The sequence below is a fragment of the Phyllostomus hastatus genome, unplaced genomic scaffold (genome assembly GCF_019186645.2).
Source record: "Phyllostomus hastatus isolate PE091 unplaced genomic scaffold, TTU_PhHast_1.1 phas_contig_86, whole genome shotgun sequence".
Taxonomy (NCBI): Eukaryota; Metazoa; Chordata; class Mammalia; order Chiroptera; family Phyllostomidae; genus Phyllostomus; species Phyllostomus hastatus.
Genome location: NW_025333977.1, coordinates 90016221 through 90088309, shown reverse-complemented (window position 1 = coordinate 90088309; position 72089 = coordinate 90016221). Strand labels below are relative to the sequence as shown.

At 38.7% G+C, this 72089-nt stretch overlaps 1 protein-coding gene across 3 annotated transcripts; it reads left to right on the top strand.

Moving 5' to 3' along the window:
* Positions 1-19667: 19667 nt before the first annotated feature.
* HSPBAP1 (HSPB1 associated protein 1) lies at positions 19668-71822 on the top strand. Of its 3 annotated transcripts, none has more exons than XM_045851247.1 (8): positions 19668-20158; positions 34580-34765; positions 42740-42921; positions 53479-53615; positions 55744-55915; positions 58791-58874; positions 70974-71084; positions 71203-71822. In XM_045851247.1, the coding sequence occupies exons 1-8, from the start codon at positions 19783-19785 to the stop codon at positions 71734-71736; spliced, it is 1782 nt and encodes a 593-aa protein (XP_045707203.1). In that variant the 5' UTR covers positions 19668-19782; the 3' UTR covers positions 71737-71822. The 3 variants fall into 3 exon arrangements, with proteins under 3 accessions (XP_045707203.1, XP_045707205.1, XP_045707204.1); XM_045851249.1 differs by lacking the exon at positions 19668-20158 and adding an exon at positions 20167-20587; XM_045851248.1 differs by lacking the exon at positions 19668-20158 and adding an exon at positions 21399-21574.
* The last annotated feature ends 267 nt before the right edge of the window (positions 71823-72089 follow it).

The following is a 72089-nucleotide window of genomic DNA, read 5'->3' as shown; positions in this document are numbered from 1 at the left end:
ATGAGCCTTTTAAACACTGTTATAATAGCCTCAGTTTTCTTTCATAAAAATCTATTTCATTTTTATATCCTTAATAATTTTGGCCAATTTTATTTCAATTAAAGTATTTACTGAATATCTATTATTATCAAGGTGCCTGCAACTAAACACTAAAGGGAATAGAAAGATGACTGTAACAGTCTTGGCCCTAAAGAAGCTTATAATAATAACTAGCTAAGAAACAGTTATAGAAAGTACATAAAAAACACTGAAAGAATATTGGATTAGGTATCAGAAGACTCAGCTTCTAGTCTTAACTAAACTTATGAACCATGTAATCCCTTTCTTCAAAAGTACTTTATCTACCTCACAAGGTTTTTATTAAGGCCAAACGCAATAACTGCTTGGCAAGGTACAGAGGAAAAATGAACTGATCTAAGGTGTCTACCTCCTCCAGTTTTGTCTCATAACATTTTCTTGTGTCCTAACTTTTATTTTGAACTCTTAGCTTAAAAGTACATATACTTAAAAAAAAACTCAGAAAGAAAAAAAAAGCATATACCGTGTTTTTTTTTACTGTAAGACGCATTTTCCCCCTAAATTTGAGAGGAAAAGGGGGGTGCATCTCATAGTCCGAATGCAGCTTACCTGGCTCGCTGTGGGTGGGGGGCGGTGGAGCAGGGTCACAGGTTATTAAATATTTTACCACATTTTTTGCTTCAAATTTTTTTTCCTATTTTCCTCCTCTAAAACCTAGGTGTGTTTTATAGCCCTAAAAAATACAATATTCTCATAGTAGAGAAGTACAAAGAGAAGAAAAATTGAATACATTCAATAATTCAATTAAATAACTAAATGAATTACTTAGTTATAAATATTTCAATTTATATTTCAATTTATATTTAGTTATAAATATTTCAGTTCACTACTAATATTTTGGTTGTTTTAGTCATTTTTCCTTCAGCTTTTTTTCCAATGAATCTCTCAATCAATACTTAAGCATAGGTCACCAGATATGATACACAATATATGTTTTATGCACTAAATCTTTTAACTTTACAGTCTGTCATAAGGATTTTATCATTTCACTAAAGATTTTTTATAATTTATAATCACAATTGTTAATGGCTCCATGATAGTCTATTATGTATATGTATAAAAACCCATTAACCATTTTCTTTTTTTTTTACAGAAAAAAAGTTCTTTTTCTTTTTATTTATTTATTTATTTTTAGAGAGGGGAAGTGAGGGAGAAAGAGAGGGAGAGAAACATCAATGTGTGGTTGCTTCTCATGCCCGCCCCCCCCACCACTGGGGACCTGGCCCACAACCCAGGCACGTGCCCTAACTGGGAATCGAACTGGCAACATTTTGGTTCGTAGGCCAGAGCTCAATCCATTGAGCCACACCAGCCAGGGCTAAGCATTTTTCTAATGTTTGCTACTTACTTGCTAATATTAATAATGCTATTGTGGCCATCTTTATATGTAGTAAATATTTGCCACTTTCCAAACTATTTCTTTAAGGTCAATGAAACGAAGGCATGAATATTTAGGCCTCATAAAACCTACTCCCACATTGTTTTTCAAAAGGGTTTGTAGCAATTTTCATTTCCATCAGTAGTGGTTAACAGGACCTGCCGCATCAGCACTATCACTGAAATATATACACACACATATAACTTGGTGTACTAATTTTCCATTGCTCTTATAACGAAGTACCACAACTCAGCAGATTTAAAACAATACAAATTTATTATATTACAGTTCTATATATAAATAGTGTAACATGGGTCTCACTGGCCTAAAATCAAGGTGTCGGCATGGTTGGGTTCCCTTCTAGAGGGAACACATTATAAAACAGTTCTAGAAAAGTTTAAGACGGCTGTTCCCTAAAGTAATCCTAGGTCCCCAAATCAGCACCAGGCAGAAAGTGAAATGCAAAAGCTGTGCAGCCCTCACAAAGAGCATTTCCCCCAACATTCACTCACAGGCGTGGCCACTGGACTAAATACTGGAGAATACTGGACTAAAAAAGAGCCTTCCAGAGGACAAAGCCAATACTGCAAAGAATAATCAAAGCAACAGTCCCAGAGAGCCACAAAGATGGAATAGAACCCAGGAATTCTAGATTTTGAGTCAGATGCAATAATTGGATAAGACTGTGAGTTTTCTCCTTTGAGGAACTTGAACAATTCTCCTTTGAGAATTGTTCATTCTGGGATTCAATCCAGAGACTGAGCACACAAGTAGGACTGTAGTGAGTCCCAAGGATCTATATTTCTAATAAGCAGGTAGTTTATGGACCATACTTCCAAAACATATTGATCTAGGTGAATATGAATCTTACATATTTTACAGGGAAGAATCTTAGTTCTGAAATCTACCAATTGTTCATTTTTGCATCAAAAGGTTTGTATTTCTGTACTAGGGAAATTTACATATATAAAATTACATATCGTGTATCTCTTGCTTTTCCTCCTGTTATTATTGAATCTCTAATTATTTTACTTAACTGGTGTTCTCTGTCAAAAGGTAATATATTCACAGTTAAAAATATTCCCAAAAGTAGGAAAGAGTTTAACATAAAAAGTAAATTTCCTTTCCATCTAGACTTCTAGTTCCCCAGAAACAAGCCATGGTAATGGTTTCCTTCAGAAACAGTCCTTGCCACACAATGGCACATATATCCTTCCCATTTTTTTTAATGTAGGAAGATATTAAACATAATGTTACATAATAAGTAAACTCTGCCTTTTTATAAAGCTCTAAAGTATGTATTTTGGAGATTATCCCATATCAGCACTTACAAAACTTTATTTCCTTTTCACAGCTGCATACCATTCCACTATAGACATCACCATAACCAGTCCTCTGTTGAAGACAGTGAGTTGTATCCAACCTCATACCATTATAAGCAAAGCTGCACAAACAAAGTTGATCTTGAAAACTGGCAGAGCTTTATATGGGAGCTAATTTTCTAGAAGTACAAATACTGGGTTACAGGGTATGTGCATTTTTGAATCTGATAAATACTGCCAAAAGGCCCTCCAAATAGGGTGCCCCAAACTACTCACCCTGATATCAGAGAGGCCTGTTTTTCCTATACTTCAGCAACACAGCACAGTATACTTTTTCATCTTTGCTAATAAACAAATTGCTGTTTATTATTGCTATCTAATTGTTGTTTTACTTTTCATTACTTAATTATGCTGGAAAGTTGACCATCTTCTTAAATTTATATCATTTGTATTTCAATATCTATAATTACTTGCTCATTTCATCATCCATTTTCCTACTGAGTTGCTGTGTTTCTTATTGTTGAAAACATTTCCAGTTTTTAATTTATCTTTTTATTTTGTTTTATAGTATATTTAATCATGCAGAGATCCTATTTTTATGTAGTCAAATGTATTAAACCTCAAATGTATTAAACCATAAAGCTTTTGGGATTTGTGCTGTAATTGGAAGGCCTTCTCCATTCTAAGGTTATTAAAAAAGTCTTATTTTCTAATACATTTATGGTTCCTTTTTACATTTAAATCTTCATTCCAACCGAAATTTACTCAAGTGATAAGGCAAAGATTTAGGGTTCTTCATTATTTTCTAGATAGGTAAGCAGTTGTCACAAACCATATATTAAACAAATCATTTTTTCTGGTATGATCATTTTAAAGGTAATTGTGCCAGTTGTAAAACATTTCACAATGGAGTATACTTCTAGAAAGTCTATGTTTACTAGATCCATACTACTTAACTATCTAACATGTGTTAGTAAATGTTATCTATTGTTAATATTAATGAAAGTTACACTGAATTGAAAGATAATATGACATGTGTTATAGGAATCACTGGATGCATTTATGATTAAAAAGCAATATAACTTACTATTTAAGTTCACCTTTTAGGAGTCTTTAAATTGTTTACTGGGTAAGCAGTATCACATTTCACTCTACAGAGCAATGCTATCTATAATTTCTTTTGGTATGATGTGCTTCCTGATCATAAAAGAAGAAATGTTTTATGTTGGGAAGAGCCCTGCTTGGTTTCAGAAGCTGTAACCTCCCGTGGCTAAGGCTGAGTAAAACCACTTTGGGACCATAAGCTGCTAAGAAGACAAAAACTTATTCCCTCTCTCATATCCCCCTGCTTGGCCAAGGCAGATGACTGGTTAGCCAATGATGGGTAAGATTCCTCAAGGGAGGAACAACCTAAGACAGGCACAATCATGAAGGGACCATCAGGGAAAGACTTAGGCGACTACAGAAAAGGGGTGATAGACTCTCACCCCTTGGCTTTGTCATAGCCTGAGTTCTCATTCTATCTGTAAGAAGTCCTAATCTCTTGGCTGTCTTACTTCCCCTAGCCTGATTTAAGCCTAAAACAATGCCAGAGGCAGGTGTAGCCCTCTGCTGGAACGGGCGGTTCCAGGGGGTGATCAGGCCTAAGAAAGAATGCATAAAATCCTGTGAAACCTGCTCTGCTAAGAATGTCCTCAATTTAAATGTTAAGGGTCCAAGAATAAAATGAGTTTGTTTCCCAAAGTTTTATGGCCCTTTGATGTCATTCTATGTGACCTCTTTGAATATTATCTATTCCTCGATCAACACTGCCTAACAATGACTGATGAGCTTTACATATATGCCCTGTATTCCTATACGAACTAAACCCAATAAAAGCCCATTGAGAAAGGGGCTTGAGGCCTTTCTCCTCTGAGAGACTGGTCAGCCTTTCCTCCCCAAGCAGATCATGTCTTGGTAGACCTGAATTCTCATTGGTGGTGGCCAGGAAAGCTCTGCTGGACAGAGCTCCCCCACAGTTTTATAGTTCATTATTCTAAGTTCCTTATTGATTATTATGTTAAGTGGCAAAATAATTTTTCCTGGATTTTCATTGCTACAATGTACATAAAATAAATAGCAGATATGCAGAGATAGAACACCATTTGGAAGGTGGTTAAGACTAGTTATGATTGAGGAAAGAGCTTGTTCGAAAGCCACTATTCTTAAGACTTACAGGAGCTATGAAACAGTAAGCTGAGGGTGCAGGGATACTATTCCAGAAGGCTTGGTCAAAAGTTCAAAAAGCTCAAAGAGAAACAGGGCCACAAACACAGACTGCTAAATGCCATTTCAGTGCTGGACAAATGCACATTAATGGTATTTATCCCTTTGCGCTGAGTGTCAGATGGAGGCTGAAGCTTAAAAGTGATGATCTATTGAACCTACCAGTCAAAGATACACATTCCAATTGTAGCTGTTTCATTTTAATGGCTGTTATGCACTATAAATAATACTGCTTAAAAGACATACTGCAGAGACACAAAATGCAGTCTCATTTCAAGGGGATAATATTCCTACATTTTTTATAGGTGAACACACAAGGACTGAAAATTCAATTTATATCTTTTTTTCATAAACAATTCAATCTCTCTGAACTCTTTATTTTACTTCTTCTATTCCCTCTTTGTTTACATTTCTTTATGAGCTCTATTTCTTTTTCATACCACCTCTTCCACCAACACAGAGTGAACTCTTTATTATTCCTTGGATTTTATATCTGGAAAGGATATGAGACTAGGCAGAAATAATAGTATGGATGGCCCAAAACAAAAGAAAAGCTAACAAAAATATTAATAGGCATTTTAAACAATTCACTGTTGAATTTAAGTTTATACTGAAGTTTAAAAGCTGTGGAAGTTTACCAAAAGACTGAATGCTTGAAAAATTTAAGAACATCTCTTACACAATAATGAAACTGATCTGTTAGATCCTCACACAGAAGGACAGGAAATAACATTAGCTTTCCATAGGAACCCAAATGATTTTGCTGTCTTCCCTTTAAAGTATGAAACACTTGGCCCCATTCAGGAATCAGCACCAGAAGGGCTGAATTTGCTTGTGGGTAGGCAGGGAAGTGACTGAAAGCTGGCCAAGAGCCGACCAAGTGGCATTGTTCCCTCTCTGACCACTCCCCCATATTCAGTGCCATAGCACAGTGATGTGGGCTGCCCTGCCCTGGCGAATACCTAAGGCTCCACTCCTTACAACTAAACAGGTGCACTGAGACAACAAGGAAATATGGCCCAAATGAAAGAACAGATCAAAGCTCCAAAAATAAAATTAAGCGGTGAAGAGATAGCTAACCTATCAGATACAGAGTTCAAAACACTGGTAATCATGATGCTCACAGAAATAGGCGAGTATTGTCATAAAATAAAGGAAAAAGTGAAGGCTTTGAAAAGTGAAATAAAGGAAAATACACAGGTAACCAACAGTAAAAGGAAGGAAACCGGGACTTAAATCAACAATTTGGAGCAGAAAAAAAAAAAAAAGAAACATTCAACCAGAACAGAATGAAGAAAAATGAATTCAAAAAAATGAAGAGAGGCTTAGGAACCTCCAGGACATCTTTAAACATTCCAACATCTGAATCATAGGGGTGCCAGAGGAGAAGAGGAAGAGCAACAAACTGAAAACTTATTTGAACAAATAATAAAGGAGAACTTCCCCAATCTGGCAAAGGAAATAGACTTCCAGGAAATCTAGGAAGCTCAGAAAGTCCCAAAGAAGTTGGACCCAAGGAAACACACACCAAGGAATATCATCATCACATTAGCCAAGTTTAAAGATAAGGAGAGAATTTTAAAAGCAGCAAGAGAAAAGGAGACAGTCACCAACAAAGGAGTGCCCATAAAACTATCAGCTGATTTCTCAAAACAAGCCTTGCAGGCAAGAAGGGGCTGGAAAGAAGTATTCAAAAGTCACGAAAGGCAAGGACCTACATCCAAGATTGCTCTATCCAGCAAAGCTATCATTTAGAATGGAAGGACAGATTAAATGTTTCCCAGAAAAGGAAAAATTAAAGTGAGTTCATCATCACTAAGCCCTTATTATATGACATGTTAAAGGAACTTATCTAAGAAAAAGAAGATGATCAAAAATATGAACAGTAAAATGACAACAAACTTACAACTATCAACAACTGAACCTAAAAAAACAAAAACAAAAACAAAAACCAACTACACAAACAACTAAAACAGGAAAAAAAATCACAGAAATAGAGATCACATTGAGAGTTATCAGTGGGAAGGGAGGGGGGGAAAATGGAGGAAAAGGTACAGGGAATAAGAAGCATAAATGGTAGGTACAAAATAGACAGGGAGGTTAAGAATAGTATGGGAAATGGAGAAGCCAAAGAACTTGTGTGTACTACCCATGGACATGAACTAAGGGTCAGGGGTGCAGGGTAGAGAATAAAGGGGAGAAAAAAATGGAACAACTACAACAGCATAATCAATAAAACATGCTTTAAAAACAAAAGAATGAAAAATTCTGTTCCAAATGAAAGTCAACATCTTGTCCTTAAAATTCCTTCCTTCCTCCTCCTGAGTCCCTCTAGTGAAACCTCAATCACCTTGCCTTCAATTTCTTCCTCTCATGTTCTCTCTCACATCTGTGCTATCCCTTCCATTCCCACAACTTCCCAGGGCAAGGGGTCATTTCGGACTCTACTCTTTCTCTTATTCCCCTTATCCAATCCATCAGCAAATACTTGAAAACAGAATCAGAAAATTTGACCACTTCTCACCACCAACAGTGCCTCCACTGTGGCCCAAGCTACCATATGTCTCACCTAGTGTATTGCACTGCTTCCTAATAGGTCTCCTTACTCCCACCCTTGACCTCTGGTCTCATTCTATAAAGCACACTATGCCTATGGTTCTCCTCTGCTCAAAACTTCCAGTGTCTTCCTGGCTCATACTCCCACCACCATGCATAACTGCTCTGCTCACATTTTCTATCACTCTTCGCCCGAAGTCTCTCACTGGGCTCCGACCACACCTCCCTGCCAAGCCGTGTTCTTCCCTTCCCACCCTTCACCCTTGCTCTCTGTCTGCTTGGAATTCTTGTCCCCTAGATAATGCATCATTCTTTCAGGTTTTTATCCAAAAAAACTTCCCAATGAGGTTTTATCAACCATTCTTTCTGAAATTTTACCATCCTCCCCCTGACATATCAAATCTTTCTTTCCTATTTGATTTGTTTTCTCCATAGCACATACTATATATTTTACTTGTTTAACTAGTTTACTGCTAGCCTCCCCAACTGGAATGCATACTCCATGAGGCAGGGATTTATCTCTTGTGTTCTCTGCTGTATTCCCCATGCCCAGAACATGTAGTAGAATCTCAGTTAACTGTGTTGAATAAATAATCTAATAAACAAACAAGCAGACAGACAAATACAAGAATGACTCCAGCTTGGGCTCTTGCTGCATCTTCCCTAGTCTCCCACCAGCAGTCTCTGTAATTAATCCTACATAACTCTAATCAGTAGTTTGCCTAACACAGGTCTGATTCTATTGCTGCTCTGATGAAGAACCTAAGTAGCTCACAACTGTCTGATGAGGAAAATACAATTCTACAGAATGGCATCAAGACCCTTCATAATCTGGATAATCTTTTCTCAACTCATCTCTTTATATCCCATTCTTATAGCTTATGCTAGAGACCAGTGTCTCCCAAACTTGAGTGCTTTATGAGTCCTTTTTAAAAGGAAAAACTTTTTCAATGGCTTTCAAGGTCACAGGTAAGGACCTCCATTTGAAAACACTATTTTAAGAAATTGATGTCCTGAAAAATAAAAATCTTTTAGTTACAGATTATAACTGGTAAGATAATTCTTATTATAACCAAAAGGAAAACAAAATTTTAAAATCTTCTTATACCTGGCACCCCAGACAGTAAAGCCATGGACTCCAGTTGCAGAAATGAAACTACCTACTCTTCTCGGAAGAGACCTGTGCCTACCTGCCTCCATGTCTTTGTTCCTGCTATTCCTCTGTCCCCTAACTATAGTTATTGAAATTCTACTCATTCTTCGATGCCTAGTTTAATTACCATCTCCTTCATGAACTTATCTGAAACTTCTCTCAGTCTCTCAGGGCAATTTAAACCTCTTCTGTGGCATTAACTACATTATGTTTCCTTATGTTACACTATTGTTTTCCTGTGGTTATTATAGTACCTGGATAGCATGAAAATGAGGTTGTTCTTTTTTTATTTACATACTAGTATATAGTATCTTCCATATGACAACTAATAAATGTCCACTGAGTTAATCATTATAGAGAAGAAAAAGTAAATGCTACTATAAATATGACCCTCTACTGATTGTTTTAAAAATATAACTCTTCACTAAATATTTATAAGCAAGCATATATAACATACTCATGACAATAGAAAAAATGTGGGGAAGAAACTCTAAGTTATCTATAGGAGTTACCTTCTTTTAAGTGCTAAGTCTGATATAGGTATACATCTTAGCCCAGTTCCCAAAACCATAAGGAAGGATGTCAGAAGCACAGTTATCCGAAGACCTAAAAGGAAACAGATACATCTGGATTATTTTCTATTTTTCTCTTCAAGTTAGTCCAATGTGAATGCAAAGAACAAAGATATTTTTACTCAATCACACTGATATTATATCCTAGTATTATAGCTTTCTCTATAACTCCCAACATGGAAAAAAGACCTCTACATGCTGAAAATGAAATTACTGTAACTTTAATAGAAAACCTGAATTATCATACCAAGGATAGAGGAAGAAGTTCCATTAGGTCTCATTTAAAAAAAAAATGGCTAGAATGTTGTTCATATGGTTACACTAAAAATATAGAAAATAATTTTAAAGGACCAGGTATTTTAATTTATACCTCTAATATAAAACTTTTCTTTCAAGTACAAGCTGAAAAAACTCTAAGCTTTCTCTAAAGTGTTTTTTAATTACTTTATTGTTATTCAATTACAGTTGTCTGCATTCCCCACCCCCCCCCCACACCCCAGCCAAACCCACCTCCCTCCCTTGCTTCTACCCTCCCCCTTGGTTTTGTCCCTGTGTCCTTTATAGTAGTGTCTGAAAACCCTTCTCCCCACTGTCCCCTCTCCTCTCCCCTCTGGCTATTATTAGATTGTTCCTAATTTCAATGTCTCTGGTTATATTTTGTTTGCTTTTTTCTTTTGTTGACCTAAAATGTTTTTTATATGATACATTACTGCTTTAAATTTTCTCCAAAAATAACTGACCAATTATGTATTTTATATTATAATCAGGATAAACTAATGCTTGTTATAGGGTTATAAGAGGTGATTTTTAGAATCCTTTGATTATCAACACAATAATGGTCTTTCTCTTTATTTTTCTTGACTTATCAGATGGTTTTCAACTTATAGAAAGATTTTGCTTTTAAAAAAAGTAGAAGACAACATGGATTAGATAGTTTATCCCTTTGTATTCCAATACAATCAATTATTTTGAAAATGCGTGCCACTGGTTGGTCACATGGATATTAGGATAAAAGAGAATATGAAAATAAGGTAACCAAACATTGACACAATAATCTAGCTATGGCAAAATAATACAATGGAACTATATCTTCCTGCTATTGGAAAGCTGTATTTGTTACTATTCATTGGCTAAAAAGTTCATTTAATTTTTTCTGTACAATGGCTCTAGTAGTGCTTAATTGTCCTTAACTTCAGTTGAAACAATTTTGTTAGATTGTATCGTGACAGCCATCATATCAATGTACATTCAAAAAAACTTACCTAAATTGGTAAATTTTTGTGCAGCCATTTTGACATTGAAGATGGAAGAAAATACACATTTTCAGTGTATTATGCTTTATTATTTCAAAAAAGGTAAAAACAACTGAAATGCAAAAGATGATTCGTGTGGTGTATGCAGAAGGTGCTGTGACTGATTGAATGTGTCGTAAGAGGTTTGTGAAATTTCTTGGTACTATTGTCACTTTGGCCAAATAATCCTTTGCTGTGGGGCTGTCTTATGCATTGGAAGATATTTAGCAGAACCCCTGACCTCTATCCACTAGAGATAGCTTACATACTCAAAATATCCAAATCAATAACATTATTGGTGAAAATGAAAAATGAGTCCTTTATTTTATGGAAAAAACTAAACACACTTTTCTGGCCAACCCAATGCTAAACTAATACGGCCTTCCAGTTTGCAAGCAGCCACATCACACAAGCAACTCATACTTGAGGATGTGGCAGAGGTGGCAACACTTCTTCCAATTTCTCCCAAACTCAACACCTCTTTGATACCATTTCACAGTGAGTAGACAAACTGTTTAACGCAAACTGTTTTCAGACCTGTCTCTTGTTTTTACAAAGGGAAGATAGTTAAATGGTTGGTTTTTAAAGGGCTTCTCTGGTTAAAGAAAACTGAAAGTCAACAAAACACTAATTATTCAAGTGAGGAACATAAACCTGAGGTCTGGATTAGGCACAAGCACACTACATTGAGGATAACTGGTGATATGAACTGGGTTAACTTTGTAATATTCTTACATGAGCTGAACATGATTAATGCAAGTTGGCAGAAGGAATAGCACATAAAATTGTGCTTCTGGGTAACAAGTAATACATACATACTGCTCGTTTATTGCTTCTAGTAACAGAACGCAGATTTTAAAATCATATTATCGCCACAGCAAATAGAGTGTAATTAATAAAAGCACATTTATAATCATCAGCATTCTAAACTTTCAAAATGTTGCTTGAATAAGTTATATTTGGTGCCCTATAAGATACTGAATAAAATTTTACAGATTTGGGACTATAAGGCTTATATTTTATATAATATCTGTTTTTCTCTAAATATTTGGATTGTAATTAAGGTAGACAGCCACCAAGTGAGCAGCAGGCCATTGCTTATGGCAATATGATCAAAATAACCAGGTTCTCTATTACAATAGTTCAAGGTCAGCACACTTTTCTACTCAATTATGCTTTTTATCAAACAAATGACAATATAACAGCTAATATAAATATTTAAGAATAAAGCTGTGAAAAGCTGATTATTAAAGCAACCTCATGGGTACAACTTGTGGGTTTCTTGCTTCTCTTAAATTGTTGCTAAGTATCACTGAATTCACCCTCACTGATGCTCCACTGTGAATAGAATGCTTTATTTCATTCAAATCTTGACAAGGCAAGACTCTATAATTGCATGCAGTAAAAAAGATATCAACTGACTTTGGGAAGACTCTAAGAATACAGGCTTAAGAGACATCTAAGACATTTATATGAATAGATCCCAAGTGATTCCAATACCAGAGTGTGAGTGCAAAAACCATTTGACAAAACGTATTAGAACAATTTTGGAAAACCAAGCATGACTGAAAATAAAAATAAATTCTATTCAAATATGGAATCCAGACACTGTAGGGAATTTCCTTCCAATAGATGAGATAACTCCTTTTTTGCTGGGAACCTATTTGTTACAGAAACAGAGTCTCTACAATAGGTGCCTAAAAAACCAGGATGCACACTGACTGAAACACACACACACACACACACACACACACACACACACACACACCCCCATAGCTGATGCAAGGGAAATCAATTATGGCTCCAAAGTTTATCCAGTAAGACTGCCCTTTTCAGGCTCCACACTTTTATCAGCTGGACTGAAGATAAGCTCTGCTTGCCCCTGGCAAGACCTCTAGTCTCGCTATCCCCAGAAGTCACAGCCTTGCCATCATAATCTGCCTTGGAGACCATCAGGACTAATAGCATTGTGTTTTTCCTGTTTACATCAGTCAAAAGATCCCATGTTGAGATCCAAGTTATATCCCAAAATATGACTTCACATATCCCCTAATCTAACCTCACCTCTGCCACCTCCCCAACCCCTGCCGATGTTCCACTGTGCCTGCCTTCTGAGGTACTCAGAATCAGAGGAATCCCTGTATTTTCAAGCTCTTCTCTAAATACTCTTGTCACCTTATTCCCACTGAAACCTCTCCAGTCACTTGCACGGCTCATTGTTACGCTCTTCTCCCTAAAGCTTGCCAGTCTCTTTTCTCCCAACGCTTTTAAGATTTTTCTCTGGTTTTAAGGAATATGACTAAGATGTGTGTTGTTACAGCTTTCTTCATATTTCTTCTTCTGGGATTCTTGAATTTCTTAGATTTGTGAATAACAATTTGGTAATTTTAAAAAAGATGTTATTTTAGGGACAGGGGAAGGTAGAGTGAGAGGACAGAAACATCAATCGGTTGCCTCTCACATGCACCTCAACCAGGTAACAGGCCCACAACCCAGGCATGAGCCCTGACGGGGAACCGAAATGGCAACTTTTGGCTGTGTGGACCAATGCCCAACCAATTGAGCTGCACCAGCCAGGGCAAATTTGGTAATTTTTCTGCCATTATTTCTTCATCTTCCCCTCTTCCCCACTTCATGTCACACCATACCCTCTGCCATTACCTCTGTCTTCTTCTTCTGGGACTCTAACTACATGTATATTATTAGGCCACTTAAAACTGTCCTGCAGCTCACTGATGCTTGCGGGGTTTTTGTTTGTTTGAGCCTTTATTCTCTGTGTTCCATTTTGGACAGTATTTACTGCTATGTCTTCAATTTCACTTACTTTTCTTCTGAAACATCTAATCTGCTGTTAAATCCTGTCATATATATATATATATATATATATATATATTTTTAACCTCAGACACAGATTACATTTCCATCTTTAGAAATTTAATGTTGGGTTTTTTTTCTGTGCTTCTTCTTGCTTTCTTCTACCATCTTGAACACACCTAGTATATTTAGATTAGTTGTTCTGATATCCCTGTCTACTAATTCTATCATCTATGACATTTATGGGTCTGTTTCTATTGATGGCTTTTTTTCCTTTTTATGTACTGAACTTTCCTGCTTCCTTGCATGCTTGGTAATTTCTGATTTGGATGTCAGATGTTCTGAATTTTACCTTGTTTGGTGATGGGGTTTTTTTTTTACTCCTTTAAATATATTTAAACAATGGTCTGGGATACCGCTAAGTTACCTTGGATCTTTACAAGGAGTACTTTTAAGCTTTACTAGGTGGAATGTGAGCAGCCTTTAGTCTAGGGGTCATCTACCTTTACTACTGAGGCAACCCCCTTCTGAATATTCAATCCAACCTCCTATGTATGTGTTATAAGGTTTCTCTGTCATGGCTGTTAGGAAAGTGAACTATTCTCAGCCTCGTATAAACTTTGGGAATCGTTCTGCCTTCTCCTTTTGGGTGGTCTTTTCTCCAGACTTGGGTAGTTTCCTTACATGTGTCCACTGATGTGCTGAACTGAAGGCTAAAGAGAAACTCCCCGTAGATCTAGACCTTTCTCTCTGTGAAGCTTTTCCCCTCTCTGGTAGTCTACCCTAAGAATTCTCACTTGTTGGCCTCTTTCAATTCTCAACTGTCTCCTCAACTTAAGAAAACTGCAGGGCTTTATTTGGGTTCACCATCTCTTCAGGGATGCTCGGAAATTCTCTCTAGGTAGTAAGCTGAAGCTATCATACACATCACTGTCCTGCTCTGCCTGTTGTCCTATGTCTGAAAACTGTTTCATACACTTTGATTTTAGTTTTTGCTTTTAGTTATTTAAGATGGAAGAATAAATTCAGTTCCTATTTCTCCACCATGGCCTAAATCACCGTTGATTTAACTTTATCAGACTGTAATGCTCAACACTCCCGGCTGCAACTATCTACAGACCACCACATACCTGCCTCCAGATCATTCAGTCTCGCTACTGAAAATGAATTAGCTCATTATTACTTATCAGGACACTACTTCTTTCATAAATCTGGCAATTCCAATATCCACTAGATGATCCTTTCAATATCCTGGCCTCTAAGTCTCCTGACACCTTATTCCACAATCAAGTCCTATACCCCACCTCAGTCGTACACTCTCTTAGCTACATTCTGACCTTAAGTTTACCATAATTGCATCCATGACAATTTTAAGCATTCTGTTTTTCAACCATAAGCTTGTTTCTTTCCCTCTAGTATGTTAAATCTTCATCTAATTGGAAACTCTCAAGCACCTCATGTGTTTTCTTTTATCCTTTACCCAGTGTAGATTCCACAGTCCATTGTTATCACTGCCTATACAACTCTCTACTCTTGGCCTGCATTTTCTTAGTCCTACTCACCTGGTAAACTGCAACTGTGGTTAAATCTCTCTGCCACCTCTGCCCATGCCTGTGCTTGCCTGACAAAACAGGCTAGAGGAAAATACACAAACATGCTAACTGGTCTCTTTTGATATCAATGCCCTATAACAAAGCAGACCCTTGGTGTCCAACGATCCCACTACACATGATGCACCTCATTATGATGTTTCAGACAATCATAAACATATACAATGAACGGTAGTCCCATAAGATTATAATGGAGCTGAAAAATTTCTATGTCCTAGTTAAGTCACAGCTGTTGTAACATCATAGCACAAAGCATTACTCATGTGTTTGTGGTGATGCTAATGAAACAAACCTACTGCGCTGCTGACTGTATAAATGTATAGCACATAGAATTATGTAGATATAATACTTGATAATGATAAACAACCATTTTATTGGCTTATGTATTCACTATACTATACTTTTTATCATCATTTAAGAGTAGTCTTTCTTGCCCTGGCTGGCGTAGCTCAGTGGATTGAGCGCAGGCTGCGAACCAAAGTGTCACAGGTTCGATTCCCAGTCAGGGTACATGCCTGGGTTGCAGGCCATGACCCCCAGCAACTGCACATTGATGTTTCTCTCTCTATCTCCCTCCCTTCCCTCTCTAAAAATAAATAAATAAAATTAAAAAAAAGAGAGTAGTCTTTCTCATTATAAAAAAATGTTTGCTGTAAAACACTATGTTATGCAGACAGTAGCCTCATACATCTTGCCTTTACCACATACCTTGATTGCATCATTTTCTTGTACGTTTGATTTAATCTCATGTTACTTTGTACAGTAATAAGCTGTGCAGGCTTGCAGTCTAGGAAAATAGGCTGTAACATATAGCCTGGGTGTGTAGTGGGCTATACCATCTAGTTTAGTATAAGTGTACTCTGTGATGTCTACACGATGATCAAATCACCTAACAATGAATTTCTCAGAAGGTATCTCCATGGTTAAGCAGCTCATAATTATAATTTCTAGTCCATTTTTCTCCACTTTCCTAGGAAACAGTTTCATAACTTATCCTTTCTCTTCAATCCTCCAATAACTGTTCCCCATTTTCACTTGTGAGATGATAATTTTGCTTCCTATTTTCTGAGAAGTATAAGCAAAGATAACTTCCACAAGCTCCTACCACTCACCATATGCATCTATATCTATACACTCTATCTTCTCTTCTGCTACTACTGGAGAATTAGCTGTCAATGATTCTACCAAAGGCCAACCTGTCTACTTGTGCTCTGGAGGACTGCATCTCTAACTTACTCAAGGATATGGTAGAGCAGGCCTTACCTCTACCTCTAGCATTGTCAATTTCTATTGGATCCACTAGGATAATGTGTTACAGAAATATACGTCAATACCTCTTATCTTTAAAAATACCTTCTTAGTAGCCACATTCCCTGTGGCTATTGCCCCATTTCTCTGCTACTTTTTACAGCATAACTGCTTGAAAGAAATAGCAACACTCATTGTCTCCAACTTTCTCCTTGCAATTTATTTTGAATTCATCCCACCACTCCAGTGAGACTATTTTTCTTAGAGGACACCAAAGAGCTCCATGTTGCTAAATCCAAGGCTCTATTGTCAGTCAACACTGGCTGGTTCCACCTCATTGTTGCAACTGCTAAATGGTAGAATGGCCACAGGCTCAGTCCTCTTCTGAAGCAACACCCATCTCCACAGGTGATCTCTTTCAGTTCCAAGACTGAATACACTACAGGTTGACAAATCCCAAATTTAGTGCTCAGGCCTCTTCCCTGCACTCCAAATTTGTAAGTCCAACAGACAGTTTAACCTGTCTACTTGTATATCTAATAGGCATTTCAAACCCCTGATCTTCATTACATCTGCCCCCAAATTGCTCCTTCCACAATCTTTTACATGTCAGTAAATTGCAGCCTGATTCTCTCATTACTAATGGTAAAAAGTTGAGAAACATCTTAGCCTCCTTTCCTTTCTTTACACACCACCACCAATCCATCAACAAACACTGGTGAGTCTACTTTCAATGTATAGCCGGAACCTAATCACTTCCCAAATCCTCCACTGCTATCACCCAGGTTGGAAATCACCATCAGTCCCATCTGTGTTATTCCACTACCCTAATAAGTCTCTCTGGCTCTTGTTCTCAACATAATAGCAGAGCCATCACTTTACTCTTCTGTTCAAAGTCTTCCAATGGAGAGAGCCACCCTTATGCCTCAATGACCAACATCTTTACAGTGGCCTATGAAGCCCTGCGTGATTCAGCCTCCCACTATCTCTGACCGCATCTCCTACTGCTGTTTTCCTCAGGGCTCACCTCAGCCACACTGCTCTTGGATATGCCAAACAAGTTTAGGACATTTGTCTTTTCCCAAAACAGTCTTGTCCAGAACTGGCAAATCAGGCTTCCTATTAATCTCAGGTCTCTGCTCAAACACACCTTAAGAGTAAGACTTTCCCTGAACTTCTACACAGACTATCACCCAATCACATCCCCTTTCTCCCTTGTCTCGCTTTATTTTTCTCCAAAGCACTGTTCACTATTATACACAGTAAATATGTAATTTTGTTTGATCCTGGGTCTTTTTACTAGAATGTAGAGTCCGTGAAGGCTATCTCCCCAGAGCTTAGCATACATTTAGGTGCTTTCTTCTTCTTGAACCTGCCTTCATCTGGCTTCTAGGGCATACTAGCTTTTTGTTCTCCTGTTATCTCACTAGCTAGTCCTTTTTTATCTCCTTGCTGGAAATGAAAAGTGGTGAGAGCACAAAACAGATCTCAGGAAGATAAGAGTCTTCTAAGCTAAGCTGGACGGGGCCCCTGGCAGCAGGAAGGCCAGGGAGAACGATACTTTAGAACTCAAGGATAGCAGGAACTCGCTTCCATTGCACGCAGATGGAACATCTGCAGCAGGACAGCCAACATATACAAGTGTATTAGCCTTCTCCTACTGAAAAGGAAAATCACTTCCTAAAAGAGAGAAATTTTACATTTATTTTTTATTGCTTCAACCAATGGAAAATATAAAATTGAATTCACCATACAGTCACGGGAACTCTGAAACAACTCTTATAGTAATTTGTTTTCTGAAGAGAATAGGTAGTCCTCAATTTTTCTGGCCAGGGTAGTAGATAGAATTATAATAATAAGGGTAAAAATGAGCATTTCTCTACCATAAAAACAAGGTTGGCTAAATTTAGTGAATAATACTAAAAAATGCTCCTGAATAAAAAAATAAATAGAAACAACAAAATAGCATTTCCCTCTAAATTTAGCCAACCTTGTAAGAAGTGTCTGAGGCATTGTCAGACTGTATGAGGTTAAAGACACAATTTGGAACCCTCCACTGTTCCCAGGGTGTGGTGGGGGGAGACCCTAGTGAAAAAACTGGTAGAATTTAAATAAAGACTATAATTTAGTTTAAAAGCAAACAAACAAACAAAGAAAACTTCCATTCAGTACAAGACCTGAAACCCAACCTCAGCACCCAGTGCACATCCACTGCACAAGAACCTGCCCTACCTGGAAGTTCCCCACCAATCAAGACATACCTTCCAGGGCTGGGCGCCTTTCATTGTTAGAAGGTTCTTCCTGGTGTGGCTTCACCCTCCATAACTCCACCCAGTTTAGTTCTTCCTTCCAGAACCACACACACATTAAATCTAATTCCTCTTTCACTTGATCTCCACGTATTTTATATTCTGACTCAAGTTTCTTTTTGAAGCCTGACACACCCAGTTCTCTTTATGTTACACATTATGATTTTTACATCCTGTATTATTCTTGCCACACAACTTTTAAAGTACTCCAGTTTGTCAATAGCCTTCTTAAAATTAATGCTTAGAACTGAAGACTGGAGTAGAGCCTATCAAATTATTTCTCTTGTTTTAGACACTACACTTCTCTGCCTGAAATCATCATCTTTTCCCGCAGCTACATCATATTTATCATGAATCATTTACCCACATTTGTGTCCTATAATTCAATACCTTGACATTCAATCCTATGACCTTTTTATCTTCTTCCTCACAGAATCACAATGGCAAAGTGGCAAAGTGAGGTATCTGTTCAAAGTATTCTTCTGTGAAGAGGAAGTCTCACTCATCTGTAAGTTTTATCTAATCATTATAAATCTCAATTGACACAGCCACCTAGTCACAGTCACACACTTTAAAGCTGCCATGCACCTTTTCCCAGAAACCAGAGAGTCAGATCCGAGGTTCCCAACAGCTCTTCCTAGGCTAGAGTCATCTATTATGCAAAGGCAACTCATAACTTCCTTATGTGTGGGCATCATCTGTTTATTTTCTGATCTTTCACCCTCAACATCCTCCAATCCCTGTTAAGTCAAAGCGTCAGTCATTTTTGTTAGGTGTAAAAATGTACACAGCACGTGCACAGGGATGCTCTGAGGTCCACAGTATGCAAAATCGTGTAACATAACGAGAACGCTTAATCCCTGCTGTTGCATAATGGGCCTTTATAAAAATATAATAGCTACAAAGAAGGCTTCCCGTATTTGTTGCTTTGGGCACAGACGGTTCCTAGTCAAGAATGGGATGCCAGCAACACTCCCGGCACCTCACACAACCTCGAAGACGAAAACCGAGGGAGGAGGTTCCCCAAGCACCGACCGCGCGGGCCGGGTTTCCCGGAACCCCTCACCTCTCTTGTCCAGGAGCCACATAAATGCGAAGCAGGGCAGGAAACCTATGGGCCCCCACAGCACGAGCAGCGCGATGTCCCAGCTGGAAAAGCCGTAGGCCTGGCGCGCCGAGTTCTGGATGGGGCCCCAGGTGTTCCAGACCAGGCCCTGTGCGAACCCCAACAGCGAGAAGAGCAAAAGCACCAGCCAACGGCGCCCGTATACCCGCCCGGGACTCGGGGCCGCCACCGGCAGCGCCGCCGCCGCCGCCTCCCGGCTTCTCCAGACAGTCCCTGGTGCAGGCCCCAGCCCGGGCCCCAGCAGCGGCTGCCGCTCTTCCTCGCTGCTCCAGCCGGAGCCCATGGCTACGCGTGACCCGCCGGGCCCCAGCCCCACGCGGTCCGGGTGGCAGCCGACCGGCCCCGCGCAGATGCAGCGGGAGGCTGGAGGAGGCGGAGACCGAGGCTGCTTCGGACGCCCTCCGCCTCGGGGCCGCGCCTGGTGCGCCTGCGCCGGTGAGCCGGGACGACTGACGGGTGCAGCGGCTCTGGAGAAGGCTGGGTGTAGGGGTGGGATGGCCTCCCGGGTGGTGAGAGACGGAGTGGAGCCGGCGTCCCAGAGGAAGGACGAGGAGGAATTGGAAAGGCAGGAAGGAGCGTGCCGAACCTGGGGAAAAGGAAACTCCCGGAGAGGCTGTATTAGAGGAGGTTGGGCCGGGAACCCAGGTTGCTTGAGGAAGTGTCCAAGTTTTACATCATGTGCCTAATAAACAACTTGGTGACCTCTGGTCACTTAAGCTAATGTTTACTTCTATATTGGGTTACTTCTTATTTTTTTTCTCTTGGGTTTGCAACTTCAGAAATTATAGGGAAAGGTAGCATAAGTTTGAGGCGTAGTACGGACCCAGACGTTGCCACTTGAAAATCATTTTGTCTTTATGTACAGTAAGTACTGCCTAGTTTTACCAGCTTTTTGTATTACATACTCAATATTATAAACTAGTCAATTTTATATATAAAAGACATAGGAATGTTTGTACTTTCTGTCATTAATAGGCGATCAATAAAGGAATATGTTCATTAAAACTGGAAGATTTGCCCCCAAATGACTTAGATTCATATCGTTATGATTTTGACGTGACGAAGAGTAAATGAAAAGGGTGGGAGTTGTCGATCTCTTGATCAAGATGCCAGTTTATTTTGATCTACAAATCCAGAAGTCTGACAGCTGTCGAGTAGTGCCCTTGAAAACAAGCGATTTGATGTGTGTGGGTGGGAAAATGAGTCGCAGAGAACACAACAGGACATGTGATCTAGGTTCATACTCCCCAGCAGCCACGAAAACAAATGGAGTGATGTTGCTGCCAGAAGAGCAAAAGAGGTGGGAAGAGAACGGAAAAGCGTGAAATCCCCTACTGTGCAAGGCTGGTAGCGGTAAACGAATGGAGCCTCTTTCCACCGCTCCCGGCCCCTCCCCTGCCAACCCAAACAGCCCCTAAAGCTGCAATACAATTGGGCAGACGTAAGCGCCCAGTTGAAAAGGTAGGGCCTGACTAGAAAATGAGATGCAGAAACGAAGCCAAGAAAACAACATTGAAAGAAGGATACAGTCTGAGTAAGGTAAAAGGAAACACAACTGACTCCGTGTGGTTGCATAACAACAAAGGCGGAATAAAAACAGACCTGCGTAGCCCTGCCCGGCGGCCGTCACATGACCTTCACGTGAGCAGCGCTTCCGGAAGAGCCAGGTAGCGGGCGCGGCGCTTTCTCTGCGGGGCGGTTTCCGAGCAGGAGTCACCTGGCTCCTAGAGATTCGCTCGCGCTCCGCTCCACTTTTGGGTTTCTGGTGGCCTGCAGTCCTGCTCGCCATGGCGGCAGGCCCGGGGACGACCGCTGATACGGGCCCTACGGCTAGAATTGGAGAGGAGGAAGGTAGGTGCCAACGGACTCTCTTGGCACCTCCTGTGTGGCCGTTTGGTCTAGCTTCTGGCCCTGCATTAAGCTGTGAGGAAAACTATGTGTGTGTAGCGAACGTGGCTTTTCTCAGGTTGAGGCATCCAGATGTTTGATCCTCATTCAGGCCCTGTGTCCCCGCATCCTACCCGGGTGGTGTACGCATGACGGGGTTTTGAATGCTGCAATGGATTAAAATTATATTTGTGAAATTGCAGCTCACCCTTGAGGTAAATGGAGATATCTGGGATCTTTGTGAACAGGGATTATGAGCTCTGTTTGATGTCGGTGGAATCCTGCTGTACAGAACGGTTGGGGTTTGTAAGCTCCTGAGACTGAGATCCCTGTGTTCCTGGTACTGCTCTGGGGACTGCCACAGGATACAGAGGTTGTTCATAACAGTGTTTTCTCCCAATCGAGTAAAGAAATACAAAAGGAAAAGGAATGACTAATATAAGTGGTGACATAGATACTATTAGAAGTGCACCCTGGGTGAGGTCTGTCACCGGGAGGAGAGATCCCAGTAGGGAAAACAAACGCTTCAAGGTGCAAATAGTTTGAGGTGAGCCTTTTTGATTGGACTAGGTAGTGACAGACTCAGGAGGTGGTAGTGGGGAGGCGTGGGAAACAGCAGGAAAGCATGGGATGGATATGACGAGATCAGTTATGATCTCTCCCTTGAAAATTCAGTCTCTTGACCCCCCTGCCTTTTATTCTTCTGGCAAATCCAATACTCTAGATGAACCCAATTTTTTGCCCTCGTTGCTCCTCCACCCATACAGATGAACTTTGCTGGGAAAAGGCCTGGACAAACTGATGACACCATAAATGAAAGTGGTCAGCTTCTGGAATATTCACTCAGCATTGGCCTGAGGTCCTTTCGATGGTCTGTTTCTGTGTCAGCCTGCTTGTACTCTCTTCATCTCTTATTTTCAGCTGATGACTTTGTTGTAAATCAGGTCAATTCTGTATCTAATCTGCCACCTTTATCCCCTTCACTATCAGATCCTTGTCCAGACCATCCACATTTCTCACCTAAATCGCTACTATATCTTCAGGCCATGTGCCCTGTTTCCCATCTGGTACACCTCTAATCCCTTCTCTGTTCAGGAGCAAAAAGTGACACTTCCTTACTTAAAATTCTTCAGTGAATTCCATTGCACTAGAACTTAGAATAAAATCCAGATTCCTAACCATAGCCTACCGAAATCGTTTTATTTTTATGTTTTTTTTAACTTTAATTGTTATTCAAGTACAGTTTTCTGCCTTTTACTCTCATCCCAGCCCACCTACCAAAATCTTCATTGTGGGGTCTGCTCTTGTCTCCAGGTATGTGTCACTCACCCCCTTCCTCTTAGCTGTTTTTCACATGGCTGGTTCCTTAATCTTCAGGTTTCACAGTGTGTCACCACCTGAGACCTTATCAGAACAACCTATTTGAAACACTCTGTAGTTTAAATGACTTTTAACCCTAAATTTCTATAATACACCATGCTTCTTTCACTTATCACAGTCTGTAATTACTTGTTTATTATTGTTTCTTCCATTAGATCTTATGTGCTTTGGGGGTAGGACCTATATCTCCTTTTGTTCACCTCAAGCAGTAAGTACAGTGCAGAGCATAATGGACACTTAATACATATTTGTTGAGGGAATGAATAAGGGCACCCTATGCCAAGTCCAGAGGTGGGAGGAGAGAGAGCTTGCCTTGTGCCAGGTACTGAAAGGAGTTGGTTTGAGGAGTGGTAAGAGAAGAAGAGGGATCCTGAAGGGCACCTTATACCAATTTAAGTCTGAACTTTATGACTGTGGGAAGCCTTTGAAGAGCCTGGGGGTGGGGGGAGGAGTAACATGATCAGATTTAGTTTTAGAAAGATCACTCTGGCTGATTCAAGGGAGAAACACTAAAGACAAAGTACTTAATCCCCATTAGTTTCAGTTTTCTTCTCTGTGTAAAATGCATGACTATTGTGGAAGTTTAAAGATACTTGTAGATCATCTAGCATAGTGTCTGGCAGAAATCGTGTATTTAAGAATGGTAACCATTTTTTTTAATTAATGGAAAAAGCTGGTGGCATTGGTGACTGACTGATGTTGAAACTAAGAGAAAAATAAATTAGGGATATCTGAAAATGTTCAGCCTGAGAAATGACATATACATTAGGAACCTGAAGAAAAGGGAGGTGGTTGGGAGAGCACTGTTGAGTTTTAATGTGAATGTGTAGAGTGTAGGCTTGGAAGGGTGCTGCAGAAGATGTCAAGCATGCAGCAGGGGAAGACAAACTTTTTATTTTTTTTTTAATTTTAAAGATTTTATTTATTTATTTTTAGAGAGGGAAGGGAGGGAGAAAGAGAGAGAGGGAGAAACATCAATGTGCGGTTGCTGGGGGCCGTGGCCTGCAACCCGGGCATGTGCCCTGACTGGGAATGGAACATGCGCCACTTTGGTTCACAGCCTGTGCTCAATCCACTGAGCTATGCCAGCTAGGGCTTTTTTTTTTTTAAGCTTTTTATTTTTTATGGTATTTACATACCATAAGTTCACCCTTTCAAAGTGTACAATTTATTGGTTTTTAGTATTTTCATAAAGTTGTGCAGCCATCACTACTATAATTCCAGAACATTTTCATCACACCCCCCAAAAATCTGGTACCCATTAGCAGTTACTCCCCATTCACCCCTCTCTCCAGCTCCTGGCAGTCACTAACCTACTCTGTGTCTCTATGAATTTGCCTATTCTGGACATTTTGTATAAATGGAATCACATAATCCAAGGCCTTTTGTGTCTGGCTTCTTTCACATAGTGTAATGTTTTTAAGGTTCACCCATGTTGCAGCACGTACAAGTATACTTCATTCCTTTTTATGGTTGAATAATATTCCGTACATAGTTTGGATGTACCACATTTTGTTTATCTATTCGTCAGTTGATGGGCACTTAGGTTTTCACTTTTGAGCTATTAGCACTAATAGTGCTGTGAACAATTATATGCAAGTTTTGGTATGAGTATATATTTTCAGTTCTCTTGTCCATATATCTAAGAGTGGAACTACTTGCTGGGTCATATGATAATTCCATATTTAGCTTTTTGAGGAAAGTGGTGATTCTTGATCTGGAAGTCCTAAGGAGGGGAAAAAAATGATCATTTTAGTTTCATCCTTAATAAAAATGTACTACTCTGGTGAGTGATGTCGATAATGGGGTGGGGGTCATACATGTGCGAGTAGAGAGGATATGTGTGAAATCTCTGTACCTCCTCCTAATTTTGTTGTAAACCTAAAACTGATCTGAGAAATAGCCCTAAACAAGCAATTATGAAACATTTTGTTAAGAATCAATTTAGATTCTGAGTGTGAGATGTTACCTCCAGGATCACACATTGGTTAAAGTATTTCAGTGAAATAAAAATTGTAATTCTTTATATCTGATTCTTTCAGATTTCAGTTGGGCTCTCATAGTTTATAGCTAGGTCCATACCTTTATGAAGAGAAGGATGTATTCTTCCTAACTGTTCCTTCAGTCCTGCCCAGGGAGATATCTCATTCCAGGGTTGTACAGACTTCAGTCTCATGCATGGCTGGCACTCCTATACAACTAGATTTACTGTTTGGTAGTGATGCCATACTGTCTGTGTCATTCTTGTTCTCATTTTTTAAAAAAGGTCAGGGGAGGCACAGGACTTTAAAGAAAAACAAAAATCTGTATGATGTCAAAGAGTAAAAAATTCCTATGCTAGAGCACATGTGTAATTCATATGTAGCTAAAATACTTCATACTTGATAATGATGAATAGTAGAAAAATAATACTATTGAATATTTTTTTAAAGATTTTATTTATTTATTTTTAGAGAGGGAAGGGAGGGAGATAGATAGAGAGAGAGAAACATCAATGTGTGGTTGCTGGGGGTCATGGCCTGCAACCCAGGCATGTGCCCTGACTGGGAATTGAACCTACGCCACTTTGGTTCGCAGCCCGTGCTCAATCCACTGAGCTATGCCAGCCAGGCTTATTGAATATTTTTTAATTGTGCTAAACAAGTAAAAAGTTTACCATCTTTGCCATTTTTAAGAGTACTGTTTAGCAGTGTTAAATATATTCATATTGTTGTGAAACAGATCTCTAGAACCTTTCATCCTGCAAATGAAACTCCCTTCCCCACCCTCTGTCAGCTCTGGTAACTGCCACCCTCCTCTCTGTTTCTATGAATTTGCCTATATTAGATACTTTGTGTAAGTGGAATAATACAGTATTTATCTTTGTGATTGGTTTCCTTCACTTGGGATAATGTACTCAAGGTTCATCTGTGTTGTAGCTCATGATGGGATTTGTTTAAAAAAAAGATTTTATTTATTTATTTTTAGAGAGAGGGGAAAGAAGGAAGAAAAGGGGAGAGCAAAACATCCATGTGCGAGAAAAACATGGATCGATTGCCTCTCTCACGCATTGGGGACCTGGCCCACAACCCAGGCATGTGCCCTGACTGGGAATCAAACTAGTGACCCTTCGGTTCACAGGCCAGCACTCAATCCACTGAGCCACACCAGCCAGGCTCTTTCCTTTTAAAGGCTGCATAGTATTTCACTGTATGTCTACCACATTTTGTTTATCCATCCATCTGTCAATGGACGTTTGGGTTGCTTCCACCTTTGGCTAGTATGAATAGTGCTGCTGTGAATATGGATGTGCAGATACCTCTTCACGACTCTGTTGTTGAATATTTTTGATGAAACTTGAAATAAAATAACCAATTTATTTTGGATTATGAAAAATTTACTTAGTGGAAGCTGAAGCGATGAAAACATTTTGGTAGAAAGTTTAAAGATACTTTGGAGCATTTTAAAGAGCTTTTATTTAGTCTTTTGAGACACCATTCTTTCTAGTACTCACTTCACTTAAAATGTATATTTACTTGCCCTTGCTTTAGGTTTAAGACCAGTATTACTTTTGAATCTGTCTGGTTCATAAATGGATTAAAGTAAGGAGGAGGGGTAATTGGGCAAGAGTGACGAGTGTAAGAAGACGGGAAGAAGAGGATGGTAGCTGTCCAGCATGTAACTGTCTCCAGTGCCCCGGTGAACTGGCTTGGGTGTTCACTACCTTCCATGTATTGGCATTGGCAGGGGAGAGTCATAACAGCCTCACCATTTCTGTTTGTGGTATCTTCAGTGACAACACCTCCTAGACCTTGAAATTCAGAGGATTTATAACTATTCATCAGTTTACTGAAGTATTATATTAACTTTCAGAATTTTATTAGTTTGTACTAATGTTTTAAAATAGTGACTGTAAAATTAAAAATTATCTTTGGTGTACATTTTACCATTTGGTCTTTAGCCATTTTTGTTAAGTAGTACTTGCATAATTCCATCAGTGGTCATTGTTTTTCTGACATGGCCCAATGTTCATTATTTTTTACCCTAATATCGACCATTCCTACTATCTACCAATCCAGAGGTTTTAAAATTTCTTGTATGTATTTTCACTAGTTGGCAGACTGATGAAACCCTCATAGGTTTATATGTATATATTTAGAAATAAATTAGATCACCATGCCAATTTTTTATTCATGCCCTATCACTATGGTAAGTTTCTGTATTTTAACTTGTGATGTACTCTTATGTCACCTTCTGAAAGTTTTTGAATAAGATTGAAAATATTAAATTTAAATTTAACCATTATTAAAATTTCTATTAAAATTCTGTATGACATGAGCTTTGAGTTAATTTTTATTTCAGGATCTTTGTCTTTGTTGTATTCTATTACTACTAGGAGAGTATTCTAGAAACTTGTGTTAGTACATGCAGATTCAGGGAAAGTTCCTGGGACTGAAAATCTACCTCTAAGCAGAGGGCAGGGAAAGACTGAAGAAAGAGGCTAACCACTCCAGTATGGTAATTACTGGAGATCAGTAGGGGAAATTTATATATGAGAAGCATCTTGGGTGGCTGTAGGGTGAAGTGCTTTCCTCCACCTCTTGGCAGGCATCAAATTATATATGGTAAAGGGGGGCATATCATAGTTACTGGTATGTGAATGCTACCAGGTATGGAAAATTACTTTTTTACATGTTCAGGACAATGGACTGTTCCAGGAACCAGCACCTAGTGAGCGGCAGGGGAGGGGTGCTGGTTTATGTCAGAGTGAACATGGATTACAATCAGACCATCTATAAGGGGGATTTGTAGTAAGCAATCTCAGTTCTGGCCCATGTCCAGCTCTCAGGTCCTGTAGTGGTGACATCATGGAACAGTCTCTCCTTCACAACTTAGTATATTTTTCTTATTCTTGTCCTGAATTCTAAATCTCATGTACAAATCCACACCAGATATTGATTGACTGAAACAGGTTGCTAGGAAATTCAGAGAAATTAGATTTCAAATTATCTTGTTCTTTTCATTAATTAAGAAAAAACTACTAAGAAAGGGCAATTTGCTTTTTGATGGTATTTCATGATCTGCAAAGAATTAGTTAATAAAGCTGTAATAAATTGCCTGAATAACATGCTATATTTAGAGGGAGGAGAAACTGTTATACAATACCTAAATTACTAATCTGTTTTTTTGAGCAGTTTCTAAGTCATCTAATTAAACGTTGCTGCTTCCTGCAACTTTAGACTTAAATACACTACCCTTTAAAGGCTGTTAAGGTTGCTTCATAATTTTTATAGCTCTTTGCAAATACTTTTGACATGGAATGACTGGTGCATCCCTAGGCTATTTAATTATTACAGTATAGATTGCGTTCTCCTCTAAAGGAAATTGTAACTCTTAAATGTTAATTTAATGGCCCAGTTCATTGTTGATTAAACTTGCAGAAACCAAATTAGTTTTATCTCACAACCAGCTGATTGTTTTATTACACTGATAAAAATTCTGTAAATATGCTAATTTCCTATTATGGTGAGCATCCTACTGCTCTGCACAGTACACATTTTATAACACTTTTCATTCACGGAATGGGTTTGAGCATTCCCTATATTCCAGTCACTGGGCCAGGTGCTTTAGTTTTTAGAGTCTCCTATTAAATAATGCCTTGCATTTTTAGATCAGATCATTAAATACCTTAAAAATTTAACATTATGTTAGAGAAAAAATAATGAATTTACGTCTTTGAAGGTATTCTGTCAAGACACTAATCTTGTTTTGGGAACTGTCAAAGCCATATTATCTACTGGCTCTGATTTAAGATAATAGAATAAATAAATCCCTAATCCCAAAGAATTGGTGTTTCTATTTATCTCTGCCCTTTAAATTTCTAGAAGTAAAATGTTCAAAGCTTGAATATGTTGCAACCTTACAACTGACAGACTGCTACAGTGGGTCAGACCAGCCATAGTTTATCCCATGTAAGCCACAGAACTTTTTAGGGATGTTGAAAAGAGAAAACAATAAAAAACAAAATTCAGCTCAGTAAAATGTAGACATCTTATTGGCTTTATTCAAGAATTCATGAATCAGGCAGAGTGGGAGTATGGAAGTTATACTAGCAAAAAGTGGATTGGCTGCGGCTAGGTCATTTGCCTTAGAGAATGTCAGGGTCTGTCAGGCACATTGCCTTGCTACTGCTGACCAGGTGATGCCTGGTTGGTTTAACGTTCCACTTCTAGGAGAGGCTGAAACTGTAATTAAGTCTTGGATTGGTGACGGGATTTAACATAAGTGACTCCATTTTGAACCTGTTGTATTGTTTTTAACAGAAAGAATATGGTTGTCCTTGAACACAATAGCCTCAGAAGGCTAGGTATTATACTAGTTATGCACAGAGCCTCAACTATAAGGGTTAGTTTTTCCTATGTGAAAGGATCCAGGAGATAGAATTTTGCTGGTTTTGGCTCAGTGGCACAAAGCTGGACATCTTTGTGCCCTTTCAGCTGAAGTTGCAATTTCCTGGGCCTTTCTTTTATTTTTCAAGATGGCTAACCATTGTGTCTGTTTTCTAGGCCAAAGGTAAGAGAGGAAGATAAGGGCAAAAAGACTGACTCAACAACTTCCAGATATATCTTGGGCCATTCCTATCTGCAAAGGAGTCTAGGAAATGTAATTTATCAACTACTCTCATTGCCCAAAGTTCTTTTAGTAAGAAAGAAGAGAATGGGTTTTGGGTAAGGTGGGCAACCAACAGTCTCTACTGCAGAGGTTAACACCTCCCCCAACACACACACACACACATGCACATACCAAAACATTTCTCCCTCCCCAAAGACACATACGGACTTACTATCTATGAATCAGTCTAAAGCTTTCCTGAATCTATTCACCTTTTCAGCTTATATTGTCTCTCCTGAGTTTTTAGTGCTAGTGCAAGTTCTCAGCTTCAATTCTGTGGAACCAGGATTGTGCAGTGGAAAGAGCACTGGACCTGGAATCAGGGAACCTGACACAATTCCAGTTCATCACGAGGGTGTCGACCTTTGACATCTGAGCTTCCTTGTCTTCCTTTGGGTAGTGGTAATAAAACACCTCCTTGGCCTATGTTTTACAGGCTTCTTAGAGGATCACATGTGCATTTTTATTTTAATGTATATAAAAGTATATGGCAAATTTCTCCATCTTTACCATCTCTGCCTTCATCACTGCCCCTCCTTGTTGTTCAGGGTCCTATTACACTTCTCAACAGCAATTTCAATAGCTCTCTGAGTCAATTCCAGTCCCTACATCTCTACACATTTCTACATAGCCCTCACTTTTATTGTTAATGGAGATATGTACCATGGGGAAAATATTTAGTAAATAGTTTTTACTTTTAAACATTAGGTTGTTTATATTTTCAGATTTATATTGTGGTAGTAGATATTTTATGTGTTTGTGTATACATATATAATATATATGAATGTATATATAGCTTCTGGTTAATTATTTTGTTAAAAGCAAATTCCACACCCTGGCTGGTGTGGCTCAGTGGATTGAGCCTCCAGCCTGCAAACCCGAAGGTTTAATTCCCAGTCAGGGCACATGCTTGGGTTGAAGGCCAGGTCCCCAGTGGGGGGTGTGTGAAAGGTAACTAATCGATGTATCTCTCCCTCTCTCCCTTTCTTTCCCTTTCTCTAAAAGTAAATAAATAAAATCTTAAAAAATAAATAAGCAAATTCCTATAACACGAGTTACTAGGTTAGTGGGTGGTTCTTTGAGACATCTGCTTTATTTTCCCAGTTGTTTCTTAAAGGATAGTTCTAATTTATATGCCACAAATGAGAGAGTATCATGAATGTGTTGTAGCTTTTTATACATAGTCTAGCAAAACTATAAAAATATATAATAAAAAATGTAACTTTTCCATTTTCATACTCAGAGAATGTAGGAACTACAAGTCCAGGAAGATTTAGTACACTGCAATCTTGGTAACCTTGTATTTATAGGCCAATATTGGTTCAGACCTTAAAAATGAATTTATCATACATGTTAAAAGTGGGAAAAGAAAAACATTTCAAGGAAAGAGAAAAATGTTTTATCCCTTGTCACATCCTGTTTTCTGTAACAGGACTCTTCAGCACTTAAAGGTCACTTTAAGATAGGCTTGGGGCTTCTTTTACAATGAGACCTAAGAGTGTTGTCACCCTTCCTCGCTCCATGTAATCCCCAGCTCTCCTACCTGCCCTCGCCTCACCCACTAAGCATCCACACTGATTTCCTCCTTACTTGGAAGCCCTGACTATGTAGAAGGAGACATATCATTCTCTAATGTCAACTGCTGAGGGCTTAGAGCCTGCTTACGTTCACCAAAAGTTTACGAAAGGATTCCGAGTTTTTGCCCTTATCTGAGGAGCAAGGCCAAATTGGCTTAAATTTTTATTGTCTTTAAAAACAAGCCTTATATTCAGACAAGTACAAATTACTACTAAAGTTCCTCTATGAGTCCTTCCCCATCTGTCTTCCTTTTATCAGAAAGTTTAGGAAAAAGTTGGATGATAAGAGAATTTGTATTATTTATGAGCTTTTCTTATTTTTTTTTTTAGTTAAGTGTAATTACAGATTAGGTAACTGAAATACGTGGTTTAGGTGACTTAGAGAAGCATAAATATATGTTTTGGGGTCAGAATATGAAGCATTTTTTACCTTTGCAAAAAAAAACTTTCATTTTAAGATGTCTTTTACTTGTTCTTATATTTAACAAACATTAATCTTTACTACCCCATCCATAATTAGCATTCTCTGATTCTGGGAGATTTATTGAAGCAGTTAGTGCATAGCCCCTATACGGTTTATAGATGCAATTAAGTCCAAGGATAAACATCCTAGTACCTTTTTTTATCCCTTTAAATCTTTTTTAAGTATATTTTATTGATTATGCTGTTAGTTTTCTCAGTTTTTCCCCCTTTATTCCCCCTCCATTCCCCCTCTACCCTGCCCCCTAGCCCTCCAGCATTCCCCGCCCCCTTAGTTCATGTCCATGGACATGTAAGTTGTACGTATAAGTTCTTTGAGTTCTCTGTTTCCTATCTATTTTATGCTTACCAATTATGGTTCTTCTTCCCTGTACCTTTTCCCTCATTATCCCCCCTCCCCCTCCCCACTGAAATCCCTCCATATGATGTCCATTTCTCTGATTCTATTCCTGTTCTAGTGGTTTGCTTAGTTTTTGTTGTTGTTTTTCTTTTCTTTTAGGTTCATTTGTTGATAGTTTGTTGTCATTTTACTGTTCATATTTTTTAAAAGATTTTATTTATTTATTTATTTATTTATTTTTAGAGAGGGAAGGGAGGGAGAAAGAGAGGGAGAGAAACATTAATGTGTGGTTGCTGGGGGTCATAGCCTGCAACCCAGGCATGTACCCTGATTGGGAATCGAACCTGGGACACTTTGGTTCGCAGTCTGTGCTCAATCCACTGAGCTACGCCAGCCAGGGGACTATTCATATTTTTTATCTTCTTTTTCTTAGATAAGTCCTTTTAACATTTCACATAATAATGGCTTGGTGATCATGAGCTCCTTTAACTTGACCTTATATGGGAAGCACTTTATCTGCCTTTCTATTCTAAATGACAGCTTTGCTGAATAGAGTAATCTTGGATGTAGGTTCTTGCCTTTCATGATTTCAAATACTTCTTTTCAGCCCCTTCTTGCCTGCAATGTTTCTTTTGAGAAATCAGCTGATAGTCTAATGGGCACTTCTTTTCTGGGTAACTGTCTCCTTTCCTCCTGCTTCTTTTAGGATTTTCTCTTTTATCTTTAATCTTGGGTAACTTAATGATGATGTGCCTTGGTGTGTTCCTCTTTGGGTCCAACTTCTTTGGGACTCTTTGGGCTTCCTGGACTTCCTGAAAGTCTATGTCCTTCACCAGATTGGGGAAGTTTTCCTTCATTATTTGTTCAAATAAGTTTTCAGTTTCTTGCTGTTATTCTTCTCCTTCTGACACTCCTATAATTCAGACATTGGAATGTTACAGGTGTCCCAGAGGTTCCTCAGCCTCTCTTCATTTTTTTGAATTCTTCTGTCTTCATTCTGTTCCAATTGGATGTTTATTTCTTCCTTTTGTTCTAAATTGTTGATTTGAGTTCTGGTTTTCTTCCTGACACTGTTGGTTCCCTGAATATTTTTCTTTATCTCATTTTGTGTATCTTCCTTTTGTCTTTCCATTTTTTGACCAAGCTCAATCAGTTCTGTGAGCATTTTGATTACCAGGGCTTTAAATTCTCCATTAGATAGATTGACTATCTCCTCATCACTTAGTTCTCTTTCTGAAGCTGTGCTCTGTTCTTTCATTTTGGCCATATTTCTTTGCCTTGGAGCACCTGATAAGCTGTAAGGGGGCAGGGCCTTAGGTATTCACCCAGGCAGGGCAACCCTCCTTGCTGCACTGCAGTGCTGCCTGTGGGGGAGGGGCCAGAGAGGGGACAATGCAACACACCTGCTGGACTCTAGCCCACTTTCCAACAAACTGTCGAACTATTGTGTGAGACTGGGAGTTTCTCCCACCTGGGCAACAGCCGTAGTCCACAGCCAGCTCTGAATCTCAGTTTCCCTTTCAGCCAGCCCCACCAGTGTGGTTCACTGCCTTGCAGCAGGCAGCCTCACCCGCATGGTCCCTCACATCACAGAGGTTTCTCTCAGCCAGCCCTGCTTGCAAAGTCTACCACCTTGCTGCAGGTTCTTACCAGTCTGGTTGTTCTGGTTGACTATTTCTTTAATTCCTTGGTTGTCTAAGTTCCATGCAGTTTGATTTTCTGGCACTTCTGGTTATTTATTAATTTTAGATTGGTTGTTATCCTCCTTTTGGTTGTGCAAGGAAGCAAAGGGTGTCTACCTACACCTCCATCTTGGCCAGAACTCCCCTTTTAAACCTTTCAGTAAAAAGAATTCCCCTTTTCCTATTGACTCATGTATATTTATTAATTCATTAGTCTTTTTGGCATAAACATGTGACAAAGCAAGTAGAATTATTGCTAACTCCAGCAACTCTACTTGTTCTAGAGATGTTTCTACCAGTGTTTCTAACATAATCTTCTATTTAGGAAGTAATATATTCAAAAAATTGCATATCTTAAAATTTAAATAAATAGTTGAAAAGCCTCTTAAAAACATTGAAAATTGTAAATCTTTTCAAACATTTAAAATTTAAAATAAGAAATATTTAGGCCCTGGCTGGTGTGGCTCAGTGGATTGAGCACCAGCCTACCAATTGAAAGGTCTCCAGTTGGATTCCCAGTCAAAGCACATGCCTGGATTTCAGGCCAGGTCCTCAGTTGGGGTGCGGCAGAGGCAACCAATTGACGGTTTCTCTCACACATTGATGTTTCTCTCCCTTTCTCCCTCCCTTCCGCTCTCTCTAAAAGTAAATAAATATTTTTTTTAATTTTTAAAAAAGAAATATTTAAGAATTACGGTTGTTTGAGGCTAAATATTCCTATGATTAGTAATAAGTGAAGTGTAAATGCACTGTAATTACACAAAAAGATTTGCCATAATAAAAACGATGCTAGCCACTTTTTTATATTATATGAAATAACTTTATAGTTATCTATATGTTGCTCTATTTCTCTCCCTAGATGAACATGTCAAACCTTTTACGCCAGAGAAAGCAAAAGAAATTATCATGTCTTTACAACAACCTGCAATCTTCTGTAATATGGTTTCTGATTGGCCAGCACAACACTGGACTGCTAAACACCTTTCTGAAGTCCTTCATGGCAAACAGATACGATTCAGGATGGGAATGAAAAGCACAGATACAGGTAGGACCATAAGGAATCATAACAGTAATGCCTTTTCAATGGCATTTCCACATTCCCAGTAGTGGTTTCTTTATCTCTAGAAATCCTTTATTTGTAATTCTCTGTTTGGCCATTTGCAGATAGGGAATATTTTATTAGAAGTTCTAGAAAAACAGTTTGTGTTCAGATTGTTTTTAAAAAAGGAACAACCTGTAGTTTATAATTTCTAGTAAAATGTTTCTATTCATGTATGTGGTAGGCACTTCATAAATAATTGTTAATGCGCTATTATTACTGTTCCCATGTGACCAGTACTAATCTAATAGTTGCTCCCACTTTGACTCCAGCAGAGTGTGTCCTTTGATTTGTGGCTTCAGGCACTATTTATAGCTCACAGTCTTGGTTGATATTTTATCTCTGCTTTAACTGTGAAACATATGTAAAGCTATATTTTTCATTCTCTTAAGCAATTAGATTTTGCCAGCTCCCTCTCCTCCCCTAAAGGCTTGTAACATTTTGGTTGCCTATAATCAGATAAAGCAATTATTGTAACCTCTAAAAATTAGTTAATTTAAAGGAAAGATGCCCTGGCCGGTTGATTGGAGTGTTGTCCTGTGCACTGGAAGGTTGCAGGTTTAATTCCCAATCAGGGCACATGCCTAGGATGCAAGTTCAGTCCCCAGTTGGCGTATGTATGATAGGCAACAATTGATCTCTCCCCACTCCACTTCTTCTCTGTTGGGAAGTGATAAAAAAATGTCCTTGGGTGAGCATAAAAAAATAATAATAAAGGAAAGAAATAGTTCTGTTTCTAACCTAAAGGAGTTCATAACCATTGGCTTCAGAATGTGTACTTAACTATATTTAAATATGGGTAAGTTTGGTAGTTTAGAAATTCAGCGTTTTAAGCATTGCTGTGAAGTGGCTCATGAATATCCATTAATAACTGAGATGGAATAGAAAACATCTCAGCTTCTCCAAGCTTCTTTCTTTCACATTGATCTTGTAGGATATCTCATAGAATTATTTGGGTTTTGGTGTCTAGAATCTCCTTGTACTCCCATGACAGGTAAAGCAAGGTTAATATACCTTAAACTCTGTGGCATCTCATTCTGATTACAGACCAAAATGTTTACTGCATTTTAAAATTAAATGCTAGACCAGCAGCAGTTACATAAAAGTCAGCTTTTGCTTCTTGATTGTAGTCAAATACACCTTCCACTTACTGAAGACAATAATTTGGAGAAACATAGGAATTTAATTTTTTTCCCATTCTGATTACACTCCTAACAGTTATTGAGAGCTATTGTGTCAAGCACTGTTCTGCATGCTTTATGCATATCAACTCTCTTAATCTTCTTCATACCCTTAGAATGGTACTATTATTATCCTGTTTTATAGATGATGCACAGTAATTTGACATTTTTAAGTTGATATTAAGCATTAAAGAAAGAGAAAGTAGAATGTCTTGATGATTGTGAGCACCAAGATATTTAGTAAATATCTTTTTACTAAAGATATTTTATTCTTTTTTTTATGATTCAGATAAAATTCACATAATGTAAAATTCACCATTTTAAGTATACAGTGGTTTTAGCATACTGACAGTGTTGGGCAACCATCACCACTATCTAATTCTAGAACATTGTCATCACCCCATAAGGAAGTCCACTATCCCATAAGCACTCACCCTCTGTTCCACCTTCTCCACAGTACCTGGCAACCACTAATTGACTTTTCTGTTTTTATTGATTTGCCTATTCTGGATACATCATATAAATGGAAGCACACAATATGTAGTCTTTTGTATCTACTTTCACTCAACGTAGCATGTGTTCGAGATTCATCCATGTCATAGCGTGTATCTGAATTTTATTTATTTTTATTGTTGAATAATATTCCATTATATATATATATCACATTTTGTTTATCCATTGATTAGTTGCTGGCCATTTGGGTTGTTTCCACTTTTTGGCTATCATCAATAAGGCTGCTATGAACATGTATATACAAGTTTTTGTGTGGATGTATGTTTTCATCTCTCTTCGGATTATACCTAAAAGTGGAACTGCAGAGTCATACAGTAACTTTGTGTTTAAACCCTTTGAGGAACTGCCAAACAGTTTCCCAAAGCAGCTGAACCATTTTACATTCCCGCTCCAATGTATGAGCGTTCCAGTTTCTCTGTCCTTGCCAGCACTTTTTACAGTTTTGATTCTAGCCATCCTAGTGGCTGTGAATTATTCATTATAGTTCTAATATACATTTCCCTTTACTAATGATGTTCAGCATCTTTTCATATGCTTATTGACCATTTGGATATCTTCTTTAGAGAACTGTCTATCCAGATCCTTTGCCCATTTTCTTTCTTTCTTTCCTTTTTTTTTTTTTTTTTGGCATTCAAACATTTTATTTATTTATTTTTTTAAATATATTTTCTTGATTATGCTATTGCACTTGTCCCATTTCCCCCCCTTTATTCCTCTCCACCCTGCACACACACCCTCTCCCACCTGCATTCCCCCCTTTTAGTTCATATCCATGTGTCATACATATAAGTTCATTGGCTTTTACATTTCCTATACTATTCTTAACCTCCCCCTGTCTAATTTCTACCTACCATTTATACTGCTTATTCTCTGTACCTTTTCCCCATCTCCTCCTCCCCAGGTGATAACCCTCCATGTGATCTCCATTTCTGTGATTCTGTTCCTGTTCTAGTTGTTTGCTTTGTTTGTTGTGTTTTGTTTTCTTGTGTTTTGTTTTTTAGGTTCAGTTGTTAATAGCTGTGAGTTTGTAAGTCCCTTTAACATTTCATTTAATAAGGGCTTGATGATGAACTCCTTTAACTTGACCTTATCTGAGAAGCACTTTATCTGCCCTTTCATTCTAAATGAAAGCTTTGCTGGATAGAGCAATCTGGGATGTAGGCCCTTGCCTTTCATGACTTGGAATACTTCTTTCCAACTCTTTCTTGCTTGTAAGGTCTCTTTTGAGAAATCAGCTGACAGTCTGATGGGAACTCCTTTGTAGGTAACTGTCTCCTTTTCTCTTTCTGCTTTTAAGATTCTCTCCTTATCTTTAATCTTGGGTAACATAATTATGATGTGCCTTGGTGTGTTCCTCCTTAGGTCTAACTTCTTTGGGACTCTCTGAGTTTCTTGGACTTCCTAAAGTCTATTTCCTTTGCCAGATTGGGGAAGTTCTCCTTCATTATTTTTTCAAATAACTTTTCAATTTGTTGATTTTCCTCTTCTCCTTCTGGCACCCCTGTGATTCAGATGTTGGAACATTTAAAGATGTCCTGGAAGTTCCTAAGCCTCTCCTCATTTTTTGAATTCATGTTTCTTCATTCTTATCTGGTTGAAAGTTTCTCTCTTCCTTCTGGTCAAAACCATTGATTTAGTCCTGGTTTCCTTCCCATCACTGTTGGTTCCCTGTAGATTTTTTTTTTATTTCACATAATACGATCTTCATTGCTGCCTGGGTCTTTTTTATGCTGTCGAAGTTCTCAGTGAGTTCCTGGAGCATCCTGATTACCAGTGTTTTGAACTGTGCATCTGATAGGTTGGCTATCTCTTCGTAGCTTAGTTATATTTTTATTGGAGCTTTAATCTGTTCTTTCATTTGGGCCTGTTTGTTTGTTTGTTTGTTTTTGTCTCAGGGTGCCTGTTATGTAGTAAGGGGAGGAGCCTTAGGTGTTCACTAGGGCAGGGCATGTCACCAGTTGTGAGGCTGTATGTGGGGAAGGGGTCCAAGAGGGAACAATGCTGCTTGTTCCACTCTCTGCCAGCTTTCAGTCACTTCCCCTGCTACCCACAATCAATCAAATTGGGCTCTTCTGGTGCTGATTCCCAGGTGGGTGGGCTTGTGTGTGTTCTAGGAGCCCGTGGGGCGTTCTAAGACCCTGTGGGTCTCTCCAGCAAACTCTCCTGTGAGTCTGGGAGTTTCTCCTGTTGCTGCCTCAACCCCGCTGGTGTTTTCAGTCAGAGGTTTGAGACTTTATTTCCCCATGCAGGGGCCCTGGATTGCGTGACCTGTCTTACTCCCCAGTTGTTCCTCCCAGTTTATCTGTACACAAATGTGGGACTGCCAAGTCCTCCAGCAGCTGCCTTGCTGCAAGTCGTCTCTGCTGGGCTGCCCGTCTCCACCCCTTCTATTGGTCTGGATGAATGTTTCCTCTTTAACTCCTTGGCTGTCAGACTTCCATACAGTTTGATTTTCTGGCAGTTCTAGTTGTTTTTTTGTTTTTAAATTTGTTGTTGTCCTTTTGGTTGTGCGAGGAGGCACAGTATGTCTACCTACACCTCCATCTTGGCCAGAAGTTGACCATTTTCTAATTGAGAATTTTTTTGCTTTTTTTATTGTATTTTTTCCATTACCATTTATCCTCCTTATATTCCCTCTCTCCTGCAATCACCACACTGTTGCCCATGTCCATGAGTCCTTTTTCCTCTTTGTTCTATTCCTCTACCTCCTAACCTCCCCCCAGAGCTGTCATCCTGTTCTGTATCTATGAGTCTGTCTCTACTTTGCTTGTTAGTTCAGTTTGTTCATTAGATTTCACATATGAATGAAATTATATGGTATTTGTTTTTCTCTGACTGGCTTACTTCATTCAACACAATGTTCTCCCAGTCCATCCATGCTGTCACAAAGGGTAAAATTTTCTTCTTTTTTGTGGTGAAGTAATATTCCATTGCGCAAATGTCGCATAGTTGTTTTATCCACTCCTCTACTGATGGACACTTGGGTTGCTTCCATATCTTGGTGATTGTAAATAATGCTGCAGTGAACATAGGGATGCTTATGCTCATTTGAATTAGTGTTTCTGGTTTCTTTGGATATTTTTCCAGAAGTATGGTCTCTGAGTTGAAAGCAGATCCATTTTTAACTTTTTGAGGTAACTCCATAGTGTTTTTCCACAGTGGCCGTACCAGTCTGCATTCCCACCAACAGGGCACAAGGTAATTTTTTCTCCACATCCTCACCTACACTTGTTGTTTGCTGATTTATTGATGATAGCCATTCTGAAAGGTGTGAAGTGGTATCTCATTGTGGTTTTAATTTTCATTTCTCTGATGATTAGTGACATTGAGCATCTTTTCATATGTCTATTGGCCATCTGATCTCTCTAATCTCTCCTGATCCACCCTCATCTCTGCCTTTTCTTATTTGCCTATGGTACAAATTTTTGCATTTAATTATAGGATGTCTCAGATTCCCTGTTATTCTGGTTAAAGCTTTATCTTTGCATATATTCTAACGCAAGAGTACTATGTATTTATGTTCCCACAATCCTGAGCACAGTGCTAGTTACAAATTAGGTACTTGATAAATGATTCTGAAATAAATGAGTTAATGAATAAATGAACAGACTTTAAATTGCCATTGCCCATGTAATGGTTCTGAGGATCTGTGTATGATATATATACAGCATAAAGTCAGAAAATTTTCAAAAGACTTTTTTTTATATTTTTTTTTAATCTGAAGAATGGTTCTCAAACTTTTTGGTCTGAGGTTCCCTTTACACTTAAAAATTATTGAGTAGCCCAATGAGCCTTTGTTGATATGGGTTATATCTAGTGACACTTACCATATTAGAAATTGAAGTCAAGACACTTTGAAATATGAGAACATAAACACATATTCTACTAGCTGTCAAAGCAGTTGACATCAATACGTGTCTATAGCCTCTGGAAAACTCCACTGTACACTCGTGAGAGAATGAGAGTGAAAAAGGCAAATAGTGTCAAGAAAAGAAAAGGAAAATAATTTAGACCTCACAGACCCCTGAAAAGATCTTGGAGAATTGATAATCTAAAGTATTCCTTTGGCTCACTGTGACAAGAAAAAAACTCTGAGATCTCTTAAATTGGAGCAGGCTGGAGGGTGGAAAGGAGACGAGGGAGGTTAATCAGTTAACTGCAAGGCAGAACCAACAAAAGACTGTTACATTCCTGAGTATATGTTGAAACTGAATCTCCAGATGGCTGTTCCCTCCATTGTACAAGAGAAAATAGTAGAGTACCACAGCCACCAGGTGCCACTGCATCTTGCTGACGTTTGAATTCCCCAGACTGTTGCCCACAACCAATCCTGAAGAGCAAACACTTGTTCCTCACAGACTACAGACCTATCCCAGACTAGCCCCACTTCGCTTCTCCCACCCCCTTATCTACAGCCAATGTAAATTCCTTCAAAACAGCTTATATCTTTCTTCCTGAAACTGTTCACATAGAGAAGTCCCAAGGATTAGACTGCCCTAGGACCTGGTCCTTTTTCTGGCTAGTGTATGGCTTAGTAACCCTTTTCTTTCAGAAAAGCTTTTTTGGCTTTTTTGTTTAACATCATTGAATCAGCCAATAGTAAGGGTAGACTTAAACCTTAAGGTTAAAACCATGTCTTTTTTTTTTAACTTGAAACATTTCCCTATTTTATTTAAAAATGAACAGTTAATTCAATAGTGTCTTCAAAAATTTTTTTATTAAATTTATTGGAGTCACTGGTTAATGAAATGACATAGGTTTCAAGCATGCAGTTCTGTAATACATCATCTGCATGTTGTGTAGTGTTTACCATCACCATGTCTGACCACCTGTACCCTTTCATATCTCCCCTCCACCCCCTTTCCCTCTGGTAGCACCACACTACTGTCGGTATTTATGAGTTTTTATTGTCTCTTTGTTTTGTTTCTTCATCTTTTGCTTTCAGTTTTATATTCCACATACGAGTAAAACCAACTGTTGCAGGGAAAACTTTGTTCTTGCTGATGCAGTAAAGAATTACAGATCAGCATGTCTGTTAGCATACAAGCAGAATTTATTAGTGGTACATTCTTGTGGAAGAGAACAGGCCTTGCTGAGGTGGGGGTGAAAGGCATAAGCAGGGCATGGCAGGGCAAGGCAAGGGCAGCTAAAAGCAATGGTGGCAAAAATCATCAGGTCCTTTGTCCTGAAGACAGTGTAGTCAGCAGGATGAAGTGAGGGGGTTATGTACTGATTAGTGGGTAAAGGTGGTGCCAGTGTCTCCCAGGGGACATGATTACCTAAACTTAGGCATGTGTGGGGGTCTATTTCCCTGAATTCTTATCTTGCTCCAGACCACATTTGTTCATCTTCTTGTAAAACAAGATATATGACAGGGGCCAGTTAATTAAAGTTGGAGCAGTTACCCAAAGTTATTTGTGGGCTCTTTCTGTAAGTACTGTGGACCCCCTGTAAAACAGATAGTGACCAGAAGCAAGCAGTTAACCAAAGTTGCTTTACGGGCTTTTCTTGGGCATTGAGGACTCCCTTCCTCTTCCCCCTTCTAGACCTTGGGATGAATACACAGTTTCAAAGCTTTCTTTCCCAGATAATGCACTGAAACATACAGAACTTGAAGGGCTCCCCTTCTCCTGTGCTGTCATGCTGTTTCTAGTGATGCTGGAACACCTGGCAATGTTATCCGACCAGGCTCAGGACTGCTGAGTTAGTGGGTGAGACATGTCTCCCTCCTCCCTGCCTTGGCTTACTATCTATCCTACCTAACAATATGGTTCTTGACTTTTTCCATTGACTTATTTTGCTCAGCATAATATTCTCAAGATCCATGTTGTCACAAGCGGCAGTGTTTTATCTTTTCTTTTTAAACATTTTTATTGTTGTCCAAGTACAGTTTTCAGCCTTTTCCCCCGACCCCTCCGCACCACCCCAGCCCTCCCCCTCTACTATCTTTTCTTATGGCTGAGGAGTATTCCACTGTATAGGTGGTACCATATCTTTTTTACCCAGTTGTATTGAAAGATACTTCGGTGGTTTTTATTTTTATGTTTAATACTGAATATTGTGAATGTTGTAAATTATTTTAATTATATAGCAAGTACAAAATTAATTTTAATTAATTTAAAGGATAGTTAACATTTTTGGTTGACATTATGTTTGTTTTTTTAAAAAACAACAATTTTGGAAACTGTTTCATATACATTTAAAATTGGGTTCTCTTACATTGCAGTTCCTCAATTTGAAACTGCATGTAGTTATGTAGAAGCTACACTGGAAGAGTTTTTGACCTGGAACTGCGGCCACTCCAGTACTCCTGGACCATTTAGGGATTATGATTATTCCAAATTCTGGGCTTATGCTGACTATAAATATGTTGCCAGTCTATTTGAAGACAAGACAGATATTTTTCAGGTGAGTCAGTATATTCTTTTTGATCATGGTAATAATTTGTTTTTGAGAAAAGATAACAAATTAGAGTTTTCCTGGATCTTTTTCCTTCACTGTCTTTTTTTCTCAAAAGAGGTCACTGTGAGTGTTGAGTGTTTTATCCACCCAAGCCAAAAGATTTGAACAAGGAAAGCAGAATGTTTGGTGCACACAGATGAACGGCCTTCTCATTGTTTTTTTACCCTCCAAAGTTTCCTATACACTCTCTCCATTGTGTATAAAACTTCATTTCCTCTGAACCTACAGGTGAGCTCTTGGTCTGTCATGATGGAGATGGAGGCACAAAGCTGATCACGTGAAGACGTATTCCTAGAATCCTGGAAGCATTCCAGACTGCCGCTTCCATCTCCCCCTGCTCTGGGGGCTTATATAGGTTTATGGCCTGTGCCAGATGCTGGGCTCCCAGTATTTGATTGTAGAAGTCCTGCAGAAGCGTGGGCATACTTGCAGAAGTAGGAATGTGGAAGTTCTTTGCCATGTGTTGATGTAATTGCCTGCAGAGTTTGCAGGCTACGATATCCTCTTTCCTTTTAAGTGTTTTCTACTTCAAACTGCCAGTGTATCTTGTGGGATGACTTTGCAGATTGTCTGCTCTGGTTTCTGTGTAGTCTTAGGCCTAGGGCACAAATGGGAGTAGTCCCAGGAAGCTGTTAGGATGGCTTTGCCTTGCCCACCATCAGGCAAGGCTCCAGAGTCCTTTATCCTGCCCCATCCTTTGTGGAGAGAAGCCTCTTACTATCACTGCAGGCTGTTCACCCCCACTCCTCTTCTGCCAGTCGCCACCCCCCGCCTCTGGACTTCCCTCTCACGTAGGCTGGTAGTCCTTGGACTTCTGAGTAGTTTTTTATTCAGCTTGTATTTTTCTTTTTCACTTTGAGTCACGGTGTAGATGCTGATATTTATGTAATTACTATGATACAATCGTTAATACTTTGTAGCTCCCCTGTATCAAATTTTTTAAATGTTTACTTAATTTTTGCTTTTTTATTAAAAATGAAAAATATATCATCTGCTTCATAACTGTTAGTTGAGGGTATATTTTCATTTTCATAACCACCTAAGAAATACATCAGTTTACAGAACATTCAATAGATGCTTTCCGAATCCAAAGTCTATACTAAATCTACTCTTTACTCATTTTTAAATAATAATTTTGAGGTAATTTTTTTTCTTAGAACCTTAGTTGTTACCACTTTATGGATCTTTAATGTTGGACCTTTTAGATATCATAGTTAATTTTTAGAGTATTTTATTATATTTCTTATACCCCCCCCACCCACCTTATAGATCAGATTAATACTTTTTTACTCCATACCATACTTCAGGCAAAACATTGTGTAATAGCAATATTTATCAAGTACTTTCTTATACTTGGTGCTTTTCTAAGTGCTTTACACTTATAATACCCACAGTTACCCTATAATTTAATAATTATCCCTATTTTAAGAAAAATGAGGCACAGAGTGGTTAAGTAAAACTTTTTTGAAAATATACAACTAAGAAAAGAGAAACTCAAGCAGCAGTTTGCCCTCCACACTTTAACTGCTGCACAGTACGCACGGGACCCCTACAGAGGGTGTAAATACCCTCATTCTGTGGGGCCTCTGCAGCTAGAATTAAAGAATTCCATTTATGCTGAATCTAGGCCCTCTGTGCCTTGGATGAGTCTCTGATCTGACCCACTGGTGTCTGTCTCAGCCCAGGCATAACAGCACTGGGCTTTCATGTGTCTGGTCCACTAAGTGTGAATATAAAGGCAGTCTTTTGGTAAGGTGCAGGAATGCTAATTCATTGAGGCCTTATAAAATCTGATCTTTTTAGTTGCATGAGTTTTCTGTCAGCTCACATTATGGTGATTAATGCTCTGAATTAGAACAGGCAAATCAGCTATGAACAACCAAGACCAGTAAGATTATATTATTTTTTAGCTCAGAATTTTCTGAGTATATCTTTCTTACAGCAGGTACCGAAGTTGTCATTTTGCTTTTACTGCTGTAATTCATTCAGGCACTAAGTCTTACTATTGTTTCAGGTGTTCCTTTGTCTGTCATAAAATGGTGGGTAAACATTAAAACTGATAAATTTTTGAAGTATTTAGTAATTCATTTTAAATCAACCCATTTGAATATAAGTAACATTTTAAATGAAAATAACTATATTTAAAAGTTATTTTTTAAGTTCTGAGAGGAGTGGTATTGTTTTACATTTTTGTCTTTTAATATCTGGCTTATTAGAAGATAGCTGGATTCTTCTATCTGCTTCTTCATTTAGCCTGTTGTAATTTGTGTATTTGAAGTGTATGAAGATTATCTTGCCTCACACACATTAAACTGAAAAAGAGAGTTTTTTAGCAGCCTTTTTAGATAGTTGTGGATTTCTTTTAATACTCCACCAAACTCGACAAGGGGTAGTTTCTCAAAAGGTTGAGAAACTTGGTTGTTGCAGTAGAAAGTCTGAACCCACAGTCGACGGGCTCTTTGTACTCACAGTAAAGTCCATTGACCGATTTTGCATGGAATAGAGCTTTTGTAATACCTTCCATCGGCTATTTGGAAAATACTGGTTTATTGAGTTAGGTAGAACTTCCAACTGCTGATACATTTCCATGTGCTTCATTATTTTTTTAAAGTGATATTTCTGAGTATTATCACCATTCTCATCAGAAAGCCTTTTAAGTATTAGGAAGCTTTCAAGCTCATGTGTTTCAGGATACAAGTTTCCAAAATCATTTTTATTCTGTTCACAATATTTTCTTTTTTTTTTAATGTTAAAATTTTATTTACAAAGCTTTTTTGTTGTACAGAAAGTAAAAATGCTTTTTTGGTGTAAAAGGCAGCAACAGACAGTTGGCTCATTCACCAGTCCCAGCTGTCCACACCACAGCCAGGATCTTATGTGAAGACCTAACAACATTTACAATTTTGTTGGTTTGCAGTCCTCAAGATTGGTGGTGAATTTCCAAAAGGAACTAAGTGGAGGAAGGCAGAATGTTGTTCAAAATATTTTCTAATTTCCCTTGTGATTTATTCTTAGACTTATGGGTTATTTAGAAGTATGTTTAGTTTCCAAATATTTGGGGATTTTCTGGCTGTCTTTCTGTTATTAATTCCTAATTTAATTTCATTATAATTAGAGAATATACTTTGTATGATGTCACTCTTATTAAATTTATTTACTTTATGGCCCAGAATATGGTCAGTTTTGATAAATGTTCCAGGTGTGCTTGAAAATAATGTGTATTATGTTACTGTGTTTTATAAATATCAGTTAAGTTGATTGTTCAAGTCTTCTGTGTCCTGACTTATCTTCTGTATACTTGTTTTACTCTTTATATAGTGAAACGTATTGAAATTTCCCAACTATAATTGTATAGTTATTTCTTTTTCACTATAGGTTGGTCAGTTTTAGTTTCACGTATTTTGAAACTATTAGGTTCATGCACATTTAGGATTATTATGTCTTCTTAACGGATTGATCTTTTTCATGATGAAATAACCCCCTCTCCTGGGTTCTTCCTTGTTTTGATGTCTCCTTTGTCTGAAGTCAACTTTGGGTGGTTTGACTTTGGATTGGTGTTAGCATCAAAAAGAAGTACTTACTATATGATTTCATTCATGTAAAACTTTAGAACTTGCAAATAAATTGACAGAAAATAGATTACTGGTTGTTTGAGAAGAGGGAGTAGAGAGAGTTGAGTTATAAAGGGTCACGGGGGAACTTTTAGACATGATCAAAATGTTTCTCATCTTGATTGTAGTAATGGTTTCTCAGGTATATACATATGTAAAAATTCACCAGATTGTACACACTGTATATTTGTTTATTGTATATCAATTATATCTCAGTAAAGCTGTTACAAAAAAAGAGAGGCCTGGCTGGTGTGACTCAGTGGATTGAGCACCAGCCTGTGAACCAAAGGGTCATGAGTTCAATTCCTAGTCAGGGCACAGGCCTGGGTTGCAAGCCAGGTCCCTGGTGAGGGATACACAAGAGGCAGCCACACATTGATGTCTCTCTCCCTCTCTTCCTCTCCCCCTCCCCACTCTCTAAAAATAAGTAAATAAAATCATTAAAAAAAAATACAATGCTGCCAGTACTCTTTGGTTCCACTATCTTGACAGCAGTTTTATTCACCATTGTTTTGTTCCCTCAATATAAATGTCGATACAGTGAAACAGGAAAATAACATCTTAGTAGTCATATGAAAGTAATTTTAACCTTACAGATCCCCTGAAAGGATCTCAGGAATGTTGGGGGTGGGGTGGGGAGGTGTGGGCTACTTTGAGAACCTACAGTCTATATCACTTCTGAGATTACTCTTTATTTCTCCAGTTTTGACTCTTCTTCTAATTAATTCTAAAACAGTTTTCATATGAAAATACATGTCAAGTCATGCTCCAGGTTAAACACTGAAATATGTTAATAAGGTTCACAAACATTTCATGACTTAAAACTGAATAAGGAGCCCTGGCCAGGTAGGTAGCTCAGTTGGTTAGAGCATCATTCAGGTACACTGAGGTTGCAGGTTTGATCCCTGGTCAGGGCACATACGAGAGTCTACCAATGAATGCATGAATAAATGGAACAACAAATTGTTGTCTCTCTCTGTCTCTCAAAATCAATAAATATAATTTTTTAATTAAAATTAATTTTAAAAAAGTAAGGATAGTATATAAGACTCTCCCCAGCATGACTGATGCGACCTTTGTCCTCTCTGTTAGTCCTGGTCTGGTCTCCTCGCTAAGTGCTGGACCACTCTGTTCTTTCTTATCTTCTGGCCTTTGCTCATGTTCCTCTCAATTTCTGCCTATTAAAATTCTACTTCTTCGAGGCTGGCTCAGATTCAGCTTTGACTATGGAGTCTTCTCAACCACTTGTACCCACATCCTTTCATCTCCGGCCTTCATTTCTCTGCGTTTTATTTGGGTCATTAGTTAAATGGTATATGATATAGATAGAGTTCCTCTAACAATAGTAAGCTCTTTGGGAACGTGGACTATGTTTTGTAACTTTTTATTCAGAATCATGTTAAAAGTGCAACATGATTCTGAGTGCAGTAGTCCCCTTTATCCACTGGGGATGTGTCCCAAGACCCCTAGTGGGTGCCTGAAACCACAGATAATACTGAACCCTATATACGATGAATTTTTCCTAATTATACATGCCTATGATAAAGTTTAATTTATAAATAAGGGACAGTAAAAAAACAACAATAACTAATGATAAAATTATTATAACAATATACTGTAATAAAAGTTGTCTGAATGGCTTTGGAGCCATTGTTAAGTAAAATAAGGATTCCTTGAACACAAGCATTGACCACAGTCAGTCTGATAACCCAGAAGGCCACAGTGTGTTTAAGTACTAACAGCATGTACAGCGAGGATACTGTGGACAAAGGGATGACGATTCATGTCCTGGGCAGGATGAAGCTGGACTGTGTGAGATTTCATCACTCTACTTACAAGGGTGCACAATTTAAAACACGTGATTTGTTTATTTCCAGAGTTTTCCATTTACTACATTTGAGCCATGGAAAGCAAAAGTGCATGTAAAGGGGGGTGGGACCACTGTACATAGTAAGTAATTGAACAATTACATAAGTATATATTTTTCTACTCTTATTTCTTATTTTGATATTTCTTTTGTCTTTAGGGCCTTTCAGAGAATGTTTTAACTTAAACCCCTAGCTTTACCCTAGTTAAAATTTTTGTGTCTTCTACTTAATCTGTTGTAGTATTTGTCAATCCTTTTTTAAAAAAATATTTTACTTATTTATTTTTACAGAGAGGGAAAGGGAAGGAGAAGGAGAGGGAGAGAAACATCAACATGTGGTTGCCTCTCATGCACCCCCAAATGGGGACCTGCCCCACAACCCAGGCATGTGCCTTGACTGGGAATCAAACCAGAGATCCTTTGGTTCCCAGGCCTGCTGCGCACAATTCACCAGCTACACCACCCAGGGCACATTCATCAATCTTGATTAAGAAATTATTAGCTTTCTTCTGCCTTCTACTAGTTTTACAAGTTTTTACTTATAGCCTCTACCTAAAGTTTCGATGTGTTAATAATCCTTTGCACAAATTAAATTCATCTACTGATAAATTTATAATATACATACTGGTAAGTACACTGGCAAACACTCTGATATGATTGGAAAATATCCAGTGGCCAGAATTATGATTTTGACACTTAACTAACTCTCATGTATGGCAAATGAAATTAATTAGTCTCACTATTTTTTAGTTTATAGTTTATTTATCATATCATTGACTAATCTAAGCAAAGTTTAAACTATATAATCTAAGTAAAGTTTAAACTTTAAAGTTTATAGTTTAAATATCATATCATTGACTAATCTAAGTAAAGCATTTATTTGGAACATTTTGTTCTCTATGTCCCAAGGAAGGTAGGGAATTTGTGACATTATATAAAATATTTTTATCTCTGACATATTAGATAAGAATGGCAGGTATTACCTTTTATAATTATCAGTGAGTATCATCATAATTGAAGCTGTTAAGAATTAACATATAGTGCCCTGGCTGGTGTGGCTCAGTGGATTCATCAGCAGTCTTCATCAGCGGTTCGATTCTCAGAGCACATGCCTGGGTTGCGGACCAGGTCTCCAGTTGGGGGCATGTGAGAAGCAACCAATCGATGTTTCTCTCAAACATCAATATTTCTCTTCCACCCTTTTCCTCTCTCTACAAAGAAGCAAATAAAATAGTTGTTTTTTTTTAAATCAACATATAACAAAAGGGATTTTGTCCCAAGAATGTTTTTCAGATAGATTCTATTTTTATGTTGTGGTTCAGATTGGCTACTCAGAGTTAGGAACCTTGTTAAGTCACCTGGGTGCAGAATCCCAGAATGCAAACCTAGAAGATTAGTTCTATCTAGCCTGTCTTGGAATTTATAACATAGTTACAAGAGTATGTTGAAATTGAACCAGGTGATTTACTAGTGATCAAAGGGGCTTGATGGCCAGTAATGCATTCTATTGAAACAAATTGGAATGTAAGAATTTGGGTGTTTATGCAAGCCTACCTGCTTTCTGTTTATGACTTAAGGTAATTTTCCAAAGGAAAAAAAAGAGCCTTAAGTACTTGCTAATTTGTAATGGTCATTTAAAGGTTGTTTGAAATGTAAATTGAAGTCTTTTTAAGTTTTACACAATATTTATAGTTAATTATATCATTTTAAAGTTTCATTCTTATTGTTTTGACCAATATTGTTTTTTTTTCTTTTTTCTTTTCTTTAGATGTAAGTTTATTATGGAATTATGTGTAGTTTTCCTATATGTATTTGTGATCTAGGCATGGAAAAAAATAAAAGACAATTTTTATTTATTTATTTTTTTAAAGAAGACAACTTCAATGTGACAGGCTCAAATTAACCATGATCACAAGTTGCCCAAAGAGCATGAAATGGGTAAAAGAACAAATTCTTTCGAGTTGGTGTGTTCTCAGAGCCTAAGTTCAGTATGTGCTGTTGTAAGCTCATTTAACCTGCTTGACCTTAGACTTCTTATCTGTAAAACAGGAATGAAAATAATAATAATGTATATGTGAAAACATTTAAGTATTTTACCAAATAATATACCATCTTCTAGAACTAAACAACTTAAGAATTATTTTTGGTGATTGGTTTACATGGTAGGCCAAAAAAGCCACCCTTCTCTACTGTAAGCATCTTACTAGTTTCTCTTAAGTTCTCTGGTTAAACTGTAAAAATTATGGAAGATTTGGTTACTTGTACAACATTTTAAAGTGGTGTTTGATTCTGCAACAATTATTTAACTTGTTCATTGGAAGAGTTTCAGGAGATGCCAAGGACAAAAACAGATCTAGTTATCTGGATCAGTTAGTGGGCGTTGTTTTGGCATTTGTTGTGCTCGCTGTGTTAGGTGCTAGAGATGCCAACTTGAATGAAGCTGGGACTCCATGGGATTTGAATGTTGAATGCAGAAACTAAGCCTTAAGATAGAAGAGTATGAACTGTCCTATTACAGTTCAATACTGTTTCTGACATCATTTTATCAGTTAAATGTTGTAATAGTTTTAGAATACTACATATGACCAAGAATATTGAATGAAACATATACATATTTTTGAATTTTATTTATTACAACCAGATTTTCAGAGTTTCTTAGTTTGGTTCAAGTGTTGGGGGACATTTTTAATTATGCAGTTTTAAAAACATATCCTCATTGTTTTTATGTGGAATCCAGTTTCAAAATATTGTGATAACAGAAAATAGATCAGTGGTTGCTAGAGGACTGAGGGTGGAAGGAGGCAGATTGACTATGCAGGAGTAAGAGGGGACTTTTTGGAAGGGAAGGTGGAGGGAGGGAAGGGAAGTAAGGAAAAGAAGCATGACAATTATTCAGGTAATTTAAGAGTGCAGTCTTGGGCATAAGAGAAAATAAACTTGTCTGTATCAGTAAAAAGCAAATCTAGGACCTTCTGGAAGTTACAAGAAAGTGGAGTGTTTTTATAGTAAGCAGTTACCTACATAGTTGGTTGCTCTTTTCAGAGGTGGAGTTGGAATAGAATTCTCTGTATGTAGATGATTTCTGAAGACTTTTCCAATGCTTGAGGTAAATGTGAGAATAGACTCCAGGTCACATCACTCCATCAGTCACTTGTGTTGGTTTCACTGATGTCATGGTGTAACAGGCCACTTGTTTTCAGCGAGACTTAAGGCAGATTCCTTCTGGGCCTATATTGATTTCAGGCATTTGGCTGCCTGTAAGTAGCTGAACCTCGTTGGCAAGAAAGGCTCAACTCTCAAGAGGCCATTGGAAAAAGAAACAAAATAGGTACCTCAGATGCTGTTTTCTGACAAATTTACTTTGATTCACTGTCTCTCCACAGCTGTACAACCACCATTGCCGCCTAACTCTCCATCCTTTGGTTTTCCTAATTTACTGCTGAAGTTTAGGTAGTTTAGATCACCTTGATTTAATCATCTCCAAATAATTTCCCTTTTTTTTTAAAGATTTTATTTATTTTTTTTTTTTTAGAGAGGGAAGGGAGGGAGATAGAGAGAGAGAGAAACATCAATGTGCAGTTGCTGGGGGTCATGGCGGGCAACCCAGGCATGTGCCCTGACTGGGAATCGAACCTGCGACACTTTGATTCACAGCCTGCGCTCAATCTACTGAGCTACGCCAGCCAGGGCTAATTTCCCTTTTTTTAGTCATTATTGTGTTAAATAAGAGATCAGGGAAGCTTCCTGTCAGTCTTTCATATAGTAACCACTGCCCCCACCCCCATCTAACCTGTAGAAATTTTTTTTTCTGTGATTCTTTCTGAAGCAGTGCTGTAGAACAGAGCTTCTCACCTTCGGTCAGTGTCTCGACTCCCTCCAAGTATACATGAAATTTTGTGTATGCATGCATTTCTTTGTGGGAAAGAAGTGTTGGCATTCATCAGGTTCCAAGGGAGTGTATCTAGAAGATTAAGAACTATTTAACCCAGTGAACCAGCGTCTTCTTAGCTAAGGCAAATCCCTATTTTTTGTTTTTATACTGCATGTCTTTCAGCTGTTTTTAGTTAAATTGCAGATGAGGTGTGGTGAACTGTTCCACAAAGACCAGGTTATTGGAAGCCTTCCTATGTTCCCTGCTAGAGACCAGGAGTCCTTCTTCTGTTATCTCAGAGCAGCTTCTGCTCACTTCTGTCAGAGTATTTGCCACATTATAGTGATAGGGTGATAGGGTCCATTTATGGGACTATCTCCCTTTACTGCATTTAAAGGATGGGCCTGTATTGTATTAATTTTTATATTCCCAACACCAGGTATCATATACCAGCAGTGTGGTAGATGCTTAAAACTGTTCTTGACCTGAACCATTTACCCATAATCAGCCAACCAATTCTTCCCCTTTCCAATCAGCCAGTGTTTTGAGCACTTACCCTGAGCCAGGCATTGGAAATACAGAGGTAAGCTCACTGCATGGAGCTTATGGGCTGTATCCAGAGGACACATGGTTTTTCCCACTTCCTGGAGCCATTGCCTGTGAGCATCCGTGTTTACAATGATGCTGACCTCGAGAAAACTCCCCCTTCTCCAGCAGACACTAGTTATGTGCACGTGCACTGCTGTTTTCATCACTCAAAACAAAGATGGAAATGCTTTTTCTAGTCTTCCTCAAAACCGGCTATTAAATTTCTCCCCCAAATATTCTCTTTCTGAATACAGCTATTAATGGTTTGTCTCTAAAGATAGAAAATGTAGCTTGAAGATACTGACAAAAGAAGTATCAGCATTTAGAACCACATTCTGCACATAGAAGTGTATTTTTGTTTTGTTTTTCTTTAACTCAATAAGAAAAAAATTCATGATTAAAAAATGAATAAAGCAAAACCTTTATTCCTGGCTCAGTAGTTTGCTCTTTTCTAGCTTATACATACTTTTAATTCCATAGATTTGTGTTTATGTCAAACTAACTATGCAGCACTACCATACAGAGGAATTGCTTCTTGATGGACTATAACTTTATTTTCAAAACAGGACGTCATATGGTCTGACTTCGGGTTTCGTGGAAGAAATGGACGGGAAAGTACATTGTGGATTGGCTCCCTGGGGGCTAATACACCCTGTCATCTGGACTCCTACGGTTGCAATTTAGTATTCCAGGTTCAAGGAAGGTAATGCACACAAGTGTGCATGAGAGTGTGTGTGTTTGTGTGTGTGTTGCACATGAAGAGGAACCAGCACTGAGTACGCAGTAGGACCCCAAGGTTTACTCCCAGCTCTGTCCTGTCATCCTGCCTCGTGACCAGGGCAGATCTCTTGACTTCTGGTTGTTTCCTCCTTTGTGAAGTAAAGGGAACGGTCTGGTTAAGTGGTGGCTTCCATGTGAGTCTCTCAGCCATGTTCAGGATTGCCTTCAGAAAGCCGACCATGGAATTCCAGAATTTCACTTCCAGTTCAGCTGGACAGCTCTCTGCTTAGCTCTTTTACATAAGAAGCTATGTAGTTTTCAGACTTTTATTTTAAAGCGAGAATACCCTTTCTTCAAACCTGCATAAGTAAGAGCAGAACAGTTTTGGTGAAAGAAAGAGGCTGTGCTGGTACCCCTGGCCCCCGAGGGGATACCGGGAATCCTGGTTTGAGAACTGCTGGACCAGAACCTCCTCTTTCACGCTGAATTTTAGTTTGTGCCTACCTGTAGACACAATGCAGTATTTTTTTTAACTTTAGGTCAGTTTTGTATCTTCATCTATCTGTGGACCCTAGAGATATAAGAGCTAAATCAGGTAATGCTTTTGGTAGTTGCTGCTTCTAGGAGTTATGTTAAAAATTAAAGTGTTTCTGCCATTTGGAAGATATACTCCACCTGCTGTATGTGCAGCCTTATTTCCCCTAATTACTGACACCCTGGTTTCCTCTCTTGGCCTTTCATGACATTTGTAGGGCAGCACAGAAGGAAAAGCAGAAATGATCATGAGGGTCTTGACTCCCAGGCAAATAGTGCTTATTCTCAGTTCTTTCAGCTTGCAGAACCATGAGCAGTTTTTTGAGCAGGAAATGACATGATGATTGACTGGTTTTCTGATAAACAAAAGAAGGATGCATGTATATTATACTTTAAGCCAAGCCAAGTAAATCGTATGGGGTGGTTATCATTATGGCTCTTCTTTGGGAGACAAGCTATGGTGCAGAGGCAGGACCTGGGACCCGGAGAGGTCAGGAGATCTGTGACCTGTTCCGGCTCTACCACCAGCCATTAGCCCAGTGAACGACCCAAGCGAGTACTGGGGCCCTCTTCCACTACTGTCAAAGTGAAATAGACTGATGATCTAGGAGTCCTTCCACCTCCAGCATTCTGAACATACTGAATACAAAAATTTTTATAAACCAGTCACAGGTACAATGGAATGGAGCAGCTTTATCATCTCTAAGGCAAAATAAGCCTTCAGTATATAATCCTTAGTTTGAAAATAGCAGCCCGCTGCTTCCCAGTCTGAAAGGACAGGACAGCCCCACTGTGCATGCATTGTGTGTCACGAGAGGGCTTCAGGCATTCCTCAGAACCAGGTCTTTCTCTGTGTGTCTCTTTGCTTACCCTTCAGTGTATTTCTCTCTGTGTATCTTTCTTTTTGACACTTCTCCCTCCTTTGCTTCCCATGTCCTCCCTTTATTGGCTCGAAGTATGCATGTGTGGTGTTTCGTAAATTAAAATTTATCACCTCCATTTTTCAAAAATTTTTAAAGTGACTGAAACACCTTACGATTTTCCCTTTTTGAAAATTTCTATATGATACTACTTTTTAGTTATGTGGCATCATTTATGCATTTCTCTTCCTTAATGAATTAACAAATGTTTAACTTAAGGAATTTACATCCCAAACAGGAAGAAGTCTGGAAACTATTTGGTGGCTAGAACTATGGTTGGTTGCTCTGGATAAGATAGGAATACAGATGCTTGAAAGGGCAGGAGTTATTCTGGGTAGCTCTAGAATCAGGGATAGGAACAATTTATCAGGACTTTGATTTTCAGTAAGAAAGAATGATCTTTCAAACTAGATACAGTCCCAGCGGAAGGGCTGCCTCAGGGTATCATGAGGTATCCATCAGCAACGGCCCTAGGTACCAGGTGTAAGCAGAGGAGATGCCAGCACCTTCTGAGAGGCAGGCCAGGTGACTACGGACATTGCTCCTCTGTTCTTTTATGGATGGAATGAAAATGAGTAAAAACACTTAGCCCCTGCCACCTTATGTGTTTTGTCTCAAGTTCAGAGTACTAATTCATATCTTATTATTTTTTATCAGGAAAAGATGGCATCTCTTTCCTCCTGAAGATACTCCTTTCCTTTATCCAACTAGAATCCCTTATGAAGAATCTAGTGTGTTTAGTAAAATCAATGTCGTCAATCCTGACTTAAAACGTTTTCCTCAGTTCCAGAAAGCTCGAAGACATGTGGTTACGCTGAGCCCAGGACAGGTAATGTGGGCTGTAAAACCTTGATGACCTGTCCAAGGACATCCTAGCTGTAACTTCTCTCAAGTCGTTAAGCTACGGGTCTCTCCCTTTCCTCCCCTTCCCCCACTGCAAATAAGAAAGGTTTCTTCCCCTGGTGCTCTGCTTTTGGAAGGTAGTTTTTCCACTTACAGGCTTCACAAACATCTCTGCTTCTCAGGTCATAGAAAGATGGGAGCCAGGAACATAGCTCCCTCTACTGGTAAAGAAGAGAATGGACTGTGAAGGAAGACAGCTTTGGAACATTGATACACAATTTAATATCTGTTCAACTGTGCTAGAACCCAGATACACATACTCAAGTTGTAATGCATCTAGGTAGTGGGCCAACAGAGGCAGAATAAACGGAGAATGATTTGCTTTTAAACAAGAATGGATGTTGCTTTCGTAACTGTTTCTAAAACATTTTCAAAGGTATCATACCAAGTTGGGTACAGCTGTGGCATTTGCTGTCTCTTGTTTTATTAACAATTTGAAAGCTGTTCTTAGTCCCTCAATTACTCCTCTCCCCTGCCTGTTTTCCTTGCTTTGCTCCCTTCGCACTGGCACCCTTCCTGCTCCCTTCATACTTGAGCACTCCAGCTCAGGCCATCTGACTTGACCAGGTTGCCTCAGCCCGTGGGCTGTTACTCCCCTTCACCTGACCCTCCCCTCGCCCCCTGGCCCTGGCAATGACTTACCTATTTCTCTATAGAATTACCTATTCTGGACATGTCACGTATGTATAGTCATACACTGTTTAAGTTTTTGTGACTGGCTTTTTTCACTTAGAATAATGTTTTTGAAGTTCATCCATGCTGTAGAATGTTATCAGTACTCATTTTTTTTATGGCTGCATATATTCCATTGAATGGAGATACATTTTGTTTATCCATTAATCAGTTGATGGACATTTAGGTTGTACTACTTTGGGGCTATGATAAATAATGCTGCTGTGAACATTTGTGTATGAGTTTTTGTACAAATACATGTTTTCAGTTCTCTTGGGTAAGTATACCTAGGAGTGGGATTGCTGGGTCATATAGTAACTCTGTGTTTAACTTTTTAGTGAATTATCAAATGTTTTCCACAGCATCTGCACCATTTTACCTTCCCACCAGTAGTGTATGAGGATTCCAATTTCTCCACGTCCTCACCAACACTGTTATTTCCTTTTGTTATTATTGTTGTTGTTATAAACATTTTTCTTTGATTTTAATATCCAAATTCGAATGAGTATTTGTCATATTTGTTTTTCTTACATCCTGCTTATTCCTTAACCCACCACAAACTGGCTCTCTCTCTCACTACTTTACTGAAGTACGCTTGGCAATAGGACATTCACGACCTTGTAATGATGAAACCCAGTAGTTGTTTCTGGTGTCCTGTTTCGCTAAAGGAGCTCTCTTCCCATCTCTTGGCTTTACTCTGTCCATAGAAAGTGCCACCAGTTCCCTAAACCAGAAGCCCAAAAGCTTCATGTCATCTCCAACTGTTCTACTCAGCCTTCCCTGGGAAATCTCATACTGAGCTTGGACAAATGCAGTCCTCTGTTGCTCCGTCTGTTGTCTACTGTACCTTCCTATTTAGGTCCTAACATTTTATAATGGATCTATTGCAAGAATCTTTTGTTCTTCCCAGACTCACATAATGTCACTGTTGTAACCACCCCCCTGCTCAAAGTTTCTCAGCAACTCCTAATGCCAATAGGATGAAGTCCAGATTCTGCATTCTGATTTTAGAGCACTCCCACAGTCCCTGACCTAACACGTTCCCACCTCATCTCTCATTTTCCTGCAGTTGTAAGACTGGCCTGCTTGCTGTGCCTCAGGAGTCCCATATCCCTTGTCTGTGCCACTTCTCCCTTCTGCTATGTCCTCATTCTTTGCTCTAAATTCTCTGCCAGCCCTGATTCAAACCACACTTCCTCCGTCCAGGTGCTCCTGACCTTAGTTCATGCCTGCTGCTCCCATCTTCGAAGTTCTCTTGTAGCAGTGTCCACTCATCTAATTTACCACCTACGTAATACCACCTTTCTACTTACTACAACTTCACTGGTTAAAGTTTAGACTGTGAGGACACAGAAGCTATGTCCTAGGTTTTTACCTATGCCCTTTCTCAGAATGCATGCAACTATTTTGATATGCAAAGAAGGAAATATTAGAATCTCAGAACCCTTCACTAAGATTTAGATGTAAACAGAGACGGTCTGGGACTAAGGAGAATAGAGACTAGAGAAGCTGAGACTATCCTTTATAGAACATATGAATTTGTCATTTTAAAAAAGGAATAAAAGAATTGTGGGGTTTTTCTCTTGTTTTCCTTTCCTATAGCAATATTATAAATTCATTTGTATTATTGTACTTTCTTTTTCTAGTATCATCTCAATTAGGGTTTGATTCTGATTTAAAAATAAAATTTCTTAATACCATATGATTTCACTCATATGAAGAATATAATGAACAAACTGAACTAACAAGCAAAAACAGAGGCAGACTCATAGATGGAGAGCAGATGGCAGCTAGTGGGGAGGGGGGTATAAGAGAACTAAATGGTAATGGAAAAAAAACAATAAAGATTAAATTTTAAAAAGTTCTTTTTATTTTTTTTAAAGATTTTATTTATTTATTTATTTTTAGAGAGGAAAGGGAGGGAGGGAGGGAGAGAGAAACATCAATGTGTGGTTGCTGGGGGTCATGGCCTGCAACCCAGGCATGTACCCTGGCTGGGAATCGAAGACACTTTGGTTCGCAGCCTGTGCTCAATCCACTGAGCTTACGCCAGCCAGGGCTAAAGATTAAATTTTTAAAAATGAAAATAAAAGGTCTTCTTGTGCTAACCAATTTTGTTTGGTTTTCAGGTTCTGTTTGTTCCCAGACACTGGTGGCATTACGTGGAATCCATTGATCCTGTCACTGTCAGCATAAACTCGTGGATTGAGTTGGTACTTTTTTTTCTTAGTATATATATTCCCTGCTTTTAAGCTATACAAAGCCCATTTATCAAACGTGGTGATTAATTTTAAACAGCATGCCAGTGTTACTTTGTGTTGATAAGCTATAGTTTATGTATTCTATGCTCTGTTGATGGATGTTTAAATTGGAAATAGGATTTTTAGTTATGGGACATTCTTTCTTTTAAGGGCACACAGTGCGCCCTGAGGTGGGTGTGCAGGGTCTTTTCCTTTGACCAGTATTGTTAGGAGAGCTGTGTTGGGCCTGGCTGGATCTGCCATATATGTCCCATGTTGCCAGTCCCGTTTCACACCGTCTGGACCAGAAATGTCTGCTTCTTGGTTCAGGGCTCTCAGAACTAATTGCAGAATTCTCAGTCCTGGCTTGAACATTTTCTCCAGGCAGAGTCTTTTGGTGCTAAGATTTTATCATTTCATTTCTGCCAGAAGCCTTTTCCCTCCAACATGCTCTGCTTCATTCTGGTGGCCTATTCTGCTTGACAATTAAAATGGCTGCTCATTTGGCTCAGGTCTGTCTCTTCCACCAAAGGCCTTAACTGCATCTCTGTGCCCTTTAACCAAAGGTTTTGACTGTACCTATGCCCTTTTAACCGGAGGGCTTCATCACATCTCTGCCCTCCCCTACCCAAAGCCGTGGTTGCCCGTCTTCTCTTTGGCCGCTGTATTCTCCCCTCAGTCAGGCTTTTCTGACCCTTTGGTAATGGGAAAGGCTTTGATGGTACATAAAGCACTGCTGCAATAGGAAGCTGTATTGTGTGAACTTAGAGAACAATTGTAGCCCTTGGGAATTAGGTGAGAGGTGTGGCAGGAGATCATTGGACTCACAGAAGTTTTGCTGGTAGCCTGCTGAACTGGAGTTGGAGCAGATGACAAGGTGCAGAGTCTGTGGAGTCCACTTCCACTCCCAGTACCGGTCACATCTGCAGTAGCCCTGACAGATGCTTCTCCTCCCAAGGTAGCTCATTTAGTTGTTGAGCACTGGGACTGTCATCTGCCTGCTTCTTACCATACCCATTATTTCTGAAACTGTACAGAATTTTTTCTTGTCTAAATATGAGGTCTGTCCAGAAAGTATCCAGCCACACATTGTGAAAAATTGAGGCATTTATTGAAGATACGAGAAATATTGTGCATAGGACAATCATGCCTCAGTCCCCTTCGAGGTAGGCATCTTGGGACCTCACACAGTTCTCCCAGTCGCCATCAGCTGCCCTGTCATATTTTCCTGAATATCATCAATGGTCTGAAATCTCTTCCCTTTCAAAGGTGATTTTTGTTTTGGAAAAGTCAGAAGTTGCAGGGTGCCAAATCTGGGCTGCAGGGGTGCTGAGTCACTTGGCTGATTTAGTGTTTCACCAAAAAAGTTTGTATGAGACATGATACATGAGCAGGTGCGTTGTCTGTTGTGATAAAGCTGCCAATCTGCAGTTGCCCATAGCTGTGGCCTTCTATCCAAATACATGGAGGAATATTCAAACTTAATGCAAAATTTGGTGCAGATTCATTGCTGTACTCCCTCAGTCATTCTGAATGTGAAGGCCACACAGTACACATGCTCGCTCAACGGCGTCTACCACCACCACTGACTAGTACAGTGAAGTCATCATTCTTCACACATGCGCATTCTAATCTGCTCTCTTTGGCTGCCAGGTTACATTGATGTCCTGCAAACTGTTCTGATTATATTAACAATGACTGGACTTTTCCCAGACAGACCTTGTATTTGAGGACACCTGCTTTGTGTTTCCTTAATCTTTTCTTTTCCAGGCTTAAAACCTCTGGTTTCCGTAAAAAATTTTTAAGTGACTTTCTTTTCAAACTCCCCACCATTTTGCCCATAGACTTTGGAATTAGGCAGGCTTAAGTTAACAGATCTATACCTTTGTTAGCTATCTAACCTAGATGGTTACTTAATCTCATCAAGCCTAAATTCCCTCACTTGTAGAACAGGGATTATAATTGAACTCACTTTGGTAGGGTAGTTGTGAGGCTTAAGTCAGACAAAACATGTATAAGCATCTAATACGGTGCCTGGCACATGAGAAGTGTTTAAAAATAGAAATTGCTCTGAGAAGAGCTATTATGCCAAGCATAGACGTCTTAATATATGGCACCTAAACTGAATACCAGTGGGCCTCATTTGGTGGAGTATAAGATTTCTCCCTCACATGACTTAGATCCTAAATGTCTTCAGTACTGCTTATAATATTACATTAACTTTTTTAGTAATCTTATCTCACTTTGGGTTCATATTCAGCTCTAAAATACCTAGGCTTTTTTTCACACGATCAGCTCCCATGTCAGATTGTCCGCCACCCTAAACCTGTAAAGCTGGTTCTTTAAACCTAAATCCTGTTGTTTACTCATCTCTATTAGTTTTCATCATGTCGATTTGGTTGAGCATTCCAGCTTCCCAAGGTGATTGTGAATTTGAGTCTCATTTATGCTTTTAGTGAAACTTTTTCAAGCGGGCCTGTGCCTTTTCTGTACATCAGTCACCATTGATCTTTGTGTTTATCCTTGCTTTCTGGTGTGTAGTAGCGGCCCCAGGATCACCTTGTACTTGCCCTGCCCCAGACTTGGAAGTCAGTAATTTCTCCAAGTGGCCAAGGTTTCTTTTAGTGAGAATGGTATTTGGAAATCCAGATTTGGGCTCTAAGGTTGCTCGTTGCTACTGCTGTCATTGTTTTCAGACTCTAAGTGATGAAGCTAGAATACAATATAGATAAATAGATGAGAGAGAGAGAGACTGACTTCGAATTCACGGTTAACATTATAGGTTTTTTCTTTTTTGTTTCTCTCTACAAGGTTTCTTTCTTGTCGTATACTGAATTTCTGGGTCCTTAGTTGCAGTAACGTATTTACTTCTTTGCATTATCCACCAATGTTTTTGAAGATGTCAAATTTACAATTCCAAAATTCCAGTATTAATATTACTAACCAAGAAACTTGCCAGTGAAATTCAATTTGTTCGCAGTCCTTTTTCATCATTGGACCACACCCCGCTCAGAGGGCACAGAGCACTGTGTGTTCAGTGGTCATTGTGAAGGAGTTCGTTCCATTTGTGGTTTTGTAACTGATGTCAGTTAGGTTCCTTTGTTTCTGTTTCCAATGTTAGGATTTATTTTTTCCATTTTGATCTAATTTAGTATTTGGGATATGTGAAACATTTAACTTACCAAATTATATTGAAAGGTGTATTTGGAGAAGGCTCCTTTCATCCTTGTCCCCTGCACTCCATTTTGCTCGTCCCCTCTGGGGATCCCCTCTTATTTACTCTCAATTTGCCCTTCCTGGGTACCTTCTTTGTGAATGTATATAGATTTATAAATAAATAATTTGTCCTTCCTGTGTGCCTTCTTTGTAAACATATATACATATATATTTACTATTATATATTTATATATTAATATATTTATATATTGTATATATTTATAATGTATATGTTATATATATTAAAAAATCCTGATTTTGACTTGCAGTCGAAAATCAATACAATACATTGTATTACATTGTATTATACAATAATACATTGTATTATTATTGTAGTACAATAATTTCTGTAGTAGCACAGAAAAATCTTTTTTCAACAGCTGTGTGAGTACCCTCTCATATGGCCGCACCATTGCTGATTCAGTAGTTCCCATATGGATGCATGTTGGGTTTGTTTCCAGTCTTTTGTAATTATAAATAATACCAGTGAATAACCTTGTGCATATGTTGTTTAATAATTGCTGAAGTGTGTCTTCAGGGTAGAGCCTTACTAGTTGGTTTATCAAGTCATAGGGTAAAGGTATCTTTAATTTTGTTAGATTTTGCCAGATTCCACTTGGCTGTGATTGTGCCATTTTGCATATCCGTCAGTAGTATATATGAGAGTGCTTCTTTCTTCTGCTGCCTCACCAGTAAGATGTGTTGTTAAACTTCAGAGCTTTTAGTATGTGAATCATCGTTAGAAAGAGGATGACCAGGTCATAAAGGAATTCTCTAATGTTTTTAGAATTTGGATTTTTTTTTTAACATTTAGACCTCTTGTTCATCTAGAGGTTTCTACTAGCATATGCTATAAGGTTGAGATCCAGTTTTATCTTTTACTAAATGATAATGGAATTGTCAGGACCATCATGTATTTTAAAATCCATCTTTTTTTTCTGGTGATTTGAAATGTCACCTTATCACATACTAGATATCTGTACTTGGGTCTATTTCTTCCACTGGTCTTTCTTCACATTCTTTCATCACTTCTATCTTTTATTATTTAGAAATGTCTTACTGTATGTTTTTAATATCTGTTGGGCTAACTTACAGCTTTTCATTTGCAGTGGTTCCCTGGTTCCTCTTGATTTTATTTTTCTCCTGTAATCTTCAGAATCAATTCATCTAGCTTCATGGATGAATACCAATTGATACTTTTATTCAATCCATATTAAATTTTAGATTATATTTATGAGATTAACTTACCCTATCCAAGAATGAGATACCTCCCTACTTGTCCACGTCTAGTTTTCTTTATTTCCAGTAGTATCTTAAAGTTTTCCTCATATAGCATTTACATGTTTCTTTTTAAGTTTTATCCCTAGGTATTTATCTTTTTTGTTAAGTAGGATCTTCTCTCATTATATCATCTGACTGGATATTATTTGTGTATGTGAAGGCTGTTGGATGTGGATGTGTTCATTTGAATTATTTTATCCACATGTAATGATTTTTTCTATTGACCATCTTGTGTTTCCATTTATCTCTCAGACTAAAAATTAAAACAGTTTTACCTCTTTCTTTCCTATTTGTTTGCTTGTTACTCTTTTCTTCTATCTGATTACATTGGCTAATACCTCAAATTCAATAATAAATATTAGGTAGAAAATGGCATCCTTTTTTTCTTTTTTTTTTACTTTAGAGGGAATTTCTCTAGTAAGTTCTCTTTATATAAAATTCTGGATTTGGGGCCAAGTTGTGTATCTATTTTATCATGTAAAGTATTTTCCACTCCTATTTCATTACTTTTTTGTTTCCTAAAATCAAGAAAAAGTATTGAATTTTGTTGAGTGCCTTTTAAGCTTCACTGGAGATGATCATATAATGCTCCTCCTTGGTAAATATCTAGTATTGCAGTAAATGACATCAGTGAGTTTCCCAAAGTTGATCCATCCTTAGTTCCTGGAACAAATACACTTGATTGTGGTGTGTTATTTTTTAATATACTGTAGAATACTATTTGTACGTACTTTATTTAGATTTGAATTCACATAGCCTCAAGAGTTTGGAAGCTTTCACCCTGGTTTTTGGGGTTTGTTTTTTTTTTTTAAAGATTTTATTTATTTATTTATTTTTAGAGAGGGAAGGGAGAGAGAAAGAGAGAGAGAGAGAAACATCAATGTGGGGTTGCTAGGGGTCATGGCCTGCAACCCAGGCATGTACCCTGACTGGGAATCGAACCTGCGATGCTTTGGTTTGCAGCCTGCGCTCGCTCAATCCTCTGAGCTACGCCAGCCAGGGCTCACGCTGGTCTTTTTAAAGCTTGTTACCGTATATACCATCTGTTGTAACTGTCCCTCCTAGAATTTTCCAAAGGATTAGTATCATAACTTCTTTTGTAAACATCACAGTTTGAAGACCATTCATTCTTTCTTTAAAAACTAAAGTGCAAAATAGCAGTTAAGTAATTATATCTTTCTGTGTCATGTATTGCTTTTCTTTATGTCTCTACAAGCACTAGACCAGAATTCCTTTCTGTTGCTGAATTTAGCCCCCAAAAGCCCTGAGGTCTCAAAGCCTATCCGCCGTATTCATAAACTCAGGCTAACTTCAGGCTCTGGTGTTCCTGTCAGGAGTCACATTGATTTGGAAGAAAGTAGATACTGGTTCAGTTCAGGAGGTGCAACAGTCATTTTTTCTTAGTTTTTCTATAAAAGACATATAGATTCTGTCTGTTCTAATATGCCCACGGGTAAAGTAAATTCTCAATTCTTCCCAATGGTGCCTTTTTCATTCATTTTACATCCTTATTTTAGTGTTGAAATATATTTATTTTATCAGTATTTTTCCAGACTTTTTCAGAAAATATTTTTGTTAATTTTTAAAGGCTGTCCTCTTACTCGTAATTTTTATTTATTATATATTTATTATATACATACATATAGAAGAATGTATACATTATTGGGAACTGTCCTGTCTGGTTTCAGGAGCTGTAACCTCACCAACAGGTGAGAAGGTCCCATGGCTAGGGCAAAGTAAAGAGACCTTGGGACCATAAAACACTGAGGAGACAAAACTTATCCTCCTGGCAGGGGCGCAGGCTCTGCCCCCTTTACTTCACCCTGCTTGGCCCCTGGGGGATGGCTGGATAGCCAATGACAGGTAAGATTCCTCAAGGAAGGAACAACCTAAGACAGGCACAGTCATGAAAGGACCATCAGGGAAGGACTTAGCGGACTATAGAGAAGGGGCAAAAGACCCTAACTCCTTGGCTTTGTCATAGCCTGAGTCATCATTTAATCTGTAAAAAGTCTTCTAATCTCTTGGCTGCCTTGCTTCTCCTACCTGACTCAGGCCTGAAACAATGCTAGAGGCAGGTGCAGCCCTGTGCTGGAACAGGAGGTTCCCAGGGGTGATCAGGCCTAAAAAAGAATGCACTAAATCCTGTGAAACCTGCTTTGCTAAGAATGCCCTCAAGTCAATGTATACTAAATGTTTAGAGTCCAAGCACAAAATGAGTTTGTTTCTACCAGACTGTGACTCAAAAGGACCATTGTGATTCCAACAATGTTATCTGTAAACCATATCTCCTTCTTTGATATGTATCCCTATGCAAGCTAAACTCAATAAAAGCCCAAGGAAAAAGATGCTCGGGCTCTTCTCCTCTGAGAGATTAGCCACCCTTTTCTCCCCAAGCAGATCAGGTCTTGGTAGTTTCATTTTCATCCACAGGAGCCAGGGAGCTCTGCAGGATGGAGTTCCCCCACAATGTGTAGCATATATATCTTTATACAATATAAAGGGTAATATAATGAATACCAGTGAACCCAACCCTAAAACTAGCAAGTTACAGAAAACTTGCATCGGTGTTCCCATCCTGTCCCCCATCTGAGTCCTTCACTAGCTTCATTCTCTTGCTTAAACAGAAAGTTTTATTATGTATTTATATGTTCCTATAAAATATACTGTTCAATTTTTCATGTTTTTGAGCTTTATGCAAATCAGATCATATTTAATGTAGTCTTCTGGGTTTGTGTGTTTTTATTTTTATTTTTTATTATATTTTATCAATTATGATATTACAGTTGTCCTGATTTTCCCCCTGTACCCCCTTCGCCCCCCTCTACCCTCTCAGGCAATCCTCACATCTCTGTTCCTGTTCCATCGGTCATGCGTGTAAGTTCTTTGGCTACTCCATTTCCTATACTGTACTGTACATCCCCATGGCTACCCTATAACCACTTGTTTGTACTTCTTAATCCCCTCACCTCTTCACCCAGTCCCCTACACCCCCTCCCATCTGGCAACCGTCAAAACACTTTCCGTATCCATGATTTCTGTCTCTGTTCTTGTTTGCTTCTTGTTCTTATTGGTTGTGTTTTTAGATTCAATTGTTGATAATTATGTATTTACTGCCATTTTGTTATTCATAGTTTTGATCTTTTTCTTAAATAAGTCCCTTTAACATTTCATATAATGATGGTTTGGTGACGATGAACTCCTTTAGTTTTTTCTTGTCTGGGAAGCTCTTTATCTGCCCTTTGATTCTAAATGATATCTTTGCTGGGTAGAGCAATCTTGACTGTAGGTCCCTGCTTTTCGTGACTTTGAGTATTTCTTGCCATTCCCTTCTAGCTTGCAAAGTTGATTTTAAGAAATCAGCTGACAGTCTTATGGGAATTCCTCTGTAGGTAGCTAACTTCTTTTTTCTTGCTGCTTTTAAGATTCTTTCTTTATCTTTAACCTTTGGCCTTATAATTATTATGTGTCTTAGAGTGGACTTCTTTGGGTCTATCTTGTTTGGAACTCTGTGGTTACTGGACTTGCATGTCTATTTCCTTCACCAAATTAAGGAAGCTGTCTTGCATTATTATTTCAAATAGATTTCCAATTTTGTGCTCTTCACCTTCTGGCCCCCCCTGTGATGTGAATGTTGGGCAACTTGAAGTTGTCATAGAGGCTGCTTACACTAGCCACATATTTTTTGGGGGGTGGGGGCATTCTTTTTTCTTTTTCTTGTTCTTATTGGTTGTGCTTTGCTTCCTTATGTTCCAAATCATTGATTTGATTCTTGGCTTCATGTACTCTATTATTGTTCCCCTGTATATTGTTCTTTATTTAAATTAGTGTATCCTTTGTTTCTGACTGGATCTTTTTTATGCTGTCGAGGTCCTCAGTAAGTTCCCTGAGCATCCATCCTTATAACCAGTGTTTTGAACTCTGCATCTGATAGATTGCTCGTCTCCATTTTGTTTACTTCTATTTCTGGACTTTTGAGCTGTTCTTTCATTTGGGCCATATTTCTTTGTCTGCTCATGTTGGCAGCCTCTCTGTGTTTGTTTTTATGTATTAGGCAGAGCTGCTCCCTGTCTTGGTAGAGTGGCCTAATGTAGTAGGTGTCCTGTAGGGTCCAGTAGCAAAGCCTCCCCTATCACCCAAGCTGGGTACTTGAGGTATGTCCTTCATGTGGGCTGAGTACACCCTCCTCTTGCAGTTGAGCCTTGATTGTCATTGGCAGGTCACTGGGAGGCTTTTACTCAGGCCAGTCAGCTACAAGGAATGGCTGTGACCACTGACCACTAGGCTCCGTCCTCCAGAGAATCAGCTATGCAGGGGCAGGGTGGTGGTGTTCCAGTGTGGTCTGTAGCTGTCCACTGGGTGTGCTCTGGGGTTTCCCCAAATGGTGCAGGCCAAGGTCAGCCCCTACCTGTGTTTTGCCCAGGGCCACCCTGCCTGAGCTATAAAACAATTTTAGAAGGCTGCTTCTTGTGCTGGGTTTGGAAATTCCCAGGTGAAACCAAGCTGTGAATCTAGTCTTGTTGCCTCTAGTGGCAAGCCTGGGACCATGGAGCATGAGGTACAGGGGCTAGGGCCTCACTGAGGCTGGCTGCTGCTTGTTGGATGGGATTTAGGAAGTTGTATAGCATGAGCCAAGACCAGCCATTCATATGGAAAAGCAGCTTTGATAGGCCCCTATGTTGGGTGGGACAGAGTCTCTGGGGATCTCCAGGGTGGGACAAACAGTGTTAGCCAGGTTGATGGAGTCTTAGATATGACACCATCCTGTTCCTCTGTGGCTCCATGAGGGGAGGGCTCAGAAAAGGAACAGTGGCCTCTGTTCGCCTTTCTCTCTGGGAAAAAGCTGTCTACCTGCTCTCACCTTGATGGCAGATACTTCAGTTCCTCTTTGTATGCCACTGATGCCTTTCAAGCTGCTACTCTGGTTCCAGAGCCCAGGGGAGTGAGTTTGAGTAGCTGTGTCTATTTATGGGTTCTTTTAAGAGGAACTTCTTGGAACTCCAGAAGTTTCTTCCACTGACTCAATCCCTGACAGTTTTTGCAACTAGAAGTTATAGGGATTTATCTTCCTGGCATTGGAACCCTGGGTCAGGAGGCTGGGTGTGGAGCCTGGGGCTTCTTGCTCCCAAGATATCCCTCCCAACGATTTATCCATTGCACATGGAGGTGGGACCAACCCGTTCCACATCTCCACCCCTCTTACCAGTCTAGATGGATGTGGTTTCTTTAATTCTGTAGTTGTTGGACTTACATTCAACTCTATTTCTGACAGTTCTGAGTGATAGTTCTGTATTTTAGTTGTAATTTTGATGTGGTTGTGCGAGGAGGTGAGCTGTGTTTACCTGTGCCGCCATGTGGCTTGTGTTTTTTTCAATAATGGCTTTATTAAGATACAGCTTACATATGATGGAGTTCATCCATTGAAGTTTACAGTTCAATAGTTTTTAGTATATTCACAGAATTGTGCGACCCTACCCAAATCAAATTTGGTACATGTTCATTACCCTAAAAAGAAACCCTATAACTATTAGTAGTTACTCGCCCATTTTCCTCTCTAGCCATAGTCAGTTGGTAACCTTTTTATTGTCCCTTTAGATTTGCTAGTTCTGGAATCATATAATGTGGTGTTTTTTGGCTGGTGTCTTTCACTCAGCATAATATTTTTAAGATTCATCCATGTGGTAGCATGTATCAGTACTTTATTTCTTTTTTTATGGCTGAATGTGTTCCGTTGTATAGACATACCATGTTTTGTTTATCCACTGAAAAGTTGGTAGACATTTGGGTTGTATCTGCTTTTGGCTGCTAGGAATAATAATGCTACTGTTAATATTCATGTACAAGGTCTATGTGGATATATGTTTTCATTTCTCTTGGATGTACACCTTGGAGTGGAATTGCTGGGTCATATGGTGTATTAGTTAAGGCAGCAGGCTGGAAACTCAAACAAGAGTTGAAGTGACAGTCTCAAGTCTGACATCTGTAGGACAGGACAGCAGGCTAGAAACTCACTCAGGGTTTCTGTTACAGGTTTGAGGTAGAATCCCATCTTCTCCAGGAAACCTTGGTTTTTGCTTATAAGACCTTTTACTGATTGGATGAGGTCCACCCACATTGTTGAGGACAATATTCTTTACTTAAATTCAACTGATTGTAAATGTTAATCACATCAACAAAATATCTTTACAGCAACGTCTCTGCTAGTGCTTGACCAAGCAACTGCACACCAAGTTGACTTATAAAATTAGCCATCACACAGAGTAACTTTATGTTTAATCTTTTGAGGAACCTGCCAGACTATTTTCCAAAGCAGCTGTACCCTTCACATCCCCACTAGCAGTGTATGAAGGTTCTGGTTTCTCCACATCCTAGCCATTCTAGTGTGAAGTTGTGTCCCTTGGTGGGGATTTTCTTTTTAAATTTTAATATTATTTTTCTAAGACTTATCTGTGTTGTCACATGTAGCTGGTCATTCATTTTACTGTGGTATATTTTCTTGTGTTAATGTACCACAGTTGGTTCATTGTTCTATTATGGATAATTGGATTTTTTATAACTTTTTACTTTTATAAATAGAATATTCTTGTGCAGATGTGCAAGTTTCTCTAGAAGATATGTGTATATCCGGAGTGGAATCGCTGGTCTGTAGGGTATACAATGCTCAAGTTCACAAGATAGCAACGTGTTGTCCAAATGGCTCTATCCGTTTGTGCTCCCATCATCAGTGTATAAGATTTCTGTCAGTGCACATTTCTCTACCACTCGGAATCATCAGACCTTCTTTTACTAATTTCATGGGTTTCTCAATTTATGTTTCCCATATTTTAATGAGATTAAGCATATTTTTATAGGTTTATTAGTCACATAATTGTTTTTTGTTGAAATGCTTATCTTCATGTCTTTTGCCCATTAAAAAAAATTGGGTCATTTTCTTATAGAAGTATGTACAGATTCTTTGTATATTCTAGATGTTAATCTCATATCAATTATACTATATGTTTTGACATCTGTTTTTTTTATAGTGTATTTTGATAAACAGAAGTTAATGATTTTTAATGTAATCTGTCATTAATGCTATAGTTTATATCTATTGTGTTTAAAAAAACATATTTACATGTTTAACCATCTCATTCTTGTGGCTAAGCATATTTATTATAATTTTTCTCCCATTCCTAAAACAATTAGCTTATCAAAATCAGCAGGGCTTTTCCTCAATATATATAATTTTTCTTTCTTTCTTTTTTTTTTTTTTTTTTTTTTGCTTAAACATCTCAGAGAATGGAAAAGATCAGAAAAACATCACAGGGTGGTTCATACTCCAGTCCTGTGCCTTATAGACAAGGTATATACTTAAATTTGGTTAGTGAAATATTTTATAGCTCTTCTAGATGGCAGATGGCAATAAAAATTGTGATTTGCCAACATATTCATTCCTCATGTAACAAAACTTATATTAGTGAGCACAGAGCACATAATTAAGAGACTCTACTCTCCATTTTAAGCCATGAGACACAGAGACAAATGGGAAAAAAAGTTTGTTGGTGGTTTTTTTTGTTTGTTTTTGTCTCAACTTAGGAAGAGGACCACCAAGCTCGGGTAGAAGAGGCAATCACCCGCACGCTTGTCTGTGCCCTGAAAACTGCAGAGGACCCACACAGTACCAGAGCATGGCTAAACCCAACTGAGGTAGGTAGGCTGCTTCTGGTTTCCATCACGACTGTTAGCTTCCTGTAAGACATCAATCCTGACCAGACTTATTTTCCAGTTTATGTAACCACTCTAAAAGGTTTTTCTTTTTCCTTAGGTTGAGGACACATCTCATGAAATCAATTGCCTTTACTTAAATAGAGCTGTTTCTGCCTTTTTTGATCATTACAGAGCATCTAAGACAGTAGAAATCCAAGTGCTCAGAACAAACAGAGAGTGCATGAAAAAGGAAGAATTAAATATGCACAACCTCTTGGAGGTAGAACAAACAGGTAGTCAGAACTTAACCTTAGGAACCGTAAAACAGAAGGCAGCAAGTCCCTTTGGCCCTGCTCTGGTTCCTGTACTACCAAGTTCTGAAGAACCACCTTCACAAAGAGGAGAGATATTTAAAAATGATGGTAAAGACTTGGTTGGCAAAGATGGAGAGCACTTTGGAAAATTACACTGCACCAAGAAGCAACAAATGAGGAGTAAAAGTGAGAATGCACTCATTGAACCAATTGCTTCAAATAGTACTGGGGCCCTGTCTCAAGCATGCATTTCTACAGATGACTTGCTGGACTGCTTGGTGCATCCACAAGTAACCAAGATAGTGGCACAGCTTTTGATACAAGGAAGAAGTTTGTGATTATAATAGAAAATGACTTTTTAAATAATATTTTAAAATATTTTTAAAATAGTATGATTTTTAAATAAAAGATGAAAAAGCAAAAAGTCTGTTTGCATGTGTTTGTAAATGTACTTATTCTTACCTACTTAAATATCGATCTCTTGCCACCTTTTTGCATGCACATTGCATGTTGGTCAAACTGGCTCTTTGTTATTTGTTAGGCCTTCTTTCTGTGCCTTTTCCCTTCTTCTCTCATCGCATCCTTCAGCCTGTTTCAAATGTAAGCCCCAGATGTTCTCAATAGGAAATGGTCTCTTCATCAGCTTTAAGCAGGGGTCAGCCTGCTGCTTGTTTTGTGATCATTTTACTGG

What these genes read in the sequence shown, in the direction of transcription:
- HSPBAP1 (XM_045851247.1), top strand. Translation starts at nt 19,783, where the DNA reads ATGGGGCCCCAGGTGTTCCAGACCAGGCCCTGTGCGAACCCCAACAGC. An exon ending in AATGAAAAGCACAGATACAG is followed by an intron (nt 34,766 to 42,739) that starts GTAGGACCATAA and finishes CTTACATTGCAG; the next exon opens with TTCCTCAATTTGAAACTGCA. An exon ending in TTACGCTGAGCCCAGGACAG is followed by an intron (nt 55,916 to 58,790) that starts GTAATGTGGGCT and finishes TTTGGTTTTCAG; the next exon opens with GTTCTGTTTGTTCCCAGACA.